General features: G+C 34.8%; 2 protein-coding genes across 4 annotated transcripts; both read left to right on the forward strand.

The window, feature by feature from the left end:
• The first annotated feature begins 17,691 nt into the window (after positions 1–17,691).
• LOC131146837 (germin-like protein subfamily T member 1) lies at positions 17,692–18,831 on the forward strand. The gene has a single exon (XM_058096639.1). The coding sequence runs from the start codon at positions 17,963–17,965 to the stop codon at positions 18,617–18,619; it is 657 nt and encodes a 218-aa protein (XP_057952622.1). The 5' UTR covers positions 17,692–17,962; the 3' UTR covers positions 18,620–18,831.
• Positions 18,832–31,754: 12,923 nt separating this feature from the next.
• Positions 31,755–50,834, forward strand: LOC131146838 (germin-like protein subfamily T member 2). Of its 3 annotated transcripts, none has more exons than XR_009134469.1 (4): positions 31,755–32,677; positions 49,827–50,003; positions 50,123–50,376; positions 50,491–50,834. XR_009134469.1 is itself a non-coding variant. In XM_058096640.1 (1 exon), exon 1 carries the CDS (start codon positions 31,995–31,997, stop codon positions 32,649–32,651), a length of 657 nt encoding a protein of 218 aa, XP_057952623.1. In that variant the 5' UTR covers positions 31,755–31,994; the 3' UTR covers positions 32,652–32,863. The 3 variants fall into 3 exon arrangements, 1 of the variants encoding a protein (XP_057952623.1); XR_009134468.1 differs by having other exon boundaries at positions 50,460–50,706; XM_058096640.1 differs by lacking the exons at positions 49,827–50,003; positions 50,123–50,376; positions 50,491–50,834 and having other exon boundaries at positions 31,755–32,863.
• The last annotated feature ends 21,255 nt before the right edge of the window (positions 50,835–72,089 follow it).

Here is a 72,089-nt window from a genome sequence, read left to right on the forward strand (position 1 = left end):
AATTGCGATCTTGTGCCGAATATATTCATAACTGCGGTCTCGCGCTGAAAACATACATAATCCACTACCTTGTGCCTGCTATCAATCACGACTTTGCGCCGAACATAACATACATACTGATCTGAATAAATGTATTACTTATCATGTATTCTGAAATCACAATGTACTGCATTATCCTATTATTTCTGAAAATTCCTGAAACATGCTTTAATTGTAAAATTGAATTAACATAATACGATATGCATAAAATAATGTTCATAACACTTATCGCTAAATAATATCATGCATTCTGTTCTGAAATCATATTTTCTGACATTTCATATTAAACTATACATTCCTGTATAACAGTAGTATTTTCCCAAATATATATTTTCTCAATAATACTCATATATAATACATGCTTTCTAAACATAAATCTGCTAATAATAATAATAATAATAAAGTATAATAATAATAATATACTTTCATTGAGAATGCTAGTGGAGAGTTGATCTCATCTTGGAAAGTAACAGGTTGGAGAACGTGCATCGATTATCGTAAGTTGAATTCGGTTAGTTAAAAATATCACTTCCCGTTACCCTTCCTAGATTAGATACTCGAAAAAGTAGTTAGTAATGCTTTCTATTGTATTCTGGATGGTTTTTCTAGATATTATCAAATTTTCGTAGCACGAGAGGATCAAGAGAAGACCACCTTCACTTGCCAATTGGCATGATGCCCTCCCGTTACGCCTTTCGCATGATGCCATTTGGATTATGTAATGCACCTACTACTTTCCAGCACTACATGATAAGTATTTTCTCTGACATGTTAGATGAGATGTATGAAATTTTCATGGATGATTTTTTTATGTTTGATAAGTCTTTTGATACCTGTTTGAAAAATTTGACTGCCATTCTAAAAAAATGTGAAGAAAAGAACTTGTTGAATTGGGAAAAGTGTCAGTTTATGGTGAGTAGTGGTTTGGTACTTGGCTATTTAGTTTCTGAGGGTGGTATAGAGGTCGACAGAGCCAAGGTAGAGTTGATTTCCCAATTACCTATCCCTAAGACAGTAGGGGATATCCGTTCTTTCCTTGTCCATGCCATCTTCTATAAACGTTTCATTCAGAATTTCAGTAGTATTGCTAACCACTATATTCTTTAATGCAAACTAAGACTGAATTTTTGTGGACTAATGCATGCCAACAGGCTTTTGAGACATTGAAAAAATATTTGACCATGACACCCATTATGCAACCCCCTCGGTAGGACTTGCCATTTGAGATTATGACCGATGCTAGTGATTTCGCTCTTGGGGCCATTCTTGGTCAAAGAGTTGATAACAAGCCTTCTGTCATCTATTATGCAAGTTGTACCTTGAATGATGCTCAGAAAAATTATACCACCACTGAGAAGGAGTTGTTGGCTGTTGTGTTTGCCTTGGAAAAATTTCGCTCTTATGTTATTGGATCTCATGTTATTATTTTTACTAATCATTCTGCGTTGAAATATTTGTTGACAAAAAAAGATGCTAAAACCAGGTTGATCATATGGATTCTACTTCTTCGAGAGTTTGACATCACCATTCGAGATAAAAAGGGAGTAGAAAATGTTGTAACTAGCCATCTTTCTCGTTTGCAACTACTTGATATGTATGTATCCCTTTCTCCCTTAAATGATGATTTTCCTAATGAGCGTCTTTTTGCAATGTCGCGCGCTCCTTGGTTTGCCGATATTGTGAACTACCTTATCACCAACCGAGTGCCAGACCATTGGGTAACTCAGGACAAGCGTAAGTTCCTTGTAGAGGTACGACACTACTATATTGATAATCCATATCTTTTTAAATATTGTTATGATCAATTGGTTCACATATGTGTGCTTGATGATGAATTTACTTCTGTGATGTATTTTTGTCATAGTGGAGTCTGTGGAGGCCACTTTGCTGCAAAGATAACTGTTTCAAAATTTTTGCAAAGTGAACTCTACTGGCCTACTATGTTCAAAGATGTTGCGAATTTTTGTAAAACCTGTGAGGCTTGTTAGAAATTAAGGAAAATCACAGCAAAGAATGAAATGCCTATGTATCCCATTTTGACTGTTGAAATTTTTGACTGTTGGGGGATTGACTTTATAGGACCATTCCCAAACTTTTTTGGACATTCTTACATTTTAGTTGCTGTGGATTATGTCTTGAAATGGGTGGAAGCTATACCTTGTAGAACAAATGACCACAAGGTTGTTATCAGTTTTGTCAAAGAGTTATTTGCACGTTTTGGCATGCCCAAGGTGATCATTAATGATGGAGGGTCGCACTTTTGTAACAAACCGTTTGAAAAAATCATGCAAAAGTATGGAGTGACCCATAAGGTCTCTACTCCATATCATCCTTAGACTAATGGTCAAGTTGAGTTGGCCAATAGAGAGATCAAAATCATACTTGAGAAAATGGTGCGTCCTAATCTAAAAGACTGGTCAGAAAAACTTGTTGATGCAGTCTAGGCCTACCGCACTACATTTAAGATGAATTTAGGGATGTCTCTTTATAGGTTAGTCTATGGTAAGGCATGTCATTTACCTGTTGAGATTAAGCATCGCACTTTATGGGCTATAAAAAAGATTAACTTTTCACTTGATGATGTCAAGGGTTTAAGGAAATTGCAGGTATGTGAGCTTGAAGAGTCTAGGAGGGAAGCTTACAACAATGCCCGCTTAGCAAAGGAGCATATGAAGTTGTTGCATGACAAGAAAATCAAAGACAAACATTTTTTTCCTACTCAGCAAGTGCTTCTTTATGACTCTAGATTGCATCTGTTTCCTGGGAAACTAAAGTCCTGGTGGGGTGGTCTGTACATCGTTGAAAAAGTTCATTAAATTGTAGATCTAAAAAATGACAATAGCTTCACAGTCAATGGCCAGCATCTCAAGCCTTTCATGACTCCATTTGATCCACATGAGGAGGTCTTGCTTCTGCAAGACCCCAGGGGAGTCTTCTGACGTTTCTCTCTTACTGTTTTTCTTTTTCTTTTTCTTTTCATTTTATTTGTTCTTATTTACATCTTTCTTTTCTTTGTCTACTGTGTTTTTTGGTTGTGACTCTCTATTGTTCTGTTTTTTATGTTGGTTTGTTTCCCCCATTCCTATCTTTTCCATCTCCTCTTTGCTTTCACATTGAGGATAATGTTTCATTTTAGTTGGGGGGAGAGAATTAGCATGTGCAATAGTATGCTTCCATGTGATAGAATTTCAATGTGAAAATTGCATGTGATGTTTGCATTTTAGTTAGGTCCACCTTTTGGGAATCACTGTTATTAAGCTCAGAGCATGCTAAATTCCTTATTTGTGAATGTTACATGCCAATTTTTTATTTTTTATTTTTTAAGATATAGAACATGTAGGATGTAGTGCAATCAAAGTTTGAATCAAAAGAGAGTTTTATCCATTTCATATAGTTGTAACCAAGAGAATAATGTTGCAAGTCTTGCTACATACACTACACATGTTAGAAGACTTAGAAAGACTACCTTAGACCATTTCTGGTTGATATACACTTCAATTGTTTGGGACTCTGATGAACCATATCCTAATGGCTTAGAAAGAAAAAGAAAAAAAAAAATTTGAAGCAAATGAAAACAAGAAACAAGTAAGGGATCAGTTGCAAAAAAAAAAAAAAAAGGAATAAAAAGAGGGGAACAATTGTGTAGTGGAAAGGGCTACCTATTACCAGGGTCCTAACTAAACAAAAAAGTGGATACCTTGTAGTAGCATGACCTACTACTGGGTTCCTAACTAATCAAGAAAGTGGGTGTCTTTTAAAGTGTAATAGTGTGAAAGCCGCCAGTACAATGGTTTTGAATTAGAGTAAGACCGTATGATTGTCTCAGACTAATTAATTGTGTTTGAAACTGTTAATATTTGCTGGTGGTTAATCTTGGAATTTTGATCCTTTCTTATACACGTAAGCTTTGTTACACTCCATTACCTTGGTTGTTTTACTAAATGGTGTATAAATCTTCCAATTGAGACGTAACTTGTATTAATCTATGTCTTGTATTTTAAAACTCATTAAGCATATTTCATGACATGAAATTTTAGTGCTTCTCCCCTGCTTTGATTGCATTTACGTTATTTTCTAGGGACAAGAAAAACATTAGTTGGGAGGTGTGATTACGCGCTTAAATTGCATAATTAAGTGTTTTAATTCATGCATTACGGATTATATTTTTAATTAAATGCCTAATTAATATCAATAAATGAATATTGTGTCCTGTTTATAACATTTGAGTTTTATTGAGTAAATTATGAATTTTTGGTATTTTTTATCGCAAGGCGATTATGGGAAGCTAAAAATCGATTGTACTTCGTAATCTATGCGTAACTCTTCCATTCGACCTCCGATTCTCATGATTCAAAAAGTTGTAAAAAGATAAAAAAAATTCTCTACAATTTTTATATTTTGCGTTTTGAGAAATATTAGCTATATCAAGGTCGAAATCGGATATGAAGTTACCATACGCTATTTTATGGACCATTTGGGAATTACTCCGTAATCTGGACGTAACTTTCTTGTCCGAGCTCTGATCGAGACGACTCAAAATTTTGCGAAAGTTTGAGAAAGATAATTTACAACTTTCATGTTTTTAGCTTTAAGAGATACTAACTCTAGTATGGTTGAAATCAGACTTGTTTGCTGGGGGATTGAAACTTAAAATGGAGCAAACAAAACAAGAAATTGAAGAAATAAAAATATTAGGGCGGGTCCATTGATGTGACCCGGCCATGCAACTTAACCATTTGCTGGGCACACAAGGCAAGGGGCAGAGGACTGGAAAGGAAAAAAGAAAAAAAAAAAAGAGGGAGAAAAGTAAAAAAGGGAGGGCTAGTTAGTAGGGTTTTTAGTTAGGGTTCTTGGGAAAATAGAAACGGGGTTTTTCTCTTGGGTTTGAGCGCCGCAGCTGGGGGAGAGGCTCACATTCGGCCATCCCCTCCCTCGCTCTCTCTCTCTCTCTCTCTCTCTCTCTCTCTCTCTCTCTCTCTCTCTCTTGATGTTATTTTAATAATTGTTGGTGTAGTATAATATTAAATTCAGTGGTTTTTATTTCATTTAATGTCATTGTTGATTTTAAACTTTGTTTGGATTGTTTATATTATTTGCTTTTACTCTCTCTTTCTCTCTCTCTTTTGAATTTATGCACTTGTTTCGATTATTTAAATTGTTAAGTTCAGTATTTCTTTAGAGTAATTGTTGAATTTACATTCTTCGTGGGTTATTTATATTGTTAAATTTAGTTTGTCTTTTTTTTAATTTGAAGTCATTGTAGGAATTAATATTAGTTGAGTATTTTTGTTATTGAGTTCACCTTGCCCTTATTTAAAGTTAATGTTGAAACTAAATATTTGTTTAAGTCCCTTCCTCATTCTCTCTCTTTCCCTTGTGGTTGTTTAGTTGTTTTGTTTTAGTTAATGTTATGTTAAATGTCTTGTTGGAGCTTTAATTAGTCTAAATCTAGTTATCCTTGTTTAAGAGTTGTTTGAGTTTATCTATTGTTAGGTCTAGTTTATTTATTTAGTTAAGCTTTACTTATTGTTTAGTTTAGCTATTTTTTTTTTTAGTTGAAATGTTGCATGATCCTTATATTTCAGTCAAGTCATCATTGTGTTGAGTGGGTGTTAATCTTAAGTCATTGTTGAGGTTTAATTTTAGTTTATGTTTGTTTAATTAGTGAGTTGTTTGGTTGGTTTATGCGTGTTAAATTTTTAGCTTAGGTTCTGGGTCATTTCAATTTCATCACAAACTTTCAAAAATTCCAAGATTTTGAATGTGAATCATGTTCAATAAAATTTGTTTTCTTATTTTATTTGTCTATTTCGCGTTAGTTTAGAACTAATTTGCATTCCCCGTGAAGACGATTTGACCTATTTGAGCTAATTATTATACGACGTAACTCCTATACTTGGGATATCCCTAGTGGTACTGATTTTTAGGAGTCAATATTAGTATATTAATATTATATATATATATATATATATATACACACACACACCCATACATCCATCATATTATTTATTTAATAAATTTAATTTAATAATGTTTAATTAATTAATTTTTTAATAATTTTTTTATCACTACAGATTGGAGGGTATTGCTATAATCATTTGGTTTACGTATTTCCAAGATATAACAGTTTTTCCGTAAAGAAATATATATCTAGTTTGAGATTTAGCATTGTGAGAATCTGATAGATATCCAACATTTGTATATTCTACTAGTTGAGATTTGGAATCAAATGTGTAGAATCGACCCAAATCAGATGTACCTCTCAAATAGCGTAGAATGTGTTTATTTCCATTCCAGTGTCGCTAAATAGGAGCAGAATTAATTCTTGCTAGTAGATTTACATCAAATGCAATGTAGGGTCTTGTACAATTGGCTAGATACATCAAAGTGCATATAACACTTAAATATGGTACTTCAAGACCAAATAATTCTGCCTCCCCCTCATCATAAGGTTGCAATGGATCATTCTTAGCATCAAGTGATCGCACTATCATTGGAGATGAACTTTGTCTATATAGAATTGCCTTAATACCTTTTTGGTATATTTAGATTGATGAACAATAATTTCGCCATTTACATGTTCAATATTTGTAGGTCAAGACAATATTTTGTCTTTTCTAAATCTTTCATCTCAAATTTCACCATTAAATAACTAGTAGCTTTAGTGAGCTTTGCAGGAGTCCCAACTAAATTCAAATCATCAATGTAAACATCAATTATAGTAAACTTGGATTCTGATCTTTTAATAAAAACGCATGGACAAATTGGATCATTTTTTAATCCTTCTTTCGCAAGGTACTCACTTAATCGATTGTACCATATACATCTAGATTGCTTTAATCCATATAAAGAACATTGGAGTTTAATTGAATATAAATTCCTAGGTTTCGCTTCAGGAAATTTAAATCCTTTAGGGATTTCATATAAATTTATTTATCCAACGATCCATATAGGTATGGTGTTCCGACGTCCATAAGACGCATGCTCAGTCATTTAGCGACTGCTAGCCCAATTAAGAATCTGAAAGTGATTCCATCTATTACGGGAGAATATGTCATCTCATAATCAATTTCGAGTTTCTGTGAAAAATCTTGTGCCAAAAGCCTTGCTTTATATCGAGTAATTTCTTTATTTTCATTTCGTTTGCGCACAAATACCCATTTGTATCCAATGGGCTGGACATTGATTTTCTAATGTCAAGACTACATGTCCAAAAACTTCTTTTTTTTGATAAAGAGTTTAATTATGATGTGATAGCCTATTTCCATTTTGGCCAATCAATTCTATATCGACATTCATTAACAGATTTAAGTTTAGGATCTCATTACTTATGGTAATGTCAGTAGCTACTGCATATGCAAATGTGTTGTTGACAACAATTTTATTTCTATCCCACATTTCTCCTATGTAATGAATTAAGATCTCATTATTATTTTCAAGTACCTGTCCCTTTTCAAATGACGTCTCTTCAGGAGTTTTCTCTTCAAGAGATCTCTTTAGGACGTTCCATAATAGGAATTTCATTTTTAGGAGAAATGGGCTTGTAAATGTCAAATGGATTATCCACCTCTGTAACCTCTTCTAGAGTGTTTACAGATTTCAATTTTCTCCTTATGAGAGTTTTATCTTTTCCACCAATAGGCCTTCCACACTTAACTTGCATTTTAGGTTCATTAGCCAGTTGTTGTCCTTTAGGGACATCAATACGTGCTAGAATATTTGCAATAGGTATATGAGATTTTAATATGGCTTTGGCATCTACAAAAGAATCTGGTAACTGATTTGCATTCCCTTGCAAATGTATAATTTTTTGAACTTCAAGTTCACTTTGATTTTTGCAAAAATCTAAATGAGATAAACTCATAGCATTCCATGTGATTTCATGTTGTGCTTTTGATACTGATTTTACTCCCCCTAATATAAGGAATATAGTTTCATCAAAATGACAATCTTGAAACCATGTTTTAAATAAATCACCTTTTAAAAGTTCAAGATATCTAATAATAAAAGGGGAATCAAAACCAACATAGATACCAAGTTTATGTTGAGGACCCATTTTTGTAAAGACCAAAAAAAATTAAAATGATTAAAATAATTAGAAAAATAATAATAATAAATAAAATAATAAATAAACGGATAAAAGGAATAGTATGGAAAAAAAATAAAAATAAAAATATATATATGAAATAAAATGAAATTAGACTAATTATTAATTAGTTAATTAATTGAATATTATTTTTGAATTAATAAATTAATTAAACGTTATTTAAATAAATAAATTAAGTAAATTATATGATGGGTATATATATATATATATATATATAAGGATATGGTATATATATATATGGTTAAAGTAATAAGTATATATATATATAATATAAAATAATATAAAGATAGAATTAAGTGAATTGAATTTCAATTTGAAATCCAATTCAATGTTTAATTCTTCTCTCCATTGCCTGATTCACACGCCCCGCCCCTCTCTACAAATTGCTTCCTGCGAGCAGCGCGCTCCACCTCCGTCTCCGTCTCTCTCATTCTCTCAATTTCTTGATGGATTTACAGCAGATCAGGAAACGGAAGGTGCCGTTGGATTCCTAGTTTCGCTGTCGACATTTCTACTTGAGCAGATTTGTCATGGGAACGGCTTAGGTACTGCTCCTGGGGAAAGGTAACTTTTTCCCATTTTCTCAATTTTGCTTTAAATCTGCTGTTAAATCGACGATCGGGCTATACCATGTGGTCCTAATCATGATTATCGTCATTTTGACATAAGTGTAACTATTAATTTGAAAATTATGACCCTAGAAAATATTTAAATAATATTTTATTTAGGAATAATTTATATGGAATTATGATTTTTGATTCAGGGTCCGGGTGAGCGCCGCAGGTATTTTTCAGTCCCTGTTGGCGTAGTTCAAGAAATCAGGTAAGGGAAAATTATATATTAAATCAAATTTTATGAAATTAAAGGTAATAATTTATGTTATATCATATGTATGTTTTGGTGTAAATTATTAAAATGCCAACCATGTAAAACTATGATTTTTGAGCCTAGGACCACTTTTTTAGTTATGTATTTGTGGAAATGAACTGAACAAAGTGAAAGGAATTTTCTGAATAATTATGTAAGAAATAGAAATTATATTTTCAGTAATTAAATGCTAAATGTGGGTTGGCCTATTTTACAGGAATATGTATGAATTTTACTGTTAAATTGTGTGGCATGAGATTCTGTGCAAATATATGTTAAATGTATGAGATGCAGGCTAAGTAAGTAAAGTAATGAGAATAAAATATGATATGGACAATATTGCCTGTATATGTTAAATGCAACCATGTAAAGGTACAACAGTTGAAAGTCGGGTTAGCAGATTCTAGCGCATTTCTATGTGGACTAACTGTAGCAAATTCTAGCGCATTTCTATGTGGACTAACAAATGACGGCTAAAGAGTGGTTGTAGTATAAAGAAATGAAATGAAAATGTTATGAAATGAAATGACAAAGAATGACAATGCAATGAAATAAAATGTGAAATGTGAATGATACAAATGAGAAAGAGTCACTTAAAGTGAAACACAAGAAAATATTAAGTTATGAACATGAAAGAATGTGAATGATTGAATAACGATAGAAAGAATGATGTATTATGATATTAGAAGTATCTATATATGTAAAACATGTTATGATTGGGCGAGGCATACTCTTCGCCTGAAGGCTTGCTGAGTAAGGCGAGTGCACTAGTAACTTCAGATGTGACAGTAGCTGCATAACGCACTAGAGTAGAGGGAACCTACTTGTATGGGCGGGTAGAATTCCCTATCCTTAGGGCCTTTGCTGGTAAACTGTTGTTGAATGCATGAGTACGAGATCAAGTTAACACTTGAGGGCTTACTGAGTAAGGTGAGTGCTCTCGTATGCTTCAGTAGTGACCTTCGGGTTACCTAATTATCAGAGCAGAAGGGTGCTACTTGTATGGGCGGGTAATCACCCCTATCCTTGGGTAATCTCGTGGGTAAACCTTTGCATGTGATTGTTAGGTTCAGAAAATGACTTTCAGTATTATGTTAATGATTTGCAAATATTATAAAATGATATGTATAATCTCATGATGGTCACATGCTGAGTTTAATATATTATTTCTTCCCTTACTGAGATGTGTCTCACCCGAATATAAATGTATTTCTTTTTCAGGTCATCCTCGAGGTCAAGCTTTGAGAGCTCGAGGTTTTATCGCATTATTGGGAAATAGAAAAAGAAGAGGGTCTATTTCTATGTTAATTTTGGGGAATGTAAATATTTATATTTTATGTCTTTATGTTTTAAGGCTATTAAGTAAGGAATAATTGTGAAAATACTGAATTGTTTTGGGAGTTATGAATTTATGGAAATACAGGTGATGGATAATTTATTATGGATTATAGATAGATTTTAGAAAACTCTGGTATTATATAATTGGGAGATTAAATTTATGTTTTCCGCTGTGTAAATGTTAATTATGGATTATCAAGGATTTTATCAGGTATAACGCGCCGGACTCGGGTTTTAGGGATCGGGGCGTTACAATTTTAGTTCTTTGAGAAGGGGCAATAAGAACATATACTATACAACCAAAAGTTCTTAAATAAGAAAAATAAGGTTTTTGTCTAGAAACTAATTGCATGGGTGAAAGATTATTGTAAGCAGTTGGCCTTATACGAACTAAAAATGCAGCATGAAGAATAGCATGTCCCCAAACAAATAAATTAAGGTAATTTGGTTCTCATAATCATAGGTCTGGTAATGAATTGAAGTCTCTTAATAAAAGATTCAGCTAAACCATTTTGTGTATGAGTATAAGCAACGGGGTGTTCAACATCTATTCCAAGTGACATGCAATAGTTATCAAAAGTTCAAGATGTAAATTCACCAATATTATCCAAACGAATTGATTTAATTGGATAATCGGGAAAATGAGCTCGTAATCTAATCAGTTGAGAAAGAAGTCTAGCAAATGCAATATTACAGGTTGAAAGTAGAGAAATATGTAACCATCTAGTAGATGCATCAATTACAACCATGAAATATCTAAACAGTGTAGATAGTGGATGTATTGGTCCGCATATATCACCATGAATTCTCTATAAGAAACTTGGAGATTCAAGATTTACTTTTGAAAGAGATGGTTTGACAATTAATTTCTCGTGAGAGCAAGTAGTGCACATGAAATCATTTGATAAAAGAATCTTCTGGTCCTTTAGTGGATGACCATGTGAATTTTCAATGATTCTTTGCATCATTACATCTCCAGGATGTCTAAGATTATCATGCCAAAATGTAAATAACTTTGGATCATTACACTTTTGGTGCAAGACATTATATGATTCAACTACTTTAATCTTTGTATAATACAATTTAGAAGATAAAGTTTGTAGTTTTTATAAAATTTGTTTCTTCCCAGAAAAAATAGAACTAATATAAATGAATTCTTTACTGCCATCATTTGTTGTTTTAATGTGATATCCATTAAGTTTTAAATCTTTAAAGCTTAACAAATTACTTATGGATTTGTTGCAATATAAAGTTTCATCAATTTGTAATAAATTACTATTGGGTAACTTTATATTAGCTCTTCCGAAGCCTTAAATCAAATTTGTAGAACCAAATATTGTATTAACATTTGTTGAAGATATATTCAAGTAATGGAAATATTTCCTATCTCGAAGAATTGTGTGTTGTAACACTGTCAGTTAGACAAACTTTTTCTAAAGATATCTTAGAATTGATCAAAACTTTAAGACAATTCACACTACAATACATATTTTAAAAAACCATAATTATAATTGATCATAACAACAATAAATATGATAATTTATTAAAATTAAAATACAATATTGCGTACTTTATATCTTAAAATATTACATCATTATTTTCATCTTGATTTACAAGGAAATCAGCAACATCAAGATAAACAGAGTTTGAGAGTTATGGTGCGATCCCAAGAGGGGGCTGAATTAGGATTTAAAAAATATTTGGCTAATTTAATCTTTTCCGATTCACCAACAAATATCTCATTTAAAATTTAAAGGTATGTATGAAAAATAAATATAACAATAAATAAACATTCATACATATGCACAAATTTAAATGAGATAGAGAGATATCGCAAATTTTAACGAGGTTTGGCTATACCCGCCTATGTCCTCGTCTTAGGCAAACCACGCAAGAATTTCACTATCTGCTTATTAATAAGGCGAAGCTCCCTTTACATCCGCTTCTTCACAAGGCAAAGCTACCCTCTACATCCGCTTCTTCATAGGGCGAAGCTACCCTCTCCAAGTGATGTACCCTCACTTGCCCCACAGTTCACAACCCGAACCGTGAAGGGCTATTTCAAAAAACAAATTTTTTTACAATAAATGCTTCTCAAATAAGTTGATTTGTACACTTTGAAAACTAAATGCATTCTCACATGATTTATAAATGAAGCTCAGAAGAGTATTGGATTTCTCTCAAAAAATATTTTCCAATTAAAACAATGAGTGTGGAAAATGATTTTTCTTTTATAAAATGACCTTTAATTAAAATTCAAAAATTAAAAGGCTTCCAAGCAAAGTATATGAAATTGAATACATGCTCAAGCCATTATCAAGAAGCTTTTCAAGCACAATATATATGTCAATCAATATATATGTTCAAAGCATTCTTGAACTAACCCCAAAAATATTATCAAAAGTATTTTTCAATAAAAGAAGAGGAGAACCTAGGGCTTTCATTTAAAAAAAATGATTGACCTTAGTAAATTTAACATCTCAAGAAGACTTTCAAGCAATATATATATAAGAATATAAAATATATGCTCAAACTCAAGTCTTTTTTGTATAAACAAAATTTTCTCCAAAAATAATTTTTCTAATGAAGAGTGTAGGAGAAGTTGGACCTTAAAAACCATTTGCAAAACAAGGCAATCAAGTAAAATATATATGAAAGATGATACATACTTGAGCCTTTTCAAATAAAACCCCCCAAAATATTTTTTCTCCGAAAAGATATTCAAGAAGAGTAGGAGAAATATGAACCTTGATTTTCAAAATAATAAGAAGGCTTTCAAGCTATATATTATGATCATGACTATAAGCTTAAGCCTTTCAAGTTTTTCTTAAAAAATTCCCTCCCCCCCCCCCCCCCCCCCAAAAAAGGATATTTTCAAATAAAAGAGTGTGGGAGAAGTTTACCTTTGAGAAGCATGGAAAAATGAACAAGGCCTTCAAGCAGTGTGAATATGCCCAAGCTTCTTCAAATAAAACCCCCAAGAATATTTTCTCCAGAAATGATTTTTAAATAAGAGAAGAGTAGGAGAAAATGGAAATTTAAAGCTCAAATGGGGTATAAAGATGTGAGGGAATCAAAGAAGGATTAAAAACAAGTTTAATTTGAATCTCTAACTTCTTCCAAGTTGTTTAGGCTAGTATTTATAGGCAAGAATCCAAAGTAGTCGTTTTATGGCCGTTGGGGATTAAAGAAATGATCTTATTTTGAAAATTAACCATTTTATGCCATTGAGCATTATGACACGTACAAAACCGTGAATAAAGAAATGATCTTATTTTGAAAATTAACCATTTTATGCCGTTGAGCATTATGACACGTACAAAACCGTTGACAATTTTTCTGGGCTCTCCAAAAACGTCAGCTGTTTTTTTTTCCTGAAAGTCTTCAGCATGAAAGGAATTTTCTACTGCGGACATCTTCTAGTATTTTGGATATAACATTTTCTATACAACTTCAAATTCAAAGTTCCTAGTATCAATAGAAAGCTAAGAACATATACCATAACTTTCATGTTGAATACTTTTTAAGATAAGGAGTGTTTGATAGAGAAACGTGCTCATCAATGCGACAGATGAAACATGAAGGGGGGGTTTTTTTTTTTTTTTTAAAGAAACTTGTTTTGGAAAAATGTTTTCATGAAAAATTTATGTGCCTAAGGTCAATCTAAGGTCTTGGTTGAGCTTCAATTCAAATCATGAGATGCATGCATACATTTAAACCTATAATAATATTACAACTTAAAAACATAAAGTCTTCGGTACTTTGCTCTTCTCATATCCATGGAATATGCCTCATAATGTGTTCGTTTAGGTACTTTAAGGGTTTGCATCATCATCTATGCTTATATGAGATTTAACTTGTTCAAAGACTAAACAAATAAATAAGATACTGTGGTTTGTCATAATCAAAATAGGGATCGGACTCAAAAAGTCAAAAGAGTTGGATGGTCCAACATTAAGATTTATTGGATCAATATTATTAGCAAAATTTGTTTCAAATTCTTTACTCTTTTCCTTTTCTCTTATAAAGGCTTGGTATAGATCTACCAAGTGCCTGGGTGTACGATAGGTATGCCACCAATGACCTTTTCCTCTCCATTTGTAACATTAAGTTTCATGTTGCCTGGATCGATGATTTTGATAATTTACCCGCTCTGGGGGCCATCCCTCTTTTGGGGGTCATTCCTCTTCTGAGAGATTGCAACCTCACGTTGATGTCACTAGTTATTTTGACCACAACCACAACTATGCCTACGACCTCGTCCTCGACCATGAGATATATTCATATTCACTTTAGGGAATGAGGTCAAACCAGTCAGACGAGTTTGGTGATTTTTCATCAAAATCCTGTTATTTTCCTCAATGACAAGAAAACATGATATAAGTTCAGAAAATTTAGTAAATTTCCTCTCCTTATATTGCTGCTATACAAACATATTAGTTAGATGGAAAGTAGTAAAAGTTTTTTTAAGCATGTCTTCATCAGTAATATTTTCACTACATAATTTTTGCTTCGAACTAATCTTATGCAGAGTTAAGTTATATTCGTTGACTATTTTAAAGTCATACAACCTGAGGTGCAACCATTTATATCGAACTTGTGATAAAATCACAATTTTTTTTATGGTCAAATCTATCCTATAAATTTTTCCATACGATAAGTGGATCTTTAACAGTGAGGTATTCAGTATTTAATTCTTCATCTAAATGATGACGGAGGAAGATCATAACTTTTACGCAATCCTACAGGGATGTTGTATTTCCATCTAAAATAGCGTTTCCCAAGTTCATTCCATTTAGATGGATGTCAACATCAAGAATTCATGATAAATAATTGTTGCCTTTGATATCAAGAGAAACAAATTCTTCTTTGCTTAAGTTCGACATTTGAATAAATTAACAATAATAAGACAATTTAGAAAACAAAATGTAAAAATTGAAAAAAAAAAAAAAAAAAAAACTGAGATAGCAATATAATATTATTTCCACCCTTCCGGGGTACTTAAATATGTTTGTTTTTTAGGAACATTATATTATTTTTCTCAATTTGTACTCTTGAGGAGTATGATTCCAATTTACATTAAATTGGGTAATAATTTACCACCTCATCCGGAGGTTAAATATACTATCTCATCTGGAGGATAAATGTTTCACTTCTACAGGAGGTTGAATTTAACATCTCTTTGGGAGGTTAAAAATATACCATCGTCAAGAAGTAAATATTTATCATCTCTTCTGGAGATTAGATACATAGCCTCTTTATGAGGTATATCTCTTCGGGAGATGAAATATATAAATGAGAGATTTAAATATATAGCCTCTTTAGGAGGACTATTTTACCATCTTTTTTGCACATTGATATTCTTTAAACTTTAAAAGACATATTCTCTTCTAGAGAATATTATACTCTGGTGGAGTAAAAGTTATAAGAAATAAATTAAATAGAATTTAAAGAAATATTTTAGATAGTTAGAGTCTCGTGCTGATAACGTTTTATAAAAGATACAGAAAAATAAATAGAGATGAGATAAAAATTTTACATGGTTCAGATATACCTACTCCACGGGCGGATAGGATAAAAAACTTCATTATCTCGAGCGAAATTACAAAATGAATTGGAACCGGCCTTGTACAAAATATTATAACCGACCTTGTACAAGATATCTCTCTTCTCTTTATCTCTCCTCTTCTTTCTATATGCCTACTTACTTCAAGCAAGAAAATGTGTACACAAACATGCAAATAAGTGTGTTACAAATGAGAAGGGGAGGGAGCCCTTACATAGGGCAATAAGGATAACTAAGCATTTATTGGGGTGAAAAACGAAAGGGTGAAAGATGGGGTGACATTCATATTTTTCATAATAAATAACAATATTTGTTGGCCTAATTACATTTTAAGTACTAGACTTGTAGTCTAGTGAATAATGACTTTAAAGGATTTTTCAGCTTTGGCAAGCCCATTTGTATGATTTATTTTGGGCCTTGATGTAGTATTATGTTTGATTTGTGGAATAGAATTGACATATACAAGAAAACAATTAAATAGGAATGGATTTAATATTAAAATGTGATTATTTTTGTTATGAACTCATGAAATGATTATTAAAATTGTAAAATTGATTCCATTTTAATGTTTAAAGCATTGAATGGTGAGTAGGATTGAATAAAAACACATAATTTTAAGCCTTGTGGCAAAGTTATTTTAATTTTCAATCTTTCAAAGGCGAACTTCAATTATGCTCTGTTTTAATACTATAGCACACCAAGCACGTACCATAAAAATTCCAAAATTATGATTAGAAGAGTGACTTATAACGTGATAGTGAAATTTTTGATCTCATCCACCCGTGGAGTAGGCATAGCTGAGCCACGTAAATTTCTGCCTCATCTCTATTTATTTATTTTCCTATTTATTTTTCTATATCTTTTATAACATGGCTCTCATGGTTTGATCGGTTTAGCCTAATCCATGAGCAAGCCAAAAGCTTATTGTAACCATGCAGTGTTTCAAAAACTAACAATGACTAAACTATCAAATTAACTATTTTACACTTGACAAATTTCCTTAGTTGTAAACCAGTCCAGCAAGCAAGTACAAAGGATGGGCCCCCAAACAAATCGAATCATATTTGTACATCAATTTAGACAGACTCATTCAAACAAATTAAGGACAGTATCATGTATATACAAGTAAATGGTAGCCTCCACTGGTATTATTATTGATTATAATCGATCTAGAAACAGTTGGTAAATTTACAGGCCTGTTTGCTTCAATGTATCAATTAATATAACAAAACTGAAGTTAGCACCTGGGGAAGACTCATCCATCCATGCCTCAAAGGACCTCCTCTTCTTCTTCGTCTTTCCTCATCTTTAATGGTCAATTGCAACTTCCTTTACTTAATACGATGCTGTTGACCATGTCAAATTTTCTATATACGTGTTAGACGTGCAAAGTTGTCTTGGTAATCATGTAAAAAATAATTTATTTTGCAGTGAGCTTGATCCGGAAAATTATCAAAAAATTCAAGTCCTTCTACACATAATTAGAACTTTCTAATGGGAGAGTCTCTGCATTTACAATTTTGTTGGAGCGTTTCATCTTAAAATTGCATTCTCGCAAATGGCACCGATTAATGATACCAAAAATTGAATTGTGGCTGAGGTTGGGAATTGCCGACTTTGGAATCAGTCTCACAATCTTCCTTTGAAAAGGTGTTTCCTAAAAATCACTAAAAGATTAAGGATATGATTGTTGTCTAAAATTTTTATTGATTAGTTAATTTCATCTAATAATTTCTTGCTTCCCACGAGTGGAATAAGCCAGACCTTATGAGCCAGAATATCCCAAAAAAAGGATTTAAGAATAATATCATTGCTGGGTCACATATATACATACATACTTGTACACATTGTCAAAAACCAACCTACCCTGACTAATTGCATCTCCTTCCCATTATTTTACCAAGTCAAAGACAATATTTCTGAGCTTTCTTCATCACCTTAAAAAGCAAGCTGGAGCAATCTATATATAGCCCTCCATAAATTAAACCACCAACACAAACACCGCCTTCAAGCACATACGAAACCAGTTTCCAAATCAAAAATCCATGGCTGCTCCACCACTCTACATAATCATGATGATAGGGTCACTGCTACTTCTCCCTTCCCCTTCCCATTCTTCTGACCCAGACCCATTACAGGACTTCTGTGTAGGAGACTTAGAAGCTTCCCCATCCCTCAATGGCTTCCCCTGCAAATCCGCCTCCAACACAACCTCCGACGACTTCTTCTACTCCGGGCTGAGCAAGGAGGCCAGCACAACCAACGCCTTCGGAGCTACGGTGACTGCAGCCAACGTGCTCGTGTTCCCAGGCCTAAACACGCTCGGAATCTCCATGAACCGGGTGGACTTCGGCCCGGGGGGGCTTAACCCTCCTCACACGCACCCGCGGGCCACCGAGACCGGGGTGGTCATCGAGGGGAAGGTGCTTGTTGGGTTTGTGACCACAGGGAATGTGTACTACTCCAAGGTTTTGGGCGTTGGGGAGATGTTTGTGATACCAAGAGGGCTTGTGCACTTTCAGAAGAATGTTGGGGTGGGGAAGGCTCTTATCTTGACAGCTTTCAATAGCCAGTTGCCAGGGGTTGTGGTTGTCGCCCCAACTCTCTTCGGCTCAAAGCCTTCTATTCCTAATGACGTGTTGACTTTGGCCTTCCAGGCTGAGGAGAGTGTGGTTAACAGCATCAAGTCCAAGTTTGGTTAATTCTTCAGCTCGCTAATCTTGAATAGGTTGGATTGCCTGGTGAATTTTTATTATTCTTGTTGGGTTTTCTTCTCTGCCCATCCTTGCCGATCATTGTTGTCATTAGTCATTTGAGATTTAATTGTGTTCGTAATTTGATCCTCATGTTCTGTTAACGCAATATATTCTTTGTCATATATGAATAATAAAACAAGGTTTCTTCTGCGATTAAAGCATTTTCTTTTTTTTTTTCGTTGGGTATTTTGGAGTTTTGAAATCTAGAATATATATATATGTATGTATATATAAAATATATTATATTATTGTCACATGTGGTTTATGTCTTTAGATTTCAATGTGACAATACGACATTATTGTTAGAACTTGACTCCTAAAACCTTATTCTACTGCCGTCAAATTATGAACTTGTGTTTGATATGTCGAATGCAGTGGGATGAGAATGAAATAAAGTCAAAATTTGAATGATATAGAAGAAGAAATTAAATGATAAATTAGATTCTATTCCCTCTAATTTCACAAGATCCATTTGTACCAAAGATATAGCTTGTGATAAAAAATAAAAAATAAAAATCGTATTCTAGTAAAACAAGCATGGTGACTTCATTCAAAAAATATTTATTTGCAAATTCATACATATTTAACACCCAAAACATAAGAAAAGAGTTTCCGTTTGCAGATTACAGCATAACAAAAATTTAAACTTTCATTGATATGTTTTCCATGATTAACATTTGATATTTTGAATAACAATATTTGTTGGCCTAACTACATTTCAAGTACTAGACTTGTAGTCGTGTGAATAATGACTGTAAAGGATTTTTCGGCTTTGGCAAGTCCATTTGTATGTTTTATTTTGAGCCTTGATGTAGTATTTATTATGTTTGATTGGTGGAATAGAATTGACGAATACTATAATAACAATTAAATAGGAATGAATTTAATACAAAAATACGATTATTTTTGTTATGAACTCATGAAATGATTATTAAAATTGTAAATTTGATTCCATTTTAAAGATTTATGCATTGAATGGTAAGTAGGATTGAATAAAATCTCTTTCCTTTTTTTAAGCCTTGTAGCAAAGTTATTTTAATTTTCAATCTTTCAAACGTAAACTTCAATTATGCTCCATTTTAATACTACAGCACACCAAACACGTACCATAAAAATTTCAAATTTATGATTAGAAGAGCGATTTGTAATGTGATACATTAGTGGCACATTTAAGTTAATTAATAACTTGAAACTTTTATACATGGAAAAAAGAAAGGAGTAGGTAGACAATTAGGAAAAGCGGATATACATTTTTTTTTCCTTCAAAGACTTTTCTCCTCCATCTTCAAATCAATTCCTTTAAATTTAGGAAAAAAAAAAATACTTGTTGCTTAAATTAAGTGAAAACTAACAATCACTTTTTTTTCTTTCACTTTCCTTTCCTCAATTCACATAACGAAGAGAGAGAGAGGACAGACTTTCTCTCTCTCTCTCTCTCTCATAACTTTTCCTCTCTTTTCCCCCCTCTCACTCTCTCCCTTCCGTTCCAACTAAAAATAATAACATTAACTAAGATATCACCTGATCATCTATGAAATATCTAAATCTGCTTTGTGTATTAAATTTGAATAAATTTTAACATAATTTTATGTTTTATTTTCTTTAAATTTAATATAACTTTAAATCCACGATCTCTCCAAACATAGAATAAACATAACTTATTTTAAATAAAATTTATATAAGTATTTTTAATTTCTCCACGGAACACTTACTAAATGCTCTATAAAAGGCATCTTATCACCCCCAAGAAAAAAGAACAAATTATTGAAGTTTAGCCACCACAGTCAAACAAAATTTTGTGTAATATTTTTGTTTTGGGCAATTATCTTGAATAGATAGAGAACAAATTGACGAAATTCAAAAAGTAAATCTTTTAAAAGGAAGACTTTGGAGAGCATAAATGTTTAATATTTTACAAAGTCTATCTCAATGAAAATAAATTATATATTTATTAACAAAACTTTAGACTAGGTCACATAGTGTTATGATTTCATGTTAGATGTGTATGGGTTACTCAAAAAACATTTTAAATTTCAATCTTGTGAGACACTTTTTGTGGGACAAAATTATGAGGTTTAATGGGGCCAAATTGGATAATACCTCATTAGGACTGAGCCAAAATGCTTAAAAAAAAAAAAAACCAATCTAGGGTGTGAGTGAATCTAATTAGGGCATGTACTAGATACATCGTGGCTATATAAGGATCATGCGATGCTTTTTATTAGGCAAACCTGTGAGGCCTAATGATAAAAGTGAACAATACCTCGTAAGAGCTGGATTAAAAGCTTAGATGATTACACATCGTCGCACTTACTTCTTGAGTTCTCTTGTTTTAGAATCATATCATAAACAACTCAAGTCAAGTCATTTTTAATTACTCTCTCCCTCTTATGCACACACATGCGGTCTTGAGAAATATAAGAAAAAAAAGTGAAAAGCTACCTAGCTTAGGTTGCCTTGCACTTAAATGTCTCTAAAAGCTGAATTCAATTTTTTAGAATTTTTAATTTTGAAATTATATAATTAATTTTTGATTGGTTGCTTTGTTAACTCCTTAGTCCCTATTAATGGCTCATTTATCTTAAATGAAACAATCTTTGCCCTATAAATTTATGCTATCAAAGTCACAAAGCAATAAATTATTTACAATTTTATTGCTCCAATCCCGAAAGTATTCTATAAGTATTTTCTCTTTTCATCATCACTTTTTATTATCTTTTATCAAAGTTATTTTCTTTTCCTTCATTCTTCCCTTTCCATGGTTTCACTTTTTTTGTTTTTGTTATTTTGGTGCAATTGTCATGAATTATTGTGTGGTTTCATCATATTAGTTTTATCTTTCTGAAAATTATTTTCTATGTTTTAATCATAAACCCATTCATAATCTTCTTTCTAACATACATAATTTATTTGTGGTTCAATGCTTGAAACAGAGATTTTGAATAACAGTTTTTGCATTTTGATTATTGTAGATGTCTCATTTTGTCCGGAGCTTTATATAGCAAAAGTAGATTTTTTTTTTTTTTTTGGATCTTTTTCTAGGTATGATTTATCATTCAAATTTGCCTATGGTTTTGTTCATTAATACAATGAAAATAGTAAAATACTTGAAAAATAAAAAATAAAAAATTGAATACTTAGGAAAAAAAAATGAATACATTGAAAATAGGAAAAAATTAATTAAAAAAAAAAAAAGAAAGTCAAGTAGGCTAGCCTCCATACTTGTACTTGCACACATACCACAAAAAATTTCAGTTGATGAATCAGAATAAAAAAACTAATTTGTGTTAAATTTGATTGAACAATTAAAATATGGATTGATTAATTGAATTTAATCAACAAAATATTTTTAAGTTCGATTCATCAATTAGAATTGATTGATCAGTCAAATTTAATTGGGTTGTTCTCTTCTCAGCCTATAAATAGAGAATTTCGTAAAGGTTAAAGGAGAGAACAATAGGGAGGCAAATTAGAGAGAGAATAATTGGAAGAAAATTAAAAAATAAGTGCTCACTAAAGAAAGAGTAAGGCGAAAATTGGAGAGAGAATATTGTAAGAACTTGAGGTTTGAAGAAGAGAAATTGGAGGCCGGAGGAAAGGAGGCTAAGTGATTGAGATTAGAGAAATGGAGGAAGATTGAAGATTGAAAGGCTAAAAGGGCAGAAGCAGCAGAATATTAGCAATGGAGAATTCAAGAGGCTTAGGAAAAGGAAGAGAAGATTGCAGTTTGGAAGATTCAAGAACCGAGGTTGGTACTTTTAATTTTATATTAAGTTTGTTTCAATTTTTGCATGCTCAATTTTAAACTCAAGATTCTGTAATTAGGGTTTAAATTTGAATAGAATAGAAATCATTTTTAACCTAATAAATCCAAAAATTTTCCCAAAATAATCTAAATAAAGCTCAAGTATTTGACTCATATCCAAATTAAGATCCAAATACCTGTATCCAGATCAAGATTTTAAATACCCACATCTGAATACCAATACCCAACTACCCCAGATCCAACATGGGGACCCAGGTTAACTTGACTCGGGTCCAAGAAAAGTCGCCCAAATACCCATCTTAGATCCAGGTTGGATCCATGACCCAGGTCAACTTTGACCTGGGTCCATTGACCCTTTGACTACCAAAACGCATTAGATGTTGGACCCTAACCTAAATTCATTTGAACCAAAGACCCAAGGCCCTATTAGGCCCAAACCAGTTTATAGCCCAAAGTCCCAATTTAACCAAACTAGAACCATTTATCAAATAAATCAAATCTTATTGGGCTTAGCCCAATTGGCCAAACATCATTTAATCAAATTCAGTCCACTTACAAAGTCCAACCAAAACCTAGCCCAATTGACCAAGCCCCATTTTAATTTAAGCCCAAAATGATACAACCTAGCCAACCTAAAAGCCCCAAACTTCTCCAAGCCCAATTGGGCTTAACCTTAAGTCAACCTAAACCCAAACCACTCGGCCCAAATTTTAAATCTAACCGAAGACTAGAGCCTAACCCAACCCAACCTTGGTTAATCTCACCCTAGTTCAGACAAGCCTTGATTCTCCTTGTTGGTTGCCCTAGAAAATGAAAAAAAAAATTGAAATAAAAGAAAAGAAAAACGAAAAGAAAAGAGAAATTGAGAAGGGGGTTCGGTTCTTACCTCTTGATGATCCGAGTTTGGGTCTGAATGTTCATTGCCTTTTTCAATCAAGACTTGCAAAAATAAAGAATATGAAATCAAAAAGCAAAACAAAATTAAGAGAGTAGAGAAAGTGAAAAGAAAGAGAATAAAAGAGAGAAAGAGTCGAAGAGAGGAGAAACGTAGGCTAGGTTTTAAGGTTAAGAAAGGAGGGGCAACTAGGCTCAAAATCCTCAATCTGCCCCTTGTCTCAATTACTGTATTGACCACACTCATGAATCAAGGATCCATGAGTTGCCTATGTACCCATTATGGGATTAGATCATTATGTAATTCAGGGTTTTTGTCTTGAATTGAAAATTCAATTGAAGCAAAAGAAAAATAATTGATCCAATCAAGGCTTTCATTAGGATCGTAATGTAGACTATGGTTGTGGGTTAAAGAAGAAAGGATATATAAGGCTCAAAATTTCTTGACTTGGGGTTTTCAACTGGGTCACAAGATCACCTTGCAGGGATTTTCACCACTTTTCAATTTCTCTTTTGATATTCACTTTCTCCTTTTCATAGCTTAGGGAATTACTTCGCCAATCTTCATTTTTCTTTAAAAATGTTTTCATTCATCATCCTTTATTTATCATTTTCTTTTTTTTTTTTACTTATTCTCCACTCTTCTTCATTTTCTTTAGCTTTTCACAATGACTTCATTTTCTATCATCCCTGAAATCACCCCAATATGGGAGGTGACCTTATGACCGGTAGTGAAGGAATAAATAGGCTCAAATAAGCTAGCAATGAATCGATGTAATTTCACCATATAGTAGCAAAATGACCTTCTTTCATTTCAATATCTACCATTTTCTTAATTGAATAATCAATTAATAGGATCCCTGTAATGCCCGAATCCAAAAACCCAAGTCCGACGCGTTATACCTGATAAAATCCTGACATTCCATAATTCCATACATACGCAGCGGAAAACATAAATATAATCCATAAATCTACATAACTCTCAAAACAATTCAGTATTTTCACAATTATTCCTTACTCAATAGCCTTAAAATATAAAGACATAAAATATAAATATAATCTCCATATAACATAATATAAGAGTTCACTAATTCTAACTATAATCTATAATAAATCATTCATCACCTGCATTTTCATAAATCTACATAACTCTCAAAACAATTCAGTATTTTCACAGTTATTCCTTACTCAATAGCCTTAAAACATAAAGACATAAAACATAAATATTTACATTCCTTAAAATTAACATAGAAATATACCCTTTTTTTTTTTATTTCCCAATAATGGTATAAAAACTTCGAGCTCTCTAAGCTCGATCTCGAGGAGGTCCTAAAAAAAAAGTATATTCAGGTGAGACACATCTCAGTAAGGGAAGAAACAATATATTAAAATAGTGTGTGGCTAATATGAGTTTGTATAACAACATAAAATTTAACATTTGAAAATCGTTAACATAATTTCTAAAATCATTCTCTGATCCTAACCAAACACATGCAAAAGATTTAACCCATGATATTACCCAAGGATAGGGGTGATTACCTACCCATACAAGTAGCACTCCTCTACTTTGATACATTCGGCAACCCGAAGGTCACTGCTGAAGCATATCAGGGTACTCACCTTACTCAATAAGCCCTCAAGTATTAAATTGATCTCGTGCTCACACAGTTCAAACAAAGGTTTATCGGCGAAGGCTCCCAAGAATACGACAATCTACCCGCCCATACAAGTAAGTTCCCTCTACCCTAGTGCGTTATGCAATTACTGCCACATCTGAAGCTACTAGTGCACTTGCCTTTCTCAGCAAGCCCTCGGGAAAACAGTACGCCCCGCCCAGATGTAACATGTTGTACATACATAAACACTTCTAATATCATAATACATTATTCTTTTCTGTCATTATTCAATCATACACATCCGTTCATGTTCATAGCTTAAACATTACATTTCATTTCACTTTAAGTGACTCTTTCCCATTTTACATTGTTCACATTTCACATTTCATTTCCATTCCATTCCATTCATTTCCCTTTTCATTTCATTTCATTTCATACCCAACATCTTTCAGCTGTTTTACCCAGCATCTTTCAGCTGTTTTACCCAACATTTTTCAGCTGTTATGTATACATTTACCCAACATCTTTCAGCTATTTTACCCAACATTTTTCAGCTGTTACACATTTACCCAACATCTTTCAGTTGTTTTACCCAACATTTTTCAGCTGTTTACCTAGCATTTTTCAACTATTTTGCATGGTTGCATTAACACACACAAGCAGCATAGTCCATATCATGTTTTATTCACAATGCATTACTTACTTAACTTGCATCTCATACATTTAACACATATTTGCATAGAATCTCATGCCACACAGTTTAGCAATAATATTCATACATTGCCTGTAAAATAAGTCAACCAACATTTAATGTTTATATACTGAAAATACCTTTCATTTCTTATATAATTGTCCTAAAAATATTTTCCACTTTCATCAGTTCATTTTCCCATATACATATCTAATAAACAACCCTAAACTCAAAAAAATATAATTTAAACGGTTGGTATTTTACCCATACCAAAACATATACACGTATATATAACACAATTTATTTTTTCATTAAATTCATAAAAATTCTGGTTTAATATTTATTTTTTCCCTTACTTGGTTTCTTGAACTACGCCAACAGGGATCTCGAAAAATACCTACGGCGCTCACCCGGACCCTAAATCAAAAATCCTAATTCCATATAATTAATCTTGAATAAAATATTATTTTAATATTTCTTAAACTTAAAAATTATAAAAAATAAATATACCCTTAAATTTAGCCAAATTACCAAAATTTTCAAATCTCACTCTCGTGTTGGAGTGGGGTCTAGAAAACCTCAATTGAAAAATTACCTACGTCAAAATGACGACAACGATGACTAGGACCCCGTGGTGATGTCTGATCGTCGATTTAACAACAAATTTAACAAGAAATTAAGAAATTAGGGGAAATATACCTTTCCCCAGGAGTGGTACCTACGCCGATCTCACGACAAATCCGCTCTAGTAGAAATTTCGGTGGCGGAGTTACGAATCCAACGACACCTTCTATTTCCCGATCGGTGATCGTTAGGCCAACGAAATTGAGGAGAGAGAGGAGGAGGACGGAAGAGGTGACGAACGCAGAAGAGGACTAAGGGAGATGCAGAGACGGCTGCGAGTCCAAATTCTCCTGAAGCTTCTTTAAGCTTTAGGAGATGATAAGTTTAAAACTTATGTTATTATATTCTTATATTATAACATTACTTATATGTATGCATATATATATATATATATATATATATATATAAATTATATTATATTAATCATATATATATATATATATGTATATATATGTATGTATGTATGTATGTTTATTCCAATTTTTTTTTTAGTTTTTTTTTTTACTATTCCCTTTATTTGTTTATTTGAATAATTAATTTAATAATGTTTAATTAATTAATTGATTAATGATATTATTATTATTTTTTACTATCTATTTTACTTGTTAATTTAATTAATTGACTGATTAATAATTTTAATTATTATTATTTTTTTTGGTTATTACAATCCCCACTTGAGTGAATATTTAGTTAACTGACTTTTGAAAAACATGGCTTATTTGCTCAAAGGGCTAGCAAGTAAAAATAAAATTGAATTAGGCTCTTTTATGGGATGCACTAGTCAGCCAAATCATAGCCACCTGTCTTTAGCCCCCAATGCTAACAATTCAACTCAAAGACAAATCATATTATGCACTAAGAATAAGATGGAAACTTTTATTCAATTATGCATTAAGCATAATATCTATTGACCCTATAGGTCATTCCTAGTTTTGATAATGACAAATACTTTTGTATTTAATGGTTGCCAAGTTTGTGTGTAAGTTCTCATTGACAAGTTCATATAATGGCATGTGGCAACCTGAAGATAAGGGAAGACCCCGACACATTTATTATTTGTTGTAATGTTATTGGGTCTGTAATAATTTCATTTCAGAAAGATCTATAATAATCTGCATATCATGCATGTAGAACTTATTAGCTCAAGACCTTAGAGAGACCTATTAAAAGACCCTAGGTCCTAGCACTTGCACGTAAAAAAGTCCCCAACATCACTTAAAATATCAAGGGAATTAGTTGAAGTTAAAATTGGACTTAATAGGCAAAACTATGAGAGGTCCGGCAACCGAACCAGAATGAACGCATTGCCCTCAACCTCCCGAACCCTTTGAAAAAGACCATTCACCAATTCGGGCTACCGAGCATTTTAGTTCAAATCATGCCCCGTGTTAGAATTGGTGTATTCCTAAGAGGGGGGTGAATTGGAATTTAAAACTTTTTCACCTAGGTTAATCTATTCAACAACAGTATATACACAACCTAGGGTCTTGTCTGTGCAATTTTCTAATGCATAGATAAACGTGATGTGGAAATTAAGTCAAACACATCATTCACACAATAACATATATGTGTGGTGAATATAAAACGCGAAAATGTAAATGAACACACGATATGTTATCGGGGTTCGGCCAACTGTGCCTACGTCCCCGCCTCTAACTCGCAAGCTAGAGGATTCCACTAGTAGCTCACTTAAGGGTGGAGCGGCACCGTTTACAACTAGGTCAAATTAACACAGGGCTGACTTCAATCTTAACCAGATCAATTAGCGGGGCTGACCCCAACCTACACGCCTTAACAAGACGACGCACCTAACTTTCCTAACCGGGTCTAAGCCAATCCGAGACTATTCCAGGGCTAGTCTCCCTCTACAGGCCCGTGCTTGGAAATACAACAGTATTTGAAATACAATCAAATGGTACAGTGATTCTGCTTTCGTGTAAAGTAGATATGTACCCAAATGCGCGCAATAACATACACCACAAATATGATTCGATATGTAAGCTCAATATGGTCTAAATGGTTCAACTCTCAAAAGTATTTTCTATCAGTGTAATGCGTACGTGAGAGTGGCAAACAAGCAATCTTTGTATCACAAGATATTTAGCAAATAAGTTCACACAAAGATGTCAAGTCTCAAGCATATCAATAAGCAAGATATCTCAAGCATGTAAGTATTAAATGTTGTATATGCTTGGTTTGCAAAAGATGTGTAATCTTTGTATTCAGTGAATAATATATGAGTGAAAGAATATGACAACAAAGATCACAATCACACAAACAAATATCTCTTCAAATATTTTGCAAGATAAAAGCACAATAGATATTTGGAAGTGTTTGAAAAGTTTTTGCAACCAAGAACAAATACAATCTTCTCAAGATCTTGCAATGAAGGTGCAAGCTTAGAAGATCAAACAAAGTCTTCTTAGGATAGGCTTATTAGCAAAAGCACCCTAAGAATCTTTAGGTTTGGCTCTCAAAAAATTGTATCAAACAAGTAGCACAAGGAGAGCAAACCTATTTAAGCAAAACACTCAATCAACTTACAAATGATGTAGGCAATAATAGAAGGCAAGTATGAGTGATTTGAGTGAGAAAATGAGTAGTATAGGGTTTTTATTTTTCAAAGAATTCTTCCCTAATCAAAGTGGCTAATATCACTTAATTTTCTCAAATGAACTCATATATATAGACATGGGAGAAAATATGACCGTTGGGGACCTAATTGGTATTATTAGGAAAGTTTAATGATGTTTAAAGCTTTTTAACCCTGTTTAAAAAATATTAACTACGGTAAAAAATCAGGACAACCCGAGAGGTCCGGTCGACCAACAAGTTCGGTCGACCAAGTCTCATATGTTTCAGTCGACTAGGGGACTTTTGAATTGAAAGCTCGGTCGACCAGGAGAGGGCGATTTCTCAATTTTTCGAGGTATGGTCGACCAAGACATTTTGAACTACCTGGTTCGGTCAACCAGACCACTGGGATTTCTCCCGAGGACCCTCTGGTCGACCAGGTAGTTGGAGTACAAAAAGGGTCGGTTGACTAGATGGTCAAATTTTGACACCGGGGGGTTTCGATCGACTAGGGCCTTTTGAACTACCTGGTTCGGTCGACCAGGACCTTGGTCAACTATTGACCCAGGCCTAGTTTCGATCGACCATGCCAAAATGAACTGACTGTTATGGTCGACCAAAAGTGCACAAAGTATGCATTTCAGTCCAATCTTGAAGCATACAAACCCAAATGAAGTGCCTAACAAATATATGTGTAAATGTGTATATCCTAGGGTCACTTGAGGTCCAATTTGAAGACACCGAAAAAGTCCGGTGTCGGTCGACAAGTGAAAACCCTAAGGTCTTTCTATGGTCCTTTCTCATTCATGGTTTGTTTGAGCTTACGTAATAAATCATACATGTGATGTGTGTTAGCTTATTACAAACCAAATACCTACTTACTATTACAAATCAATATAAATATATTACAATGCTGAATTATAAATTTGTCTTCAAGCTTTGCTTACTTTGTGCACATCTTGATCTTAACATGCTTAGTTCCTCACAAAACCTCAAACACTCATTAGATACAATGAGTATTTTTCATAATCAAAACCGGGTGTGACCAATAAGGTCAACACCTTGGGCTACTGAACTCTTGTGTTCGGGCTACCGACCCAAGACCCGGGCACCCGAACCATGGAGCAAATGTTTCTGACTTTTGTTCAGGCTACCGAACTACGACTCAGGTTTCCAAACTATTTTAAAGATTTTTTAAATATAAGTCTGTTCGGGCGACCAAACCTCGATTAAGCCACCCGAACCTTCTCGGGTTAAATTTTATTTTACCCGAGGTTAAAGGGTTAAACAAGGTTAATTTTGCTAAACTTTTTTAAAAAAAATTAAGAATGCCCTATGAGTCCCCCAACGATTATAATTTTACCATTCTCTATATATAGGGGCTCATTTGCAAAATTAAAGTGAGATTAAAAATATAATTAGTGAAAAATCCTCTCAATCTCAAAAGCCTATTTTTGTCTATTCCACTCCAAACACTCTCGTATATTCATTCCCTTGGTACATCTTAGTATTATAAGAGTTTACAAATTGTGCTAGTGCTTATTAGGTATTGTTAATACTCTCATTCTCTTGCTTGAATATTTGATATTGATTTTGGGGAGTTTAGCATAGTTTATCCCATAGATTTTCATTGATAAAATCTTGTATTGGAATAAACTCATAAGCTTAAAGATATTTGCATTTTCATTGCAAGATTCCTATAGTTATATTTTTGTTGTGCAAATATTTTCACAAGCTATAACATTTTTCAAACAACTCTTGTGCAATATTTCATTAAGGAAAATATTTTTGAGTTGATTTGAACATTGTTGCTAGCATCTTTGAAACACTAATATGATATTAAGATTTGATATACTTTGCTTTCAAAGATTAGCTTGTAAAAAACTTTTGTGCTTGATAGACTATAGACATAACCTTGAGTGTTGATTGCACATGGAGAGCTATGAGCTTATAGTTCATACATACTTGAGGTGCATTGATTATGTTGTGCATATACATAGTCTGCTTAGTTGATAAGCATATTTTCGTGTACAAAAATTTCAAATTATTTGTTGTATTCCAAGTGTAGGCCTGAAAAGGGAGACTAACCCTGTTGAATAGTCCCAGACTGACTTAAACCCGGTTAGGAAAGTTAGGTGCACCATCCTGGTAAGGCGTGTTGGTTGAGATCAGCCCCTTAAATTGACCTGGTTATAACCAGTGCCGCTCCACCCGTTAAGTGAGTAGTGGTAGAATCCTTGTGCTGGTGTGGCCAAGGCAAGGATGTAGATAGTATTGATCGAACCCTGATAACATATCATATGTATTGTTTACTTTTTCGCACCTTACTTTTCTACATGTGTATGTTTATTTCTAAATTGCATAGATTGACCCTAGGCTGTGTTATATTATTGTTAAAACCAGTAGACCTAGGCGATAAATTTTAAATTCCCAATTCACCCCCCCCCCCTTTTCTTGGGATTGCACCAAAACTAACAATTGGTATCAGAGTCTCGTAGCATTGACTTAAATGTTTTTGCTAAAAGATTGAGATAACTCACATTGGTGTATTCCCATTCGGTGAAAGACAGTCACATTTTGGGCCTCTTGTATTTTATGGTGTCGATTACATCACCTGAAAAATTAGAATAAGCATATTTATAAAATTTACATTGATTAGTTAATTTCACCTAATAATTTCTTGCTTCCCAGGAGTGGAATAAGCCCGGCCTTATGAGCCAGAATATCCCAAAAAAAGATGAAGAATAATATCATTGCTGGGTCATGTATATTCACATTGTCAAACACCAACCTACCCCAACTAATTGCATCTCCTTCCCATTATTTTACATAATTTCTTGCTTCCCACCCTCCGGCAGATAATAGTTATGAGCCAGACTTTTCTCATTTCATAAATAATGAATACCCCAAAAAAAGATCAATTGCTGGGTCACATATATACATACATACTCGTACACATTGTCAAACACCAACCTACCCCGACTAATTGCATCTCCTTCCCATTATTTTACCAAATCAAAGACAATATTTCTGAGCTTTCTTCATCACCTTAAAAAGCAAGCTGGAGCAATCTATATATAGCCCTCCATAAATTAAACCACCAACACAAACACCGCCTTCAAGCACATACGAAACCAGTTTCCAAATCAAAAATCCATGGCTGCTCCACCACTCTACATAATCATGATGATAGGGTCACTGCTACTTCTCCCTTCCCCTTCCCATTCTTCTGACCCAGACCCATTACAGGACTTCTGTGTTGGAGACTTACAAGCTTCCCCATCCCTCAATGGCTTCCCCTGCAAATCCGCCTCCAACACAACCTTCGACGACTTCTTCTACTCCGGGCTGAGCAAGGAGGCCAGCACAACCAACGCCTTCGGAGCTACGGTGACTGCAGCCAACGTGCTCGTGTTCCCAGGCCTAAACACGCTCGGAATCTCCATGAACCGGGTGGACTTCGGCCCGGGGGGGCTTAACCCTCCCCACTCGCACCCGCGGGCCACCGAGACCGGGGTGGTCATCGAGGGGAAGGTGCTTGTTGGGTTTGTGACCACAGGGAATGTGTACTACTTCAAGGTTTTGGGCGTTGGGGAGATGTTTGTGATACCAAGAGGGCTTGTGCACTTTCAGAAGAATGTTGGGGTGGGGAAGGCTCTTATCTTGACAGCTTTCAATAGCCAGTTGCCAGGGGTTGTGGTTGTCGCCCCAACTCTGTTCGGCTCAAAGCCTTCTATTCCTAATGACGTGTTGACTTTGGCCTTCCAGGCTGAGGAGAGCGTGGTTAACAGCATCAAGTCCAAGTTTGGTTAATTCTTCAGCTCGCTAATCTGGAATAGGTTGGATTGTTTGTTGAATTTTTATTATTCTTGTTGGGTTTTCTTCTCTGCCCATCCTTGCTAATCATTGTTGTCATTAGTCATTTGAGATTTAATTGTGTTCGTAATTTGATCTTCATGTTCTGTTAACGCAATATTTTCTTGGTCATATTTGAATAATAAAACAAGGTTTCTTCTGCGATTAAAGCATTTTTTTTTTTTTTGGGGTATTTTGGAGTTTTGAAATCTAGAATATATATGTATGCATATAAAATATATTATATTATTGTCACATGTGGTTTATGTCTTGAGATTTCAATGAGACAATACGACATTATTGACAAAACTTGACTCTTAAAACCTTATTCTACTGTCGTCAAGTTATGAACTTGTGTTTGATATGTCGAATGCAGTGGGATGAGAATGAAATAAAGTGAATTTTTGAGTGATACAGATGAAGAAATTAATGTTAGGAATAATGAACAAATTCCCGAAACCTGTGAGAAACAAAATAGAGAAAGAATAATCCCAAAGAAAAATCAATCACACGCACAAGACAATATTTACGTGGTTCGGCAATTTTGCCTACGTCCACGGAGTTGTAGGGATTTCAATATTATCAGGAAGAAAACACAGAGAGTGCGGCGATACAATACTCTCCCTCTCGCTCTCTCGCAGGTATAGCCACGCGAACCCTAATCACCCAAAAGCAATCCCTTTTAAATAGGGGTCGGGTCGTCATCCAAATTAAAACATAACTAGGCTCCACAAAAGCCCAACAAATCTCCCACTTGGAGACTAGTTCAATCACCAATATGAACTGCAATCCTCCTGGAAAAACAATCCCTCATCCTTGCAACTCAACCTCCTCTCCTCAAGCTAGAAGACCAACTGAAGCTGCACATGGCTTCAGTTTCTCAATAATAACACCCTTAGTTAACATGTCTGCTGGGTTCTTAGATCCACATATCTTTTCAAGTATTACCAGCTTATCTTCAATAAGGTAACGGATAAGGTGGTATTTTGTTTGTATGTGTTTCAACTTTGAATGAAAGGCCGAATTTTTGGCAAAAAAAATTGCACTCTGACTGTCACTGTGTAGAATGCCCATCTTCTGCTTCTTACCCAATTCTTCTAAGAAGCCATGTAGCCAAATCATCTCCTTTCCAGCTTCAGTTGCTGCAACATACTCGGCTTCTGTAGTAGACAAAGTAACAATCTTTTGCAAATTAGAAGCCCAAGATATAGCTGTACCACCCAAAGTAAATACAAATCCAGTAGTACTCTTTCTACTATCATTATCACCAGCAAAATCAGCGTCTAAATAGCCCTACAGTTTCAAACTTGCACCAATGAAACAAAAACATGTGTCTGACGAACCCCTCAAATATCTCAGAATCCACTTTACTGCCTCCCAATGCTGCTTTCCTGGCCTACTCATGAATCTGCTCACAACTCCCATTGCATGTGCAATGTCTGGCCTTGTACACACCATAGCATACATCAAGCTGCCAATAGCTGAAGCATAGGGCACCTTGCTCATATGGTCCCTTTCTTTTTCTGTCTTCGGTGACTGTTCCTTGCTTAGTTTGAAATGACTACCCAAGGGTGTGCTCACTGATTTAGATTCATTCATGTTGAATATGCTAAGAATTTTCTTCACATACTCTGACTGTGAAAGCTTCAATGTACCATTAGCCTTGTCTCTAATAATTCTCATTCCAAGGATTTGCTTTGTAGCTCCCAAATCCTTCATTGCAAACTGTTCTGACAATTGCTTCTTCAGATTATTAATCTCCTCAATGCTAGACCCTACAATAAGCATATCATCTACATATAGCAGTAAAACGATATAAGAATTGTCAAAGAACTTAACATAACAACAGTGATCAGTTTCACATCTCTTGAACTCAATTTTATGCATAAAACTATCAAACTTCTTATACCACTGTCTTGGAGCTTGTTTTAGACCATACAAGCTCTTTCTCAGTTTGCAGACTAAATTCTCTTGTCCCTGGACAATGAACCCTTCTGGCTGAATCATGTAGATGTCTTCCTCCAAGTCACCGTGAAGGAATGACGTTTTCACATCTAACTGCTCAAGATGTAGATTTTCTGCAGCCACCATTTCCAGTACCAGTCTAATTGTCGACATCTTCACAACTGGAGAAAATATCTTTGTAAAGTCAATGCCTTCCTTTTGCTGAAACCCTTTGACAACTAATCTGGCTTTGTAGCGCTTGCTACCATCATGTTCGTTCTTTATTCTGTATACCCACTTGTTGTGCAGAGCCTTCTTCCCTACTGGCAATTCAGTTAGTTCCCATGTCTGATTCCCCAACAAGGAGTCCATCTCATCCTTCATGGCTAACTCCCACTTGCTTGAACTCTTATCCTGCAAGACTTCATCATAGCACTCTGGCTCACCACCATCAATTAGCAGAAGATAATTTAAAGTAGGTGAATAAAGCTGTGGAGGTCTAATGGCCCTGGAAGATCTACAGACTGCAGCTACAGGTGTAATTTGAATTTCCTGCGATTCTACATTCTCCCTATCATCTTCACCCCTTTCCTGGATAGTATTTTCAGTCAACTCATCTAAGTTAATAAACTCATAATTTTTCTTATCTATCGCTGTGACATCTGACACTACAGTTGACCTGTCCTTGTACATAACCTGTTCGTTGAATATCACATTTATACTTCTAATGATTTTCCTGTTTTTTTCATCCCAAAACCGATAGCCAAATTTCTCATCACCATAGCTAATGAAATAGCATATTTTGGACTTTGCATCAAGTTTACTACGAGTATCAGAATCAACATAAACATAAGAAACACAACCAAAAACTTTTAAGTAAGAAAAATTTACCTCTTTATCGCTCCAAACCTCTTCAGGAAGTCTAAACTCCATGGGAACTGAAGGTCCTCGGTTTATCAGATAAGCTGCAGTACTGACAGCATCAGCCCAGAAAGTTTTTGGTAGTCCAGCATGTAGCCTCATACTCCTAGCACGCTCGTTAAAAGTTCTGTTCATGCGCTCAGCCACACCATTCTGCTGTGGTGTCCCATTTATGGTCTTTTCCATTTTGATTCCATGTGCAACACAATACTCTCTGAACCCTCAATCTATGTACTCTCTTCCGTTATCCGACCTCAAACACTTTACTTTCAAACCTATCTCTGTCTCAACCATAGCCTTCCACTTCTTAAAAGTTTCAAATACATCATATTTATTTCTCAGAAAATAAACTCATACCTTTCTGGTTGAGTCATCAATGAAAGTAACGTAGTACCTTGAACCCCCAAGGGATGCAACAGGAGAAGGACCCCATAAATCTGTGTGCACTAACTCCAATTTTTCAGCCTTCGATGTTCTGCCACTTTTCAAGAAACTCACCCTTTTCTGCTTTCCTAAGATGCAGCTTTCACACAAGTCAAAATCAACGGACTTCAATTCCGGTAGTTTCCCTTTTGACAGCAGCATCTTCATCCTCTTCTCACTCATGTGACCAAGTCTACGGTGCCATAAGCTTGTATCAGTACTTGCTTCAGCAACTGCAATTGTATCTCTTGGACTTGAGGTCATGTATAGAGTACCAGATTTCTTTCCACGAGCCAATACTCTGGCTCCCTTTGTAACCGTCCAAGTGCCACCAGTAAACAACATCGCATGCCCTTCATCATCAAGCTGTCCGATAGAAATCAAATTCCTTCTCAGGTTAGGAATATGTCATACCTTCTCTAGTAACCAAACAGACCCATTTGGCAGTGACATCCGAATGTTTCCCATACCCACAACATCCAAGGTTGTACCATCAGCTAAATACACCTTACCAAAATCTCCCCGCTACATAGTTCTGTATGATTTCATGGTGTGAAGTAGTATGAAATGAAGCTCCTGAGTCCAAAACCCAATCATCAAGTGGACTGTCTACTGCAAGAAGTAGTGCATCCTGTACCTCTTCTGTTACAGCATTAGCAGAATCATCCTCACTCTTCTTCTTAAGACTTTTGCATTGTCTCCTAAAGTGACCCGTTTTCCCGCAGTTCCAGCATTGTCCCTTTTGGCCAGGTCTAGATTTACTTCTGTTTCGATTATAGTTTCTGGATTTTGATCTACCCCGATCTGAATTTCGGTCATTACCTCTGCCTCTGGTCTCAAGATTTAGGGCAGAGCCGGATCCTAAGGTTTCGCCTGCATCTCTTCTGCGAATCTCCTCAGCCAGAATTAAATCCCGTATATTATTATACTTCAGTTTTTCTTTTCCAGTAGAGTTGCTTACTGCCATCCTCATTGCCTCCCAACTGTTTGGCAACGAAGCCAAAACGATCAGTGCACGAATCTCATCATTAAAATCAATTTCGACCGACTATAATTGATTTGTGATAGTATTGAACTCATTCAGATGTTGTGCTACAGATGTGTTTTCGGCCATCTTTAAATTAAATAATTTTTTCATCAGATGTACCTTGTCATTTTCTGATGGTTTTTCATACATACCAGACAAAGCCTTCATCAGATCTGCTGTAGTTTTCTCCTTCACGACGTTCTGTGCAACAGACCTGGATAGAGTTAATCTTATAACTCCCAGTACCTGTCTGTCAAGGAGAGTCCATTCCTCGTCCTTCATAGTAGCAGGTTTTTCTCCTAGAAGCCGTAGATGTAACTTCTCAAGGCCCAAGCCTTCGCTCCATGGACTAAGCCTTAGGATAGAAATCTCTAATTAAATAAGGGTCGGGTCGTCATCCAAATTAAAACATAACTAGGCTCCACAAAAGCCCAACAATTAAATGAAAAATTAGATTCCATTCCCTCTAATTTCACACGATCTATTTGTACCAAAGATATAGCTTGTGATAAAAAAAATTCGTATTCAAGTAAAACAAGCATGGTGGCTTCATTCAAAAAAATATTTATTTGCAAATTCATATATAGGTAACGCCTAAAACATAGAAAAGAGTTTCGGTTTGCAGATTACAGCATAACAAAAATTTAAACTTTCATTGATATGTTTTCCATGATTAACATTTGAAATTTTGAATAACAATATTTGTTGGCCTAATTACATTTCAAGTACCAGACTTGTCCAGTGAATAATGACTGTAAAGGATTTTTCGGCTTTGGCAAGTCCATTTGTATGCTTTATTTTGGGCCTTGATGTAGTATTATGTTTGATTGGTGCAATAGAATTGACAAATACTATAATAACAATTAAATAGGAATGAATTTAATATAAAAATGCGATTATTTTTGTTATGAACTCATGAAATGATTATTAAAATTGTAAATTTGATTCCATTTTAATGTTTAATGCATTGAATGGTAAGTAGGATTGAATAAACATAACTTATTTTAAATAAACTTTGTATAAGTATTTTTAAATTCTCCTCGGAACACTTACTAAATGCTCAATCAAAGATATACATTTGAAGAATAGGGCTAACATTGAACCATGTTTCTAAAAACCTTAAAAAAAAAAAAAGGGGGGGGGGGGGGGGGAGGAGGGGGGGGGCGCTTCTTATCGCCTCCAATAAAAAAGAACAAATTATTGAAGTTCAATCACCATAGTCAAACAAAATTTTGTGTAATATTTTTGTTTTGGGCAATTATCTTGAATAGATAGCGAACAAATTGAAGAAGTTCAAAAGGTAAATTTTTTTAAAGGAAGACCTGGAAGAGCATAAATGTTTAATATTTCACAAAGTTTATCTCAATGAAAACAAATTATTTATTTATTGACAAAACTTCGGACAAGGTCATATAGTATTATGATTTCATGTTAGATGTGTATGGATTATGCAGAAACACATTTTAGATTTCAATCTTATTAGAGAAATATACACTTTCCATCTCAAAAAAATACCCTTTCTCATTTTTCAATTCTCTCGTCCATATCCCCCCTAATATTCAAGAATCAATAGAGAAAATTATCTTTTTTACAATTTTAACATGGTATCAAAGCAGCCATCTTTCTTTGTGTATATTCGCTACTAGGTCGTCGTTTAGTGTTCTTCCTCTGTTACAGTCGTTGTTCACCGTCGTTGACATCGTTCAGAACTTCAGTCTTCGTCCTCGTCATCGTTCGTCGTCCCCCTGGCATTGCAGTTCTTTTATTAGTTTTCATTGTCGATCATCATCGTTCGTCATTCGCCGTCGCCGTCATCATCATCGTCATCGTCCGTCTCTTCTGGAGTTCCTCTGAAGTTCTCTTCTGCCCTCGATTTCAGTCGCCGTGGCACGACTACTGACCAGATTTCAGTCGTCGTTGCCCTCGATCTCAGACTCCGTCGCAATCTGCCACCGCCCTCAATTTCCAGCGTTCAGTCTTGCAGTCCCAACGTTCAGTCCAGCGTTCTCGGTTCCATCTTGCAGTTCCGGCCATATCTCTCAGTCCCTCTCTGTTCCCAGTTACAGCAGCTTCTCTTATTTCTCTCGTCTTCTACGGCGTCATCCCTGCCAGCTCCATTTTTTTCGAGCGAAAGCAGCAGCAACAGTCCTCTCGGAGTTCTGCACTGATGACACCATTCCCAACCTCCAGCCCAATAGTTCTGTTTCGCGTAATTTTTCGCTCTGCAGAATTGCCTCTTTACTCATCTTTCACATTAATGTGAAGCTGCTATTCTTTAGCTTTACCCTTCAGCAGACAGGGTCTCAGCTTGCTTACATCTGAGAGTTGAACTGGCTTCAGGAAGAAATCTTCTGCCCCTTCTTCCAAGCATCTGCTAATCCTCAAAGGGATATTCTTAGAAGACATGATCATAACTGACCCAAAAGCTACAAGGCCTTACTTCCAGAATCAACTGTTGTGAGTTGTTCGTTCACACCACACAACTTCTTTAATTAAAACATCGCTGCATTTGCCTTTCAATTCTTACAGTGAGGTTATCAACTCGAAGATTTATATTTTTTTTGGCCGTCGCAATAATTGGATCTGACCCGATTGGGAGGTTTGACTCATCTAAACTGATCTGACGTTATGGAAGCGTCTGATTCTTCAATGGCTACAAAAACTATCATCGGTTCTCCAACCTCTTCTGAGATTTCTATCCTTAGTCTCACCAGCAAACAATACCGTCAACTGGATCTTCTATTGCCTTTGAATACCAACTCTGCCAATTTTTTCGGTAATCTTGTCTCTTGTCATTCTGCTTCTTTTTCTAACACTGAATGTATTGTTGATTCAGGTGCCTCTAATCATATGACTTCCAATTTGTCTTCTCTTGATAATATTCAACTTCTCAATCAGTCATGTCCCATTAAACTTCCAAATGGTGACATCGTTTCTGTAACTCATACCGGCACTATGCAGTTTTCTCTTACTTTCTCCCTTTCTAATGTTCTTTATGTGCCTTCATTTAAATTTAATTTATTATCCATCAGCAAACTTATCAAGGATCTCAATTGTGTTGCTATATTTTTTCCTACCTTTTGTGTCTTTCACGACCTATCAACGAGGAGGCTGATTGGAACGTGTAAAGTACGGGATGGGCTTTACCACTATAAACCTCCCTCCGCCTCAGTTTTCAACTCTCAACATGTTTCTAACACTACTCTTTGGCAGTAACGTCTTGCTCACCCTTCTATTTCATGTATTCAAAAAATCTTAAATATTTCTTCTTCTCATTTGCCTTGTGATGTTTACGCTAAATCTAAGCACACTCGTTTACCTTTTTCTTTAAATACAAATAAGAGTACATTTTATTTTAATCAGATTTATTGTGATATATGGGGTAGTTATCCTACAACTTCACTTTTTGGTGCACATTATTTTTTAACTACCGTGGATGACTACTCGCGTGCTACATGGGTCTATCTTATGCGCATAAAATCTGATACTTTCTCTTACCTGATGAACTTTTACGCCATGGTTAAAAATCATTTCAATTGCACTATTAAGCACGTGCACACTGATAATGGTAAAGAATTTTTATTCACTCCACTTTAAACCTTTTTCCATGATCAAGGCATTTTTCATGAGCTCATATGTGTGGATACACCTCAACAAAATGGTGTTTCCGAACGTAAACATCATCATCTTCTTAATGTGGCTCGGTGCTTACATTTTCAAGCTAATCTTCCCATCTCTTTTTGGGGTGAATGCATTCTCACAGTCACTTATTTAATTAATCGCACCCCTTCACCCAACCTCAATCATAAGTCCCCTTATGAACTTCTTTTTCAGAAACCAGCATCATATACACACTTGCGAGTGTTTGGGTGCTTGTGCTATGCCCAAAATACTCGCCAACACTGCGATAAATTCTCTCCCTGTGCTCTTCGATGTGTTTTCTTATGTTATCCTACTCATCATAAGGCTTATCGTGTCCACGATCTTGAAAACAAAAAAAATTTTCATCTCCCGTGATGTCACTTTTGAAGAGAATGTTTTTCCCTATCATCTCATATCTCTAACTCCAACATCTCCTCCAGTCCTTCCCCTTCCCATTTTTGATATACATCCTTCCTACACTTTACCTAATCCATCAACCACACCTAACCCTAGCTCCTCATCTCTCCTTCCTTCTGACTTGGCCTCCTCACCGCCACCCTCACCCTCACCCCCTTCCCCACCACCCCCTCTACCCACCTTTTCACGACCCAAACGAGCTATCACACATTCCTTTTACTTGGCTGATTACATCTACCCTACTTTACCGCAATCCTCCACGGCTTCACAAGTTTCAAGATGTCCCTCAGGCATGGTTCATTGTCTCTCCTCTTTTTTATCTTATCATCATTTCTCTAATCAATATTTGGCTTTTCTTTCTGTTATGTCCCAACATCCCGAACCCACCTCATATTCTCAGGTTGTGCTACACTCCCATTGGCATGATGCCATGGCTTTTGAAATTCAAGCCTTAGAAACCAATAATACATGGGTTCTTCAACATCTTCCACCTAGAAAAAAAAACCAATGGGCTATAAATGGGTGTTCAAAACAAAACTTCAGGCCAATGCATCCATAAAGCGACACAAAGCTCGCTTAGTGGCCAAGGGCTACACTCAGGTAGAAGGTTTGGATTATCATGACACCTTTGCTCCTTTTGCTAAACTCATTACTATTATATGTGTTCTTGCAATGGCTGTAGTTCGGAATTGACATCTCTTTCAATTGGATGTCAACAACGCTTTTCTCCATGGTGACCTCGATGAGGAGGTTTATATGATCCCTCCACCGGGTTATTGCAAACAGGGGGAGACTCATGTTTGTCGTCTCCAGAAATCCCTTTATGGTCTTAAGCAAGCCTCTTACAATTGGTTCTCTAAATTATCTTCTGTTTTACTTGCAGTAGGTTTCACCCAATCTTAGGCCAATCATTCTCTTTTTACCCATTCTCGGGGTCAGTCTTTTACTCTCATACTTGTTTATATAGATGACATTCTCATGGCAGGCAATGATCTCTATGATATTAGCACTTTCAAAGTCATGCTTGCTTAGAAATTCAAACTAAAGGATCTTGGCAAATTGAAATATTTCCTTAGCCTCGAAGTTGCTCGCTCTCCCACTGGCATATTTCTTAATCAATAAAAATATGCTTTTGACATCCTCACTGATAGTGGTCATCTTGGTGCTCGTCCTGCCCACTTTCCCATGGAACAAAATCTCAAGCTCAATAATACTGATGGTGATCTTCTCTCCTATCCAAGATCGTTTCAACTCGTTGGACATTTGATATATCTCACCATCACTCATCCCGACATTGTATTTCCAGTCAACATTCTCAATCAATTTATGCACCAGCCTAGACGACCATATTATGATGCTACTATACATGTTCTTCGATACATTAAGACCTCTCCAGGACAAGGCTTATTTTTTCCTACTGACAACACTCTTCAAGTCTCTTCTTATTCTGATTCGGATTGGGCTAGTTGTTCCCTCACTCGCTGCTCCACCACTTGATTTTTCATTCAGTTGGGCACTATTTCGATTTCTTGGCGCACTAAGAAACAAACTACAATGTCTCGCTCCTCCGCCGAAGCTGAGTACCGGGCACTTGCTTCCACTACTTGTGAACTTGCATAGCTCAAAACTCTTTTAAATGATCTTGGAGTATCGCATTCCCAGCCTATGCTCTTATATTGTGACAACCAAGCGGCTCTTCACATTGCCTAGAATCTAGTTTTCCATGAACGTACAAAACATATAGAAATCGATTGTCATATTGTTCATAAAAAGTTACGGGTTGGCCTCTTCTTCACTAACCATATTCCTTCACGCAGTCAGCTTGCCAATATCTTCACCATAGCTTTGGGTTGTGAACATTTTCAAGACTTATAACACAATTGGGCATTATGGATCTTCATGCTCCAACTTGAGGAGGAGTATTAGAGAAATATACACTTTATACACTAAAAAAAACCTGGTTTTTAGTGACAAAAGTATTAGTGACGAATTCAATTTCGTCACTAAAAGTTGGTATTAGTGACGATTTTTAAGAACCGTCACTAATAGTCTAAGTATTAGTGACGGTTTTAGCAGTCATCACTAATACTTTTGTCACTAAAAATAGCGCGGTAAACAATTTTCGTGCAAAAATTTTTTCGGGAAAATATTAGCGACGATTTTAGGGTATTAGTGACAGTTTTGAAACCGTCATTACTAGTCTTTTCATTTAAAAAAATTTTAAAAGGAAATAGTTAAGGGTATTAGTGACAGTTTGGGTAACCGTCAGTAATAAGGGATATTAGTGACGGTTTTGAAACTGTCACTACTAGTTTTTTTCATTTAAAAATTTTTTAAAAAGAAATAATTAAGGGTATTAGTGACGGTTTGGTAGAACCATCACTAATAAGGAGGGTATTAGTGACGATTATGAAACCGTCACTACTAGTGTTTTTATTTAAAAAATTATTTTTAAAAATTAGTTAAGAGTATTAGTGACGGTTTGGGAGAACCATCACTAATAATGGGTATTAGTGACAGTTTTAAAACCGTCACTACTAGTGTTTTTATTTGAAAAATATTTTAAAAAAAAGAGTTAATGGTATTAGTGATGGCTTGGTGAACCGTCACTAATAATGGGGTATTAGTGACGATTTTGAAATCGTCACTACTAGTGTTTTCAATTAAAAATTTTAAAAAAGAAATAGTTAAGGGTATTAGTGACGGTTTGGGAAAACCGTCACTAATAAGGGAGTATTAGTGACGGTTTTGAAACCGTCACTACTAGTGTTTTCATTTAAAAAATTTTAAAAAAGAAATAGTTAAGGATATTAGTGACGGTTTGGGAGAACCGTCACTAATAAGGGGGTAGTGACGGTTTTGAAACCGTCACTACTAGTGTTTTTATTTAAAAAATTATTTTAAAAAATAGGTAAAGGTATTAGTGACGGTTTGGGAGAACCGTCACTAATAATGGCGTATTAGTGACGGTTTTGAAATCGTCACTACTGCTGTTTTTATTTGAAAAATATTAAAAAAGAAATAGTTAATAGTATTAGTGATGGTTTGGTGAACCGTCACTAATAATGGGATATTAGTGACGGTTTTGAAACCGTCACTACTAGTGTTTTCATTTAAAAAATTTTAAAAAAGAAATAATTAAGGGTATTAGTGATGGTTTGGGAGAACCGTCACTAATAATGGTGTATTAATGATGGTTTTGAAACCGTCACTACTAGTGTTTTTATTTAAAAATTTATTTTAAAAAATTAGTTAAGGGTATTAGTGACGGTTGAGGAGAACCGTCACTAATAATGGGGTATTAGGAACCCTCTAATTTGTTGTGGTCATGGCCGTTTCTTCTAAAAAAACATGTGAACCCTTATTCATATGTATGATTAGGACCTAAGTTATTTTTAGTTAGTTCTTGCTCTATTATATATGGCAATGGATGATGTTCCTTTAAGCCCTCATTTTGCTTTGCATGTTGCTCCTTCTAGAGTGTTATAACTATTATTATGGTCATCATTATTATTTGTACTTCATTTTTAATAGTTATTATTCCATGGTTATAGCTACCTCATGAAGTTATGTAATGCATCTTCTTTTTTTTTCAATTCCCAAGTTGTTAGTTTGCGTTGCTATGGTTATTTTAATTAATTGAGTATTCTTAAGTTTTTTATGGCGTGGTTGGGATTATTCTGATGGTGGATTTAGCTAATAATGTTAACATGCATATCATAATCATTCAACTAGTTGGTTCCTCCAATTTAGTTTCCATAAGAAACAAATAAAAATGGGGAAAGAGAATCTCCTTGCTTAAACCACTGTTGTGGGAGGTTGCTGTTGGATGAGATTCTCCTATTAAGAAGGAGGTTGGGTGCATCGATGTGGAAAGGAAAGAAAAGGAGGTTAAGAAATGGGGAGATATATTGGATCAGAAAATGATGATTTGAGTTTTGACTGAGGTGGAGGTTTATTGTTGGATGAGATTTGGAAACAATATAGGAATAATTGAGAGTTGTATCATAAATCTTGAAAGTAATTTGAACTTTGCAATTTTATAACTTTCTCTTGGCTTGATTTACTTAATGATTTTAAGTTAGTGTTTTGAAAGACTAAAAAATAGTTTAAAAAGTATATTTATTTTTTACATTGCATTTATAATTATGTAGTTTTTTCCTTATTTTTAAAATACATGTAATTTATTTATGTATTTTTATCTAAAAATTGAAATTCTCAAAAGGTTACACCTTAATGTCATAAGGCTTATGCCTTGCCTACTTATCACGGGCTTCATATGCAAAATTAATTATTGTCATTTCATGTGTGCATCGAAGCTTAGACCCACTCAAGAATGGTTACTATACATTCATGCCTCATCGTACATGTGGGACAAATCAATTGTTAAAATTCAATTGATTATTAGTCATATTATGTAGACTAATAATCAATTGAACATGTTGATTATTTGTTTCATTTACGATTAGTGATGTTTGTATTTCAACCATTATTGAATTGTCCAATGTGGACAGTTTAGGAAGTTGTATTTACATTCTTGTCATCGTTCACGCTTTCATCATTGTCATTATATATTTCGATCGCGTCTCTACTTGTGTTCTCTGGGTGCATAGTGGGGTGTGGTGACAATTTGCTAGTGATGGAAAACTAGTAGGTGATGTGCACTTCCCCCATCTCGTGTACTTGGAGAGCCATGGGGAGATGCTGCTGAATTTTATAATGATTACAACGAAGGAATTTGAGCAATTGATCGCAATGTAATTGCAACATTCCTGAATGGGATAGGATCCGTACCCTTTAGATGGAAGGTGGTTGATTATAGGATTCACAATGCATGCGTCATAAACATTCTGACAATGTAATAAACACCATTTACTTAAACATGTTATAGGGAATTAATCAACATGGATAAGAGTTGGATGAACGCTCGGGGTAGGTTTTTGCATGAATACGTGAAAGGGGTATATGATTTCATAGAGTTTGCATGTCCTCGTGCTGACAGTGCTAGTAGAATAAGGTGTCCTTGCAAGAAATGCCAAAACATAACATTCAAACACATTGATTTGGTCCATTCACATTTATTAGACTTTGGAATGGAGAAAAGGTACACAAGATGGGTGTTCCATGGTGAAGATTACGCAGTTCAAAGTGATGATGATGATAATGAAGATGAGGGGGCAAATATAGTAGGTAGTGATACACGTTCGGAAGGGTTAATCGAAATGTTAGGTGACTTACAAAGGGGGATTGTAATGGACACGGCAGACGTCAGTGTGTCGCGTACTAGTGATGAATCTACTTCAGTAGGTACCATACCTTGCAATCCTAGTACGTTAAATCGATTTGGTAAACCATTTGCTAATCTCGTAAGAGATGCACAAGTGCCCCTATATCCAAACTGTACAAAATGCTCAAAATTAGAGTTCCTAATAAAGTTGCTTCATGCAAAGACAATGCATGGGTTATCTTAAAGCGTATTCAATATGCATTTAAGCCTCATTAAGGCAGCACTGCCTGATGGTGAAACACTTCCAAAGTCCTTTTATGAAGCAAAGACATACATGCATGAATTGGGTCTCGGTTACACTACAATACATGCGTGTAGGTATAATTGTGCACTCTTTTATGGTGGACATGAAAATGCGAATGAGTGTCCATAATGTGGTGAACCAAGGTATACAACTAATCAAAAGAAGGGCAAAAAGATCCCCCAAAAAGTTTTGCGATATTGTCCATTAATACCACGATTGCAACGATTGTACATGTGTAGAAAGACTACTGCAGATATGAGATGGCATAAAGAGAAACATCTTCAAGAGGAAAACACCCTTAGCCATCCAGTGGACTCGAAAGCTTGTGCAGAGTTTGATAAAATGCATCTGTGGTTTTCTAGTGGTCCTCGCAACATCAAACTTGGCCTTACTTTAGATGAGTTCAATCCTTTCGGTAACATGAACAACTTGTATAGCATGTGGCCAGTTATGATGATACCATACAATATGCCACCATGGCGATGTATGAAAGAACCCTTCATTTATATGTCTCTGCTCATTCTTGGACCGAGGGCACCTGGTAATGATATTAATGTTTACTTAAGGCCATTAATTGATAAGTTGAAAGAACTATGGGAAAATGGAGTGGAGACATTTGATGTGGAAACTGGGACAACATTTCAGATGCATGTTATACTTTTGTGGACAATTAATGATTTCCCTGCCTACGGCAATCTGTCAGACTGGAGCACAAAGATTACTTAGCATACCTAGTGTGTAATAAGGATGCTAGGTCTTTATCCTTAAAGCATGGACGCAAGTTATGCTTTATGTGTCATCGTCGTTTTTTATGACCTGGACATCCTTGGAGGACTTGTGATGTCAGAAGCTTTAATGGAAAACCTGAATGAAGGTTGCAACCAAACCGACTAAGTGGGGAAGAGATATTAAACCAGCTCAGGTTGATTAGAGATATGAAATTTGGGAAATCACCTAGTAGTAGAAAAAATAAACGTGCTAAGTGGGAGTTAAATTGGACAAAGAGAAACATCTTCTTCGAGTTGTCATACTGGAAAGATCTTCCACTATGCCACAACCTGTATGTCATGCACATTGAGAAGAACATTTGTGAGAATGTCATTTGTACATTGCTGGATATAAATAGGAAGACAAAGGACAACGCAAATACTCGTCGAGATATGGAAGATATGGGAATACGGCCTAAGTTGCATCTGATTCGTGATGGGGATAAACTTTTCATGCCATTAGCCTATTACACATTTTCGAAAGATGAGAAGAATAATTTCTTTGAATGGTTGAAATCAGTGAAGTTCCTTGATGGATATGCATCGAACATATCTCGATGCATAAGCACGAAGGAAAGGAAGATGTTAGGAATGAAAATTCAAGACTGTCACATCCTTTTGCAACAAGTTCTGCCCATTTTCCTTCGTGGACACTTGACCAAAGATGTTCGCTCGGTGCTGATTGAATTGGGGATCTTCTTTCGATAGTTGTGCTCCAAGAAATTGAGCGTAAACGTACTTGAATGGTTAGCGGAGGACATTGTGATCATAATATGCAAGTTGGAGAAAATAATTTTGCTAGCATTCTTCGATGTGATGGTCCACCTAGCCATCCATTTACCAATGGAGGTCATAATTGGAGGACCGGTCCAATATCGTTGGATGTATCCTATTGAGAGGTAAATTATAAAGTCCTACAATGTTCTCATGATTTCCTTGCTTTTTTTTTTTTGTGTACAAGTTGCTAATGTTGTGTAAAATGCATAGGTTTTTATCCACTTTGAAGGGGTATGTGCGCAATAAGGCACGACCGGAAGGTTCAATCATTGAGGCATACATTGATAGTGAATGTCTTGCATTTTGCTCAATGTATCTACATGATATCGAAACAAGGTTCACTCGTGAGGAGCGAAATGCAAACGTTCATGCTATTAATGCCGAGGAGCTCATTATTTCGAGGAAATGTTCGGTCGTTTGGTGCACGGGTTTACGGTTTCATTGATATGGACAACCTACGAAAGGCACATTTTTACGTCCTCAATAATTGTGATGAAATTATTCCATATATCGAGTATGTGGTTCAAAACTCCTTACTTTACATTGTATTTACGTATGCATATATACTTAGTTGACATTAACATGTACTATTGTTGCATATAGCGAACATAGCTGAACTTTTGGCTCAAAATGAAAGGAATGTTGATGAAAGACATAAGAAGGAATTTTTCAATTGGTTTGGGTGCCATGTAAGTAACAACTACTGCCTGAGTTCACTACAATGTATATTTTCAATATTGATGGTTTACTCATCTAAAGTCCTTTGTAATTAATAGATGAAAGTCATGTATTATAATAAAGAACCAATAGCAAGTAAAGATTTGTACGCGTTGGCATGTGGCCCCGATCAACGAGTTAACCGCTATAGCGGTTGCATTGTCAACGGCTTACGATTTCATACGAAGTCCCTTGAACTGCATAGAAGAACCCAAAATTGTGGAGTTGCGGTGTTAGGCACTAAAAGAGATGAGGAAATTGACTATTTTGGTGTGTTGGATGACATTATAGAGCTTCACTACGGAGCTAACAGACTTGTCCACATCTTCAAGTGTACCTGGTGGGACATTAGCAATAAAAAGAGTGGGATAAATACGGATGTCTACTTTATTAGTGTCAATTTCAGTAAAACATGGTATCAAAACGATCCTTTTGTGCTTGCGACGCAGGCAGAACAAGTGTTATACCTTAAGGATGCAAAATTAAAGGGTGAATGGCATGTGGCCCAAAAAATTCCTCCTCGAAGTTTGTATGATATTACAGAAGTCGCAGATGGGGAGAAGAGTGTCAGTGATGACGCTTTCTAAGAAGATCAGCCATCTGTTAGTGTAGCAACGCAATCTTCTATCAATGTTGCCGAGGAAAGAGCCGATCATATACCATTAAATAGGGTTAGTGCCACGACAAAACATGTAGGAACTGCTAACGTTAGAATTGAACCCTCTGTACACATTAACTTCATCAATAGTGATAAAATTGATGGGGAAGATGAAACTATGGTTGAGTATTGTAGTGAAGAGGAAGACACTCTAGAAAGTGAGGATGATACTGATATTGAGGACGTATAGGGGGTAAGCGTGTTATGTTGTCACCGTGTATTTGACATGTGAAAATAAGTGAAAATATATTTACTATGCATCCATCTAATATCCATTCTTCTTATATTTACTTGTGAATTATTTTGCAGACATGGCACCAGGAGGTAGTCATCACTTACTTCAGTCTAGACTATCGACGACATCATCCCGCAAGGATAATGGGTCATCCTCGAGAGCAACTGAGCACGTCGGTGCTGATGCGGCACCATCTGAGCCATCAGGACCTCAGCCCGACATGGATCCATCAGTTAGGGATCAAGCCTAGGGTGAGTTGCCGACCATAATGAGCAGCATTGGTGAGGTTACGAGTATTTGATTTAGAATAATATATTTACTATCATTTCATATGTATGATTATCATATTGTTCATTAACTCTTCTTTCAGCATCGACCTCTATGACATAGACGAGTTCAGGCCGTGGTGCAGCGAAGAACGTTGTGCTAAAGAAGCACCTGGAGAGGACTGGGCGGCGGATCCGTATCAACGTTCCTCCAGGCTTTACAGCCCCGCTTGATGATTGGTGCACAACCTGGTCATGGGAGCTTGGCACTGTATGTCGCAAATATGCTCTAGTCACCTACTTCACCTGGCCAAAGGTGAAAGAGGCTCAGCGCTTGGTTCTACATGAGCGCATCTTGGTAAGTAACCCTAAAACATTTCTTTCACTTTTAATATATTACCTAAAAGATTCTCTAACATTCAATATATATTTCATATGCAGGAAGAGTTTGATATGGACATTTTCACCGCAGACCATGTGAAAAAGGCGGTGAACACGCAGTTGTGCTCTCATTTTAAGACCTATCGCAGCAAAATGTGCAACCATTTTAGGGAGATGGGAGATGAGGTAGAAGCGCACCCATACGATAAGATCTCCCTAGAGGATTGGCGGGTGGTGTGTCGCCATTTTCGCGATCCTAACTATCATGTGATATGTTTCTATTAATTACAATAACTACTTTTTCATATTTATGTGAATAATAAAAAGTCATTACATCTATTTTGTAGGCTATCTGTGAAAAAAAATACTGCGAATCACAACAAACTAGATACGACGCATTGCGGTGGCTTGAAATTATTCATCAATCATCGAAAGGTAATTGATACGAAACTATATGACCATTACCTGACAAGTGTTATTTATATTGACACTGCTAAATTAATATTAAAAAACTTTATATGATAATGTAGCGTGATCCCATCACTGGTGACCTGAAGTCGAGGTCGGATCTTTATCAGAGAACACATTAGAGGCCATCGAGGGAGTTGTAAAGACCCAAAAAATTAAAATGATTGAAATAATAAATAATAATAATAATAATAATAATAATAATAATAATAATAATAATAATAGATAAAATAACAAATAAATAAACAAAAGGAATGACGTGGGAAAAAGAAAAAAAATTAAATTAAAGAAATTAAATTAAATTAAGATTAATTAAATAATTAAATAATTAGTTATTAAATTAAACATTTTTACATTGGATTTAAAAAAAACTAATTGAAGTAAGAGAAATATATATATATATATATATATATATATATATATATATATATACATATATAGGTAAGTTATTATAATATATAAATATATATATATATATATATATATATATATATATATCTAAAGAAACTGAAAGAAGAAGAAGAAGAAGTTAGCGGCCGCCCCCGCCCCCCCTAAATATATTTTTTCCTGCGTAGCTCCAGCCACCTCCGTCTCTATCTCTCCCCTTCTCTCAATTTCTCGATGGGTTTGCGTCGGATCGGGAAATGAAAGGTGCCGTTGGATTCCTAACTCTGCCACTGACATTTTTACTACAGCATATTTGTCGTGGGAACAGCTTAGGCCCTACTCCTAGGGAAGGGTAACTTTTCCTCATTTTCTCAATTTCACTTTAAATATGCAGTTATGTCGACGATTGGACACCACCACGGGGTCCTAGTTGTCATCGTCATCATTTTGGCGTAGGTAATTTTCTAATTGGGGTTTTCTAGGCCCACTCCAAACCGAGAGTGGGATTTGGGAAATTTGGCAAATTAGTTAAATTTGCGGGTATAATTGTTAATTTAAAAATTATAACCCTAGAAAATATTTAAATAGTATTTTATTTAGGAATAATTACATGGAACTAGAAATTTTGATTCAGGATCCAGGTGAGCACCGCAGGTATTTTTCCGGAGTCCCTGTCGGTGTAGTTCAAGAATTCAGGTAAGGGGGAAATTTATATATTAAATCAGGTTTTTCATGAATTAAAAATGACTATGTGTTATTTATGTATATATGTTTTTTTTTATGTGGGTTTAAAATGTCAGCCATGAAATTTATGTTTTTTGAGCCTAGGATTGTCAATATAGTTATGTATATGGGAAAGTGAACGAATGAAAGTGAGAAGAATTTTCTGATGAATTAAATAAGAAATGAAATGTATTTTGAGCATATAAATGTTAAAAGTGGGTTGGCTTATTTTATGAGGAATATGTATGAATTTTACTACTAAATTGTGTGGCATAAGAATCTGTGCAAATTATATGTTAAATGTATGAAATGCAAGCTAAGTGAGTAAAGCAATGACAATAAAATATGATATGAACAATGTTGCCTGTATATGTTAAATGCAACCATGTAAAGGTACGAGAGCTGAAAGCCGGGTTAGTAGATTCTAGTGCATTTCTATATGAGCTAACTGTATCAGATTCTAAAGCATTTCTATGTGGACTAACTGATAAAGGCTAAAGAGCGGCTGTAGTACAAAGGAATGAAATGAAAATGTTATGAAATGAAATGATAAGGAATGACAATGCAATGAAATGAAATGTAAAATGTGAATGATACAAATGGGAAAGAGTCACTTAAAGCGAAATATAAGGAAATGTTAAGTTATGAATATGAAAGAATGTGAATGATTGAATAATGATGGAAAGAATGATGTATTATAATATTAGAAGTATTTATGTATGTAGAACCTATTACGTTTAGGTGGGGCGCACTCTTCGCCTAAGGGCTTGCTGAGTAAGGCGAGTGCACTAGTAGCTTAAGATGCGGCAATAGCTGCATAACGTACTATGGTAGAGGGAACCTACTTGTATGAGCGGGTAAAATTCTCTATCCTTAGGGCCTTTGCCGGTAAACTGTTATTAAATGCGTGAGTACGAGATCAAATTAACACTTGAGGGCTTACTGAGTAAGGTGAGTGCTCTAGTATGCTTCAGTAGTGACCTTCGGGTTACCTAGGTATCAGAGCAAATGGGTGCTATTTGTATAGGCTGGTAATCACCTCTATCCTTAGGTAATCTCGTGGGTAAACATTTGCATATGATTGTTAGGTTCATAAAATGACTTTCAATATTATGTTAATGATTTGTAAATATTATAAAATGATATGTATAATCTCATGATGGCCACACGCTGAGTTTAATATATTGTTTCTTCCTTTATTGAGATGTGTCTCACCCGAATATAAATGTAAATTTTTTTTCAGGACCTCCTCAAGATCGAGCTTAGAGAGCTCGAGGTTTTTATAGCATTATTGGGAAACAGAAAAAGAAAAGGGTATATTTCTATGTTAATTTTGGAGAATGTAAATATTTACGTTTTATGTCTTTATGTTTTAAGGCTTTTGAGTAAGGAATGATTGTGAAAATATTGAATTGTTTTGGGAGTATGTAGATTTATGGAAATGCAGGTGATGGATGATTTATTATAGATTATAGTTAGATTTAGAAAACTCTGGTATTATATAATTGGGAGATTATATTTATGTTTTTCCGCTACGTATATGTTGATTATGGATTATCAGGGATTTTATTAGATATAACGCGCCGGACCTGGCTTTAAGGGTTCGAGGCGTTACAGGAGTGGTGCCAGGATGCGCAGAGGAAACATGTGAGTCAAGCAAATTATTTAGTTCATTATCTTATTCAAAACGTCAGTTGTATTCTTATTTCTTCATTTTCATCATTTTCATGACTGAAAATAGGCAAAGATGCTTGAGCTAAGGGATGCACCCGTTACAGAAGGCAGTTAGCTAATGACGGATGACGAGATCTGCACTCAGGTGCTTAGGCAACGAGCGGGTGGCTAGTTGAATGGTCTTGGGAGTGGATACGTCGCCCCAACATCATCATCTTCTTTCAATGCGGTGTCTCATGCTGAGATTGACCAAGAGCGTCGAGCCGCCAAGGCTCGAGTGGAGGAGATGGTTATCTGGATGCAAATGGTGGAAGCGGAGAACCAGCAATTAAAAGAAAAGATGTCGAACTGGGAAGCGGAGATGCAAGCCATGAAGAATTGGAAAGTGCAGATCAAAGAAATGATGCGCCAATCCCGTCCAGAGGATGCAGGTGACTCCTCTCATTAGAAGGTATGTAAAAGGTAGTTTATCATCCCTCTTTTATGGTTGTCTGAAACTCTTTAGATACTCAACTAATTTACCGGAATAATGAAATTGTCATCTTCCTTTCTCCACTTAAATGTCAAGATATTATCTCAAATAATAAGTTAAAACTCTCAAAATTTGAACCATGATAATTTAATCAAGAGAGACCGAAATAAATGAATTCTTTTAACATATAATAATTGCTAGGAATTAGTATTGGACCCAATCTTCATCATCACTAAAGCGAGGAGCCCCCATTCAAAGCCACTTCGGGATCAATTTATTCAACAATACATAGATTTAGTTCGCTTATTTGCTTTTACAGAGTCCTGCATTTAAGCCAAACCAAACTTCTCTCCTGTGTATCATCGACACTAGGAGCAACTTCTTCCTCTCTAGCCTAGGTGAAGAAAATACTCAAAATTGATTTGGGTCTAGAGAGTAATGCATTTCCTTATGTCATGGCGTCAAACACCCCTATAGATGTTGGCTTTACGAAGGGGTGTTTCTTGGTCTGTACTGTTGATGTCGCCTTCCGGTTGCAGCTATTCGTGATGCATGGTTATTGTTGTGTGGCTGCCGTTAACAATTATTATATCGGTTGCATTTAAAGGTTTTATTCGTTTACTAGAATTTAAAATTTTATAGGTATTGGTTCCTACTTGAAAAAAAATTACAATTTTAAGCTTTTGGAAATTAATTTTTGGGATTTAAAATGCATTTGACAGCCCTTGCAAAAGCTAAATTATTATTGCCAAGAATTAAAAAAGTCAAGAAGAGTATTTATTATTTGTCTAAGGGTATGTTTGTTTTGTATGATTAATTTATATGATTGATCAGATAGACTATAATTTGAATGAATGGATTTTAAACTTGTGATAGTTATTTTATCATGTATTTATTTGAGGAACATGATAAGCACATTAGCCTAGCTAATAAATTTGGAGTTATTTTTCTTAGATTACTGTTATTTTGTAATTCCCTAGTACAAAAAAAAAAAAAAAAAAAAACAAAAAACAAAACAAAACAAAACAAAACAAAACGAAAAACAAAAAACAAAACAAAACAAAAACAAAAACTTAAGAGTCACATCCCTTAGATTTGTTGCCCTCAATGTGTGTCAAGCTCCCTTAGCCAAATCTAGCAACTTAAGAACTCTAAAGCAAATGCATCCTAAAGCATTAAACCATCAATATCAAACTTGAAAAAAAAAAAAACATGCTATATTAAACGCACCTTACAATCATCCAATCATGACAATTATTTGGGCTCAAGTTCAACAAGAGTACTATGTTGGATTCATACAATGTTAATGGGTGGTCATAGACCACCATGTGTCATTTTGCGGTGGTCAAACCACCAGTTTGGTTGCTAACATGGTGGTTTGAGACCACCCAGTATTTTCCTATGAATGGCTATGTTTGAGACCACCCAATATTTTAAGCATTTATTTTCTTCTCACAGGAAATGGGCCTTTTAATAACTCACAACATAGAAGGAGAGCGCTTGTTGAAATCTTGTTATCTCAATTAAACCTGTGAATTATCGATGCAAAGTCCAAATAAGAATCGCAACATCAAGCATGACACAAATACTTTTTCTTTTTTCTTTTTCAATCAAATGTAGTAACATGATATTATATATAGATGTTTTAATTTGTTGTAGATGGCATTAACTGCCACATCATACTATTTTCTTGAATGTTGAAGCCTTAAAAGAGCATGATATGTATCTTGGAATAATTGTTTGCAAATCATTTATGTTTTGATCTTGTTAGATAACTTAACTTACGAGTTCTAATGATTTAATTAAGTTTCTTTATTGGCATAAAAATTTAACATTTAAACATTGAATGCCTTTATTGGCATTGCTTCACGAAGACTAGTTATATATATATCTTTGAGATTATCTCTTTCAATATTTGTATAGTGTTTTCCTTTGTTGTCGATGGCATTAATTGCCATAGGTTGAATGCATCTTTACTTTGGGACAGGACATGTCACATGCCATCGGCTTTTACTAATTCTTCTTTTTGTACATTCCTATCATTCTTTTTTTCTTTCACACACACACACACACCTCTTAGTATATATACAAAGTAAAGATGATGAACATGGTAATATAGGACATGTAAGCATCCAATACTATAGAATAGGGTTAGTATTGGTATTGGAACTGTCTAGGGATGAAGAGAGTTGGGTTTGTACTTCTTTTGAAAGCCTTTGCTCAATTCATTTTTAGGGTTTAGGGAGGGTGGAGAATAAAGTTTTTTGGAAGTGCACTTTTTTCATGTAATTTGTGACCGGTTGGTCATGGGTTCGAGTGCAAGGAAACTGCCTCTCTACAGAAAAATAGGGGTAAGGCTGCATACACTGTGACGACCCTCCCTTTGCCCTCGCAAAGTGGGGAGCCTTATGGCCCGGGGACACCCTTTTACTTTTTTCATGCAATTATTTGGTGCATATATTTGGAGAGGAATGCTAGAATCTTCAAGGATACTATTGCTCCTTCGCTGGCTTTGCAATGCTTCGGTGTTCTGCTAAAAATAGCTTTTTCAGAGGCATATCCTTAATTAATATGCATAGAGATTGGATTGCCCTTATTTCATTAACTCTGTACCGTGGTTATTTTTCTTTTTCTTTTTTTCTGTTTTGTTAACTTCTTGGATTGGAGGATGCCTTGTCTGCCATATTGTATTTTTCTTCCCTCATTTGGTAAAATTATTCGGTTATGAAAAATGGTGATTGGGGATTAATCAAAGAGGCTCTTGAACTAATGTCTTGGGACTTTTAAGTGTTGCATAGATGATGTGAAATATCAGTTTTGATCCAGACAGCAAATGAAGATTAATTTCTGGAAATTTTGAGAGGGAGAGATGATAATTGGATGATAACAAAGAAGAAAAAGAAGAAACGGAAGGCAATCCAGAATCACAAAGACAAACCAAGGTGGAAAATTCTGAATTTAACATCCAAATCTCTAAAAGAGTCCCAAAATCATAATATGTATAATTAGTTCTCCTTCATTTGTGCAAGTTTTGCCCCATCTATACCATTATATCCTATTACTTTTGTTTTAATTATGGAACTCACTTCATCTAGCGACAAAGAAAATAATGCAATGCTCAGCTAACTGGAAAAGGGACTAATCTTGATATCTTATTCTTTTAACTATTCAGGCAAGAGGAATATTGCCGGTTTCTTGGATCCTTTCTCATTAGTGTTGTAACAAATGAGTCGGATAACAATTGTAAAACACATGGAGGAGGAGAAGGAAGAGGAGGAGGAGAGAGAGAAGATAAGTGACATAGTAGCATGGTGGAGAGCGGAGAAGATTGATGTCATAGATTCTCTAATTAGCTTCACAAAGATATCTATTAAATATTTTGTAGTACGAGGACAAAAATGACCATCATAATTACTAAGGACTAAATCTCCCAGAAAAACATCTTCAGAAATTTTATTTATGACATATGTCACTCATTCCCAGCTTTGAACTAAACTGATGTAAACATATTCGTAAATGCTTTAGTGAAGATATCCTCAAACTGATTGAAAGAACGAACAGGAGTGCTCACATTTTTTCACAAAATGGCATCTTAAGCGAAAAAACAACCCATTTCGATATGCTTAATTCTTTCATTGAACATGAGCAATGTGCATGGCAGCTTGATTTTTGTAAAATATGCCTACAGGCTTTCAGATTGGAAATTCTAGCTTTTGCCCAGATGGCCTTTGTCATATTATTTCCCTCAGTCTATTGGCCATAGCCCTATACTGTGCCTTTGGACCAGACTGAGCTACTGTGTGTGTGTATGTATGTGTGTGTTTATCTATGTATTTTTTTACTTTTGCATGTGACAAGATTGCCACAAATAGAAGTACAAGAATCTCTAGTAGAACTCCTGTCATCCTCTGCCCCAGCCAAGTACGCATTGAGTAGCTCACAATGTCTAATGCCTATGCGCTTTGAGAACAAGTCCTTTACCTTGGATACCCATGTGAAATTGTAGAATTCTGCATGCAACCTCCTAGTGAACGAGCTTTGATCTCTCCATAAATTTGCTTATCAAATCAACTGTAAAAGAAATATCAAGCTGGGTCACAGTAAAGTAAATTAAGCCTGCCAATCATGACATCAGTTTTTGTTGTCAAAATCTTCTCCGTCAATAACTCATAGTTTTATTTATCATAAAAAAATAGCTTTGAGCTTCACCTTTTCTGCTTTTTACGTTTCTCAACCAATTTCTAACTTCTTAGTTTTTTTTCTTCCTGTTTAAAACACCAAAATTTGAAGTTATGTAATCTTGTCAGCCTTGTGAACTTCTAACAAATCCCATCTTTCCATTGAGAGTTTGCATGCTTTTGTCAAGGCTCATGATTTGACTAACCCTTCAGCACAACTCTAGGACATCCATTGCTACCTGATACCAATTTCTAAAACAATTTCTTTGCGCAATTCTAAAAGGTGGATTTCAATTTCTTGTTAAAATTTATCAGGGATATATAACAATTTATTAAATATTAATTCTATATTTAAGTAATAACATTTTTATTTAAAAATAATTAGATACCTAACAATGGACATGCCCTCCTCACCTACTAGTATATATTAGAAACTAGAAAGCCTTGGGAAGGGGCTACTACCCCTGTTAGCCTCCGGCGTTTGCCTTCCCCTCCAACAGAGATCTTCAAATTGGTGCTCTCACAGCGATGCACCAATGGAGACATGAAGAAAGCTTTGTGCAATTGTGCTGTGTAAATTGGTGTAATCTCAGTGATGCAGGAGCAAGCCCCCACCCATCCACCAAAAGGCGTCTCAGCTGCCCTGTAGAAACAAGATATCATTTCACTCATCAATATTTTTGCCAGTATTCTTGTTTGTTAGGGAAGTTGAACTTGAAAAATAAAGCAAAGTATTTTCAGTTTGGGAAAAAATCACAGAGGTTTAGGTAAAATGGCACAGAAGGTGGATTAACTGTCCAAAAATCAAGGTGAGGAAGTCTTGAAAGCAGGGCAGGAGGCTGTAATGCAGCTTAAGATCCTATTTTGCCGAGCTTTTGCTTTAGCTGGGACGCAAAAGAAGTTTCATGTATTGCCAGTTCCACAGTCTACTCCACAAATCTCGGGCGTGCGCTTGCATGGATGTGACACGGATTCTTAAACATGCTCTATTTGATAAACTATGAACCATTTGCTGCATTTTGAGGGGCGGAACAATCTCGCCAATTTGCCTAGCTTTTTTGTAATCCTCTACTGAATAAAACTAAAACTTCCTTGGTTGCTGCTGCTGCCCTACTCTAGTTGTTGGTGCAATTCTAAAGCATTTTAATCCAATAACACGCCTTCCATTGTTATGCAAGGATCCTGGTAAATCATATCCAAATCTCTGGCGAGTTCGTTGATCAACACACCTCCCTTCATGTCACTATTACAGAAAACCTATAAATTAAGTGGGCAGCCGCAGTCATTATTTTGAGTTTAGGAAGCCAAGAGCTCCATCAAAGGAGAGATTGCAGGGCACTTGAAACATACACAGCAAAACCTGACGTAAAATTTTCAAAACCATCCAATAATTATATACACCCAAAAAAAAAATATAATCCGAAGTTGCTGCAAGCTAATTGCTTTCCATCTCAACAATGTACCACTGTAAGAACTAGGCAAACATTTCAACAGAAACTTTTCCTTCAAACACCTCCCATATGCAAACAGTTGTGTGCCATGACAATCAAGCTAACTACGCATTTATGGAAGAAACCATCAATCCATGAACTGTTCCTTCTTGACCATTAAAAATGTCTGAAAAACAGCCCACCTTCATTGACCAAACAAAAATCTCAAATGAATATAGGAGTTACTGCACAAATCACTTCTCCACTCTGGTCTGATGCCGAAGAAACAAATGGCCTATAAAGGAAATGTCCTAAAATTACAATATGGAACGAGTCCCGTGGACAAACGATTCCATCCATAGATGCACTTAGCAGATAATTGGTTAATGGCTATAAACTGAAGTGGAGGGAAACATTAGTGTGCTTAGAAAATGTCTCAAAGCAAAAGCCTGATGAAACAGTCCAAATTTTAATTTTGTTATCATCTGCTCCAGTTGTCAACGTTTGTGAATCAGGCAAATACACAAGATAGTTCACATCAAAGTAATGACAAAGCTGTTTCAGTATATAACTCTGTGAATGCCACTCCCACACAAGTAGTTGCTGCGCTTTGCACACCCAAATGTTACCCAATTGTCAAGCTCATTAAAAACTGCAGTTTTAATCTTCTCTCTCAATAATGACAAAAACTGAATGCACACAAGATCAGGCATCTGATATTAATCCAAATTCCACACCATTTGAAAATTGCCAACCAGCAGATCAAGTCACTAATGATAATCACATGCAGTCAAGTTTGTTGGGCCGCATAAATTATCCTTCCTCCAAAATTTCCGCTTTCCCCGATGCAAGTAATCCTTGCATTCATTACCTTCTTTCTCATTCAGTTCTTCCTCTTGTGATTTTTCTTTTATGCAATAATATTGTTATATCTTGTGAACTGCATGCTGGTAGTGGACATTAGGACTGCATGCTTGATTGGAATGTCACCTGCATGACTAATGCAATGATGTGTATTGCTGTTGGTAGATACTTTTAGGTTATTGCATGTCTTAATCTAAATGGCAACTGTATGATGCAAAAATATTGTGACTTGCATGTTTTTGTGACTTGCAGGATTGGGAAATGTTCTATTTATAGACGACATGCTACCGAAATTTTGTTGAAAATTTTTGGGAAAGGAAAGAAAAAATTCAAAAGAGACCAATTTTAGACTATGTGATACAATTTTTCTTTGATTTCTTGCTTGCTTGGTGGTTATGCCAATTTTGGTTGGAGTCTATTATTTATGTTTTAAGGTTTAAGTTTAATTTATGTGCAACCAAAAATTAATTGTTAATTGCCAAAAAAAGAGATTAAAAGTAATATAGGGTCCATCAGAATGGATGGAATACTAGAGGAAGTGGCATTGTTTCTCATGCAAGTCTGTAGAAATTTGTTTCCCATTTTGCTTGTTTGTTCCTTCCTCCCACTCATTTTAGGGTAGCTAATGGCAATAGGGTTTGATCTTGGGAGGATGCTTGGCCTGGTTACAGTCGTTGGAGTAGATGATGCTTCATCTTCTTAAGATTTCCACTCTTCACAATGCGTGTTCATCTCTTTCTTTTCTTTGGAGAGGAGCTCTCTTTCTTAAGATTTTCATTTTATAGTGAATCTCATACCAACCGTGTCTACTCTATGAAATATGTTGTTTATAGGATAATCCACTATATTCTGATATATGTGTTTTATGGGATGCATGAACACGTTACATTATTTAATGTTTATTATATGAAACTCTTGTGCACTCGCAAAATTCATTACTAGTTGGATTATTGTGAACTGTTTATTGTAAACACCTAGGTTTGGAGCATATCTTTATGGAAAATGTCATATTTATTGGAGAAATGTTGCCAAAATTTTTCAAAAAGCGTATACTAATTTTTTTAACTTTCTTAATTTGTAGGGTTTGTAACTGTGACAACGTCAGAACGATATCATGCACTACAGATACAACTTTTTACTTTTTTTGTTATCTGAACAGATGAAATGTATTTGAATTTGAATTTGTATAATGTATTTGTATTTAAATTTGAATTTGTATAATATATTTGTATTTGAATTTATATAATATATTTGTATTTAAATTTGAATTAGAATTTTGAATAATTTATGAATTTTATTGCAATTATGGTTTAATGTTATGTACAAGAAAATGTAATTTAATTACAGATTTTTACAGGAATTAATAATTGGAAAAAAGATTAACTTCACTACTAATTGTCCAATTTAAGTATTAGTGATGGTTTCAAAATCGTCACTAATAGCCTCTTTTTTAAAGTTTTAGTAAAAGTTCTCAAACTGTCACTAATAATAGAGTAATAGTGACAGTTTTAAAACCGTCACTAATAATAGAGAATTAGTGACGATTTTACAACTGTCACTAATAATAGAACATTAGTAACGGTTTTAAAACCGTCACTAACAGTAGAGCTTTAGTGATGATTTTTGGTCGATCCGGTGTAGAATCTATAGTGACGGGCTTAGGTTTTTAGTGACGGTTTTAATCCGTCACTAATACTCTATTATTAGTGACGGTTTGAAAGATTCGTCACTAATAAGTATTAGTAACGGCAAGTATAGCGACTAATTGAAAACCATCACTAATACTTAGTAGTGACGGTTTTGGGAGTATTAGTGACGGTTTAAAAGCGTCACTAATAACCTTATTTTTTGTAGTGATACCCCCGTAATATTCAAGAATCAATAGAGAAAATTATTTTTTTTTCCAATTTTAATAAGTCTTGTGTGAGACACTTTTTGTGGGACAAAATTATGAGGTTTAATGGGGCCAAATTGGATAATACCTCATTAGGACTGAACCAAGATGCTTACATTTAATATGAAAAGAAAAAAAAAAAACCAATCTAGGGTGTGAGTGAATCTAATTAGGGCATGTACTAGATACATCATGGCTATATAAGGATCACAAGATGCTTTTTATGAGGCAAACCTGTGAGGCCTAATGATAAAAGTGAACAATACCTCGTAAGAGTTGGATTAAAAGCTTAGATGATTATGCATGGTGTTGATAATAGTCAAAGTTGAGTTTTTTAGTCCGCACTTGCTTCTTGAGTTCTCTTGTTTTAGAATAATTTCATAATCAACTCAAGTCAAGTCATTTTTACTCTCTCTTTCTCTCTCTCTCTCATGCACACACATGCGAGTCTTGAGAAATATAAGAAAAAAAGTGAAAAGTTACCTAGCTTAGGTTGTCTTGCTCTTAAATGTCTCCAAAAGCTAAATTCAATTTTTAAAAATTTTTAATTTTGAAATTATATAATTAATTTTTGATTGGTTGTTTTGTTAACTCCTTAGTCCCTATTAGTGGCTCATTTACCTTAAATGAAACAATATTTTCTCTATAAATAAATGCTACCAAAGTCACAAAGCAATAAATTATTTACAATTTTCGTGCTCCAATCCCGGAAGTATTCTATAAGTATTTTCCCTTTTCATCATCACTTTTTATTGTCTTTTATGAAAGTTATTTTCTCTTCCTTCATTCTTCCCTTTCCATGGTTTTTTTTTTTGGTTATCATGGTGCATTTGTCATGAATTATTGTGTGGTTTCATCATATTAGTTTTATCTTTTTGAGAATTATTTTCTATGTTTTAATCATAAATCCATTCATAATCTTCTTTCTAACATACATAATTTATTTGTGGTTCAATGCTTGAAATAGACATTTTGAATAATAGTTTTTGCATTTTGATTATTGTAGGTGTCTCATTTTGTCCGGGCTTTATATAGCAAAAGTAGAAATTTTTTTTTTAGGATCTTTTTCTAGGCATGATTTATCATTCAAATTTGCATATGGTTTTGTTCATTAATACAATGAAAATAGTAAAATACTTGAAAAATAAAAAATAAAAAATTGAATACTTAGGAAATAAAAAAATGAATACATGGAAAATAGGAAAATAATAATAATAATAATAATAATAAAGTCAAGTGGGCTAACCTTCATACTTACACTTGCACACATACCACAAAAAATTTCAGTTGATAAATCAGAAAAAAAAAAAAAACTAATTTGTGTTAAATTTGATTGAACAATTAAAATGTTGATTGACTAATTGAATTTAATCAACAAAATATTTTTAAGTTTGATTGATCAATTAGAAATGACTGATTAGTCAAATTTAATTGGGTTGTTCTCTTCTCGGCCTATAAATAGAGAATTTCATAAAGGTTGAAGGGGAGAACAATATGGAGGCAAATTAGAGAGAGAATAATTGGAGGAAAATTAAAAAATAAGTGCTCACTAAAGAAAGAGTAAAGCGGAAAATTGGAGAGAGAATATTGTAAGAACTTGAGGTTCGAAGAAGAGAAATTGGAGGCTGGAGGAAAGAAGGCTAAGTGATTGAGATTAGAGAAATTGAGGAAGATTGAAGGTTGAAATGCTAAATGGACAAAAGCAAAAAAATATTAGCAATAGAGAATTCAAGAGGCTCGGGAAAAGGAAGAGAAGATTGCAGATTGGAGGATTCAAGAACAGAGGTTGGTACTTTTAATTTTATATTAAGTTTGTTTCAATTTTTGGCTTGCTCAATTTTAAACTCAAGATTCTGTAATTAGGGTTTAAATTTGAATAGAACAGAAATCATTTTTAACCTAATAAATCCAAAAAATTTCCAGAATAATCTAAATAAAGCTCAAGTCACTACAAAAAATCAGGGTATTAGTGAATGATCAAATCAGTCACTAATACTTATAAATTCGTCACTAATAGTATTAGTGACGAATTTATAAGTATTAGTGACGGTTTTAAAATAGTTGTTATATCTACCGTGACTACTAACTATTAGTGATGAAATCTAAATTCGTCTCTAATAATGGAGTATTTGGGACGGATTATAACCGTCACTAAAACCCTAATACTATCACTATAAATTCTATATCGGCTCAGCTCAAATTTGTTACTAATAGTAAGGTATTGGTGACGAATTTATAATTTGTCACTAATAGTAGGGTATTAGTGAAGGATCCAAATTCGTCACTAATAGTAGAGAGTATTAGTGACAAATTTTAATCCTTCACTAATACTTATTATTAATGACAAATTTGTAATTCGTCACTAATACCCTATTATTAGTGACAAATTTGAATCTTTCACTAATGATTAAAAAAATTAAAAAAACCTTTAATACTAATTTTTTTTAATCATCAATTCCTGTAAAAATCTGTAATTACATTTTCACATACATAACCTGAAACCATAATTACTACAAAAATCGTAAATCATTCAAAATTTCGAATTCAAATACAAATTCAATTAAAATAAAGAAATAACATTTATTCTAAAAACAAAAAAATTCAAAATTTTCAAAATTCAAATACAAATACTAGTACAAATTCAAATTAAAATACAAAAATTCCATTTGTTCAAATACAAAAATTCCATTAGTTTCAACACGTGAGAGGCGCAAATTAGAATGACTTTAAGTTTTAACTGATTATGCATATATTTCTTTGTACATAGTTTTATTATAGAAAAACTTTAACGAAATTTCGACAGCATGCCGTCTATAAATTGGACATTTCCCAAAAAATTCATGCACTAAAACTTGATAGATTCAAGTAAACAAATCACAATAATACGCATCATGCAGATACCAGTGAGTTTGAGCATGCGAGAACCTAAATCCACTACCAACATGCAATTCACAATGTACTGCATCAGTCATGCAGTTGGTGTTCAACACAAGCATGTATTTCAGTAGTTCAATTTACAATTCATATCACATAATACCATCCATCAAGAGAAGATGGCATGCTGCTAAAATTTCGTTTGTCACTTCCTTAGAAATAAAGAAGAAAATGTTAGTTTGTTCTTAAAGCATGTTTTACATTAAAGTCAATTGTTGTTCTTGAAACATGTTTTGCAATAAGGATTCACTGCTCGAATATGTACTTTAATTACTGTATATATTTTTAATAAATTAGTATAAATATAAAATAAATGAAAGAGCAATATAATTAATGATAAATTATTGTAGTCAAAATTTTTATAATAGTAAATAATTAGTATAACTTTAAAAAGAGTATTAATTATATTCCTTAAAAATTCAAGTAAATTTGATTCCATTCTACTCGATTCCTATTCCATTCCTACATAACAAATGTGTAGAAAATGAAATTTGCCATTATATTTTATGTTATCTAGAATCAAGAAGCAACTAAAAAACTAAGAACCCTAAGATAATGTTCAATAAATTAATGAAAGAGCTTATGGGCTATGTTGACCTTATTAGTCATGCCCGGTTTTGATTATGACAAATACTCATTGTATCTAATGAGCGTTTGAGGTTTTGTGCAGGAATCAAGAATGATAAGATCAAGATGTGCACATAGCAAGAGAAGCTTGAAGACCAAATCATACTCATTGTAATAAATTTATATTGGTCTGTAATAGTAATTAGGGCATTTGGTTTGTAATAAGCTCACACACATCACATGCTTGATTTATTTTGTAAGCTCACACCGAACCATGAATGAGACAGGACCTTAGAAAGACCTTGGGGTGCACCGGACTCTTTCGTTGTCTTCAAATTGAACCCCAAATGACCTTAGGACACACACATATACACATATGTTTGTTAGGCACTTGAATAGGACTTGCCTGGGTCAATACGAGACCAAAATGCATAGTTGGTGCACTTTCGGTCGACCAGCCAATTTAGTTCACTTTGGCCTCGTTGACCGAACTGGCCCGGGGTCAACAGTTTGACCAAGGCCCGGTCGACCGAACTTCATAATTCATTTCTTACCGGTCGACCGAACCACCTGGGAGTTAACATTTTGACCTCCTGGTCGACGGACCACCTTTTGTACTCCAACTACCTGGTCGACCGAAGGGTCTTGGGAAAATTCCCAGCGGTTTAGTCGACCTAACCCTTCAGTTCAAAAAGACCCGGTCGACCGAACCTCGGGAATTTGGAAAATCGCCTTGCCTCGGTCGACCGACCACTCAGTTCAAAATTTACCCTGGTCGACCGAGCCATTTGAGTCCTAGTCGACCGAACCATTTCTGGTCGACCGGACCTCTCAGGTTGCCCTGATTTTTTTTACCGCAGTTAATATTTTTAAACAAGGTTAAAATGCCTTAAACGTCATTAAACTTTTCTAATAATACCCAGTAGGTCCCCAACGGTTATATTTTCTCCCTTGCCTATATATATGAGTTCATTTAAGAAAATTAGTGGGAGATCAGCCACTTTGATTAGGGAAATTTCTTTGAAAAACCAAAACCCTATAATACTCATTTCCAAACTCCACACACTCAATCTTACCTTCCTGTATTGCCTACATCATTTGTAAGTTGATTTTTGAATGTTTATATTGATTGGTTTGCTCTCCTATCTTTAAATTGTTTGACTTATTTTGAGAGCTAAACCTTAAGTATTCTTAGGGGACTTTGTTAATAAGTCTCTCCTAAGAAGACTAATATGAAACGTTTGAGTATTGCATATTCATTGCAATATCTCCTAAGAAGACTAATATAAAACGTTTGAGTATTGCATATTCATTGCAATATCTTAAGAAGTTGGTATTTGTATTTTGGTTGTAAAAACATTTTCAAATATCTACTGTGTTTATCTTGAAAATATTTGATGAGATATTTGCTTGTGTGATAAAATCTTTGTTGCAATATTCGTTAACTCATATATCCCTTACTGAATACAAAGATTGAATATCCTTTTGCAACCAAACATATACACTTCAAGAGCATCAAACGATTGAGAAAACTAGCTCTTTGAAATATACACATATATTGCTTAGCTAGTATCTTGGTGTGAACATCTTACCTGAATATCCTGTGATACAAAGATCATTTAGGCTTGCACTCTCACGCACTCATTACAACGATAGTAAATCTATTTGAGAGTTGACATCTTAGACCACATTGAGCTTACATATTGAATCATACTGTGGTGTTTGTAATTACGCTTATTTGGGTACACATCTGCTTTACTTGAAAGCTTATTCATTGTACCATTTGATTGTATTTCAAATTCTGTTGTATTTCCAGGCACGGGCTTGAAGAGGGAGACTATCCTAGAATAGTCCCGGATTGGCTTAGACCCGGTTAGGAAAGCTAGGTGCGTCGTCCCGTTAAGGTGTGTAGGTTGAGATCAGCTCCGCTAATTGACCTGGTTAAGGTTGAGGTCAGCCCTGTGATAATTTGACCTGGTTGTAAAAGGTGTCGCTCCACCCTTAAGTGAGCTATTAGTGGAATCCTTTAGCTTGCAAGTTAGAGGCGGGGACGTAGGCACAGTTGGCCGAACCCCGATAACATATCGTGTGTTCATTTACATTTCAGCACGTTATATTTACCGCACATGTATGTTATGGGTGAATGATGCGTATGACTTAATTTCCACTTTATATTTATCTATGCATTTAGAAATTGAATAGACTGACCCTAGGTTGTGTATATACTGTTGTTTATCTGGTTTAACCTAGGCGATAAATTTTAAATTCCAATTCACCCCCCCCTCCCTCTTGGGAATACACCAATTCTAACAGGCTAAAAGGCAAAAGGTGCACATAATTATTTGTTCACTTGTGTATGAGCAATATTGATATATAAAGATGAAAAATATACCATATAAGACCAATAAAGCCTTTATAAATGTGGACACACAAAACCATATCTTACACAAACCAAAATTAGGTTTCATAGTATAATTAAAGTAACTTTAAGAACAAGACTGAGAAAAAAGAAACGGACAAAAACAAAAGGTGGACCTCTAAAAATCAATCCTCAAGTAATCAACTTGCAGCTCCAGTGGCTTCAACAATCCATGAGCTTAAAAACTCTAAACTTTTAATTTATTTAATAAACTTAACACGTTTGAAGGATATGATGAATTTTAAAAATATATAGAATCCCTAAGTTTGCACACAAACTTTTAATTTATTTAATGCTTTGTGTAGGTTTTCCATTTGTCATTGTTGAAGTGTAAGAAACCTCCTCGTATTAATTTGGAGAAAACATCAAAATATTAGCAGAGTTAGCAAAATATTTCTGGAATACAAAATAGGTGCATAGATCTCAAGAGATACTTGGGAGCAGCAAGAGACTGGGAGAGGGGTTCGACAGGGGTCGCGAGTTGGCTAGGGCTCCGACGAAGCCTAAGATGTCCAACGAGAAGGGCGAAGAAGGCTGGGAACAATGGGAGACTGGGAAAGAGGTTCGACGGGGGTCGCGAGTCCGCTAGGGCTCTAACAAAGCTTAAGATTTCTGGCAAACAGGGCGTACAAGGCCTGGAGCTACGGGAGACTAGAAGAGAGGTTCGATGGGAGTAGGAGGGAAGGAGGAGGAGCCAAATTCTTGTATTTTTGGATTCTTTACCATGAAGATAAAGATGAGCAAAGCACCTACAGGAATTGTCATAACATTCTATGTAAAATTTCATTCTCTAATTATTTTGTCTAGTACATTTTTAATTTTTTTATTAATTGGATCTTTTTAGTTTGAGAGGTTCTATTGGCATTCCAATAATCACAGTTGACACTTTATTTTTTTCTACATAAAATGACAAATTTACCCCTTTCTCTCTCTCTCTCTCTCTCTCTCTCTCTCTCTCTCTCTCTCTCTCTCTCACACACACTATTGCAAGTAATATTTTCTTTTTGTGTGACCATAGTGTCTTCTTTTTGTTAAAATTATATTAATCATTATTGTATCGTGTGCAATGGTAGCTAGCTTCGAAAAAAACAACACTCGGAGGCACGAGACGAGCTTGACTTTGAGTTCCTGGCTGGTCCTACTTTTTTTCTACAAACCAATGTGTATGCTAATGATTTTGGAGGTAGAGAACAAAGGACTCTTCTTCAATTTCATCCCACAACAGATTTCCATAATTATTCAATCCTCTGGAATCCAAAACAAATAGTGTATGAATATACATGATACCTTTTAACATATCTGATTTCCTTTTCTTCTTTTACCCATTTTGATTTCCCAGGATTTTTCTTTGATTAGGTTTTTTGTGGATGATACTCCAATAAGAGTGTTTAGAAACAATACAAATGTTGGATTCAAGAAATACCCCTCAACACCAATGAGGGTAAAAGCAACCATATGGCAGGTAGATTGGGTACTACCTAAAGGAGCCAAAATGAATTGGAGAAACAAACCCTTCCTTGCTTAATAAAAAGGATTCAACAACATAGCTACTTGCCCTCCCAAGGGTTGTTAGCCTACCCGTTCTTGGTGGAACCAAAAGAAATATTGGAGTCTAACTCCTCCTCAGGAAAAACAATATAAAAATGTGCAAAAAATATTTAGTTTAGAACTACTGTACAGACAAAAATAAATACCCTAAAGCACCACCAGAATGCAAAATATTTCAAGAATACAAAATAGGCGTATAGGTCTCAAGAGATACCTGGGAGTAGCAAGAGACTGGGAGATGGGTTCGATAGGGGTCGCGAGTCGGCTAGGGCTCCGACGAAGCCTAAGATGTCCGATGATAAGGGCGAAGAAGGCTGGGAACAGCAGGAGACTGGGAAAGAGGTTTGACGGGGGTCGCGAGTCCACTAGGGCTCCGACAAAGCCTAAGATGTCCGGCGAACAGGGCATACAAGGCCAGGAACAGTGGGAGACTAGGAGAGAGGTTCGACGGGAGTAGGGGGGAGGAGGAGGAGCCAGCTGGAGCAGGAGGGAGAAGCAAGGAGCAGGGGAAAGTGTTGGAAAATATGCCATGGAAAGGGATTAGAGTTTTTGGGCATTAGTGACGGTTTCAAAACCATCACTGCTACTTTCCTTCTAATTTTTTTTTTAAATAACATAGCATTAGTGACGTTCCACAATTCTTCACTAATAATGACCTAGTAGTTACGAATTTCTAGATTCGTCACTAATAAGGGACCAATAGTGACAAATTTATAACTTAAATTTTTTTTATTTTTTATTTAAAGGAAGTATTAGTGACGGTTCTTAAATCTGTCACTAATAAGGGACCAATAGTGACGAATTTACAAATTCGTTACTAATACTCTGCACTTAAATTTTTTTTATTTTTTTTTTAAAAGGAAGTATTAGTGACGATTCTCAAATCCGTCACTAATAAGGGACCAATAGTGACGAATTTACAAATTCGTCACTAATACTCTGAACTTAAATTTTTTTATCTTTTTTTAAAAAATAAAGTATTAGTGATGGTTCTCGAATCCGTCACTAATAAGGGACCAATAGTGACGAATTTACAAATTCGTCACTAATACTTTGAACTTAAATTTTTTTATTTTTTTTTTAAAATGAAGTATTAGTGACGGTTCTCAAATCTGTCACTAATAAAGGACCAATAGTGTCTGAACTTAAAAATTTTTATTTTTTTAAAAAAGGAAGTATTAGTGACGGTTCTCAAATTCGTCACTAATAAGGGACCAATAGTGATGAATTTACAAATTTGTCACTAATACTCCAAACTTAAATTTTTTTATTTTTTTAAAAAAGGAAGTATTAGTGACGATTCTCAAATCCGTCACTAATAAGGGACCAATAGTGACGAATTTGTAAATTCATCACTAATACTCTGAACTTAAATTTTTTTATTTTTTTTAAATAGTAGTGATGGTTATTTAATCGTCACTAATTTTTATCTTTTAGTGACGGATTTAATTCATCACTAATACCATTGAAATCGTCGCTAATATTTTCCCGAGATAATTTATGTGCGAAAAATATTTTCGAGCGATATTTTCTGATTTTTAGTGACGAACATATTAGTGACGAATTCAATTTTGTCACTAATAGTGCCGTATTAGAAACAGTTACTAAAATCATCACTAATACCCTGCTTTTAGTAATGAATTTGAATCCTTTACTAATAATTTCGTCACTAAAAACCAGTTTTTTTGTAGTGAGTATTTGACTCATATCCAAATCAAGATCCAAATACCTATATCCAGATCAAAATTTTCAATACCCAGATCCGAATACCCATACTCAACTACCCCAGATCCGACACGAGGACCCCGGTTAACTTGACTTGGGTCCAAGAAAAGTGACCCAAATACCCATCCTAGATCCGAATTGGATCCATGACCCAGGTCAGCTTTAACTTGGGTCCATTGACCCTTTAACTACCAAAACCTATTAGATTTTGGACCCTAACCTATATTCATTTGAACCTAAGACCTAAGGCCCTATTAGGCACAAACCAGTTTAAAGCCCAAAGTCCTAATTTAACCAGACTAGAACCATTTATCAAATAAATCAAATCTTATTGGGCTCGGTCCAATTGGCCAAACCTTATTTAATTATATTCAGTCCACTTACAAAGTCCAACCAAAGCCTGGCCC

This window comes from Malania oleifera, chromosome 13 (genome assembly GCF_029873635.1).
Source record: "Malania oleifera isolate guangnan ecotype guangnan chromosome 13, ASM2987363v1, whole genome shotgun sequence".
NCBI classification, from domain to species: Eukaryota; Viridiplantae; Streptophyta; class Magnoliopsida; order Santalales; family Ximeniaceae; genus Malania; species Malania oleifera.

Excerpts from the sequence above, each read along its gene's own strand:
- LOC131146838 (XM_058096640.1), top strand. The coding sequence starts at position 31,995 with ATGGCTGCTCCACCACTCTACATAATCATGATGATAGGGTCACTGCTA.
- LOC131146837 (XM_058096639.1), top strand. The coding sequence starts at position 17,963 with ATGGCTGCTCCACCACTCTACATAATCATGATGATAGGGTCACTGCTA.